This window comes from Microplitis mediator, chromosome 5 (genome assembly GCF_029852145.1).
Source record: "Microplitis mediator isolate UGA2020A chromosome 5, iyMicMedi2.1, whole genome shotgun sequence".
Taxonomy (NCBI): Eukaryota; Metazoa; Arthropoda; class Insecta; order Hymenoptera; family Braconidae; genus Microplitis; species Microplitis mediator.
Genome location: NC_079973.1, coordinates 13,192,473 through 13,249,832, shown reverse-complemented (window position 1 = coordinate 13,249,832; position 57,360 = coordinate 13,192,473). Strand labels below are relative to the sequence as shown.

At 29.5% G+C, this 57,360-nt stretch overlaps 4 protein-coding genes across 7 annotated transcripts; 3 read left to right on the top strand and 1 right to left on the bottom strand.

The window, feature by feature from the left end:
* The first annotated feature begins 7,188 nt into the window (after positions 1 to 7,188).
* On the top strand, positions 7,189 to 13,293 carry LOC130668518 (sal-like protein 1). The gene is made up of 2 exons (XM_057470852.1): positions 7,189 to 7,635; positions 9,150 to 13,293. Exons 1-2 carry the CDS (start codon positions 7,450 to 7,452, stop codon positions 10,374 to 10,376), a joined length of 1,413 nt encoding a protein of 470 aa, XP_057326835.1. The 5' UTR covers positions 7,189 to 7,449; the 3' UTR covers positions 10,377 to 13,293.
* A 5,736-nt stretch (positions 13,294 to 19,029) lies between these two features.
* On the top strand, positions 19,030 to 23,355 carry LOC130668421 (ATP synthase subunit delta, mitochondrial). Its single transcript, XM_057470709.1, has 4 exons — positions 19,030 to 19,180; positions 19,399 to 19,522; positions 19,594 to 19,791; positions 22,964 to 23,355. Exons 2-4 carry the CDS (start codon positions 19,406 to 19,408, stop codon positions 23,129 to 23,131), a joined length of 483 nt encoding a protein of 160 aa, XP_057326692.1. The 5' UTR covers positions 19,030 to 19,180; positions 19,399 to 19,405; the 3' UTR covers positions 23,132 to 23,355.
* An 8,695-nt stretch (positions 23,356 to 32,050) lies between these two features.
* On the bottom strand, positions 32,051 to 42,522 carry LOC130667722 (uncharacterized). 3 transcript variants are annotated; one of them, XM_057469529.1, is made up of 10 exons: positions 42,428 to 42,468; positions 41,660 to 41,720; positions 41,175 to 41,481; positions 38,950 to 39,211; positions 37,990 to 38,052; positions 36,941 to 37,144; positions 35,306 to 35,630; positions 34,797 to 34,941; positions 34,400 to 34,482; positions 32,052 to 34,297 (listed from the first exon to the last, which is right to left on the bottom strand). In XM_057469529.1, exons 3-10 carry the CDS (start codon positions 41,474 to 41,476, stop codon positions 34,221 to 34,223), a joined length of 1,461 nt encoding a protein of 486 aa, XP_057325512.1. In that variant the 5' UTR covers positions 41,477 to 41,481; positions 41,660 to 41,720; positions 42,428 to 42,468; the 3' UTR covers positions 32,052 to 34,220. The 3 variants fall into 3 exon arrangements, with proteins under 3 accessions (XP_057325513.1, XP_057325512.1, XP_057325511.1); XM_057469528.1 differs by having other exon boundaries at positions 32,053 to 34,297; positions 42,370 to 42,522; XM_057469530.1 differs by lacking the exons at positions 41,175 to 41,481; positions 41,660 to 41,720; positions 42,428 to 42,468 and adding an exon at positions 39,533 to 39,670 and having other exon boundaries at positions 32,051 to 34,297.
* Positions 42,523 to 42,822: 300 nt separating this feature from the next.
* On the top strand, positions 42,823 to 54,538 carry LOC130667811 (uncharacterized). 2 transcript variants are annotated; one of them, XM_057469666.1, is made up of 9 exons: positions 42,823 to 43,038; positions 47,078 to 47,421; positions 47,501 to 47,783; positions 47,926 to 47,991; positions 48,054 to 48,257; positions 49,215 to 49,524; positions 50,065 to 50,277; positions 50,700 to 50,906; positions 51,697 to 54,538. In XM_057469666.1, the coding sequence occupies exons 1-9, from the start codon at positions 42,952 to 42,954 to the stop codon at positions 51,918 to 51,920; spliced, it is 1,938 nt and encodes a 645-aa protein (XP_057325649.1). In that variant the 5' UTR covers positions 42,823 to 42,951; the 3' UTR covers positions 51,921 to 54,538. The 2 variants fall into 2 exon arrangements, with proteins under 2 accessions (XP_057325649.1, XP_057325650.1); XM_057469667.1 differs by lacking the exon at positions 42,823 to 43,038 and adding an exon at positions 45,815 to 45,944.
* The last annotated feature ends 2,822 nt before the right edge of the window (positions 54,539 to 57,360 follow it).

Sequence of the window (57,360 nt, the reverse complement as noted above, 5' to 3'; positions counted from 1 at the left end):
AATATAATTTATTAAGAAAGTTAAAGATAATGAAATTACGTTTTAAAGTTATATCGCAGCAGACTATTAAAATGATTTTTTATATTATTAAAATTCAATTGTTTTATAGGCTCTAAAGATTCTGAGTATAATTTGCCACCAAAAATACAAGCTGTATTATCCACTGATTGTTTTGATGTGCTTTTTCCTTTTCTCTTTCCTTTGATTGTTGTCTTCTTTGTCGTTTTAATGTCAAATCCGAAATTTTTTGGAGGGCCCACTCTGTCCCTAATTTTCGATTTTTCAATTTTAATGCACGCAGCATAATGAAGTGAAAATAAGTATCAAGGGTCTAAGAAGAAGTGAACGCGTACAAAAAATTAATGACATCATAATTATTTTCCTTAAGGGACCCACTCCCCCCCCTCTACATTTAAATTAAAGGACTTCTTCGTAAATAAATACAATTAAAACTTCATTAAATTTTCTTGTTACTGCTAAGATTTTATTTGCTTCGATTTATTTTAATATCTTTAATATTAAATGTCTAATATTGAATTATTGACTTATTGATTTCGTGACTCAGAAGTAGATGAGAATAAAAATACTATAATAATAATGAACGGATGACATTTATACCATAGAAGTAAATGAGTATATATGTGGATATGCATTGTATATAAATTAATAATGTATGAGGTGACTGCATGTGTATGTATAGCCATTAGATGAAAACTTTTGACACTTGCAAAACCGCGACGAATTATTTTTATAGCCTACACATCACCCCGAAAAAGCTAAAACCAAAACCCTATAAGACTGTAACCTAGTCTTTTCATACGCACGTATGTGGTCTTCTATATACGCTGTTCATTTATATACAATACCATTTGTAAAGCTGTACAATTGTACACAACTGCAGCGTAAGGGTGGTAACCATACAATGAAATTAGTCTTGCTTTTAGTAATAATTATGCTAGTATAATTTGTGACTGCAAAAAAAAAGGTATTTAATTACTGTTGAAAATTAAATATTTTATATTGACATATCTAAAAGTTAGTCAAGTAAAAGATTCATAATAATTTACAGAAATTGATGAAAAACAAAATTTGAATTTGTATCAAGTAGCCAGGGATTAAACTAGAGTTGGTTTTTTTTTTTTTTTTTTTTTAATAAAATCTGTGCACTATGCACAGAAAAAAAAATAGGCGCTGCAACAGGATGCAGTCCTGTGGAAGCAACAGGATTTTTCCTGTGGAATAAATAGGATAAGGAACAAGTTTCATGTACTAATTTTTTTAGCCGTATAATGAAATTTCAAAATTTGAAAATAATTTCAATTTAAAAAAAAAAATAAACTTCGAAAACAAATTTTTATTTTTTCCAAACTTTGAATTTTTTTTCAAATTTTGAAATTTCATTATACGGACAAAAAAATTAGTACATTAAACTTGTTCCTTATCCTATTTATTCTACAGGAAAAATCCTATTGCTGCAACAGAATTTTGTCCTGATGCTCCCACAGGATGTGTCCTGTTGCAGCACCTATTTTTTTTCCGTGTGTGTGAACGTGCGAATGTTCGCGTGAATGCGCGTACGAGTGTGTGTGTGCGAGGGTGTGTTTGTGCAAGTATGTGCGCGCGCGCGCGTGTGTGTGTGTGTGTGTGTGTGTGTGTGTGTGCGTGAATGAGTGTATGTGTACGTGTCTGTGTGCGTGTGTGTGTCCGAATATGTGCGTGCATGTGTGTGTGTGTGCGTATCAGTTGATCAGTAATGTAATACACGAGTTTTTACTTAGATTTTATTTAGTGGAGTTATTTTTTATTAATAACATTTTCAAAACTCCTCTTCGGAGTGAATTTCACTCCGGAGGGATTAAATTGATAAAAAATTATCCACTCCGCGAAAACTCCCCTTCGGAGTAAATAATCAAAACTTCATTCACTCCGCATTTACTCCGGATTTAATCCGCATTCACTCCGCGAATTTTTCACAATGTTTAATTGATTGATTTTTTACAGTGAAATTAATTGACTGGCTCACACTCATTTTCTAGGACCTAGGACATGAGCAGAGCAATGTACTGAAGTAACTGACCAACTACTTATCACCAGGTCTGAAGAAGTATTAAATCTTTGGCTAGGAGGTGTCGTTTCCCCCACTAGTTTTAAACATATGTCCAACAAGCATGCAGTAATATTTACCACTATTTTTAAATTATCCTGTTAGATTAGGCTTTATCTACTAGGATTGAAACTTTAAATTTTAATGCCGATGATGAAAAAAAAAATTTCTACAAGCTGAATAATAAATTAATTGATTTGAAATTTAAAAAATTAGAAAATAATTTTATTACAAAAATTTAATAAGAACTAAAAAAATTAAAACGATTAATTATAATTAATCTATACTTTATACATAATTATCTATAGTTTAAATGACATTAAATAATTTCAACATACTCACAAAAATTATGACTCTAAGTATTCAATTCAAAAGATTATGTTTATGCAAAAAATTGTCAGATAGATAAATATTTTTGTTATTTTTAAATTAAAAAAAAAAAAAAATTACTGTAATAAAAATAGAAAATAATAGTATATGCAAGTTGTTGCGACCACCGTCAAAACCGAGGGTTGTTTGATGATAATACGTAGATGATAATCGTGATATTAATATCGCATTGAGAAGTGCGCACATGCGTGCAAGTTCGGATTGGTCACGGTGGAACACTTGCTCCCTTAGCTTAATGCCAGGAGCTAGGACTATGGTTTATATTTGTGTATTCTTTCAATACATCCTGATTTTTGGCTAGACAACAGGGAGATATTCATACTATAAAAAAGATACGAGTACGAGTAATAGGTATATAGTGGGTACCACAAAACAGTGAACCATTGAGGGTGATTATGATGACCCCCTTATTATATATTTTTAAACCACTAGCACAATGTTTTTTCATTATTTTTTATTTACCACGTGTTAAAACATGTATTAGAAATTTTCAAAAATATTCGCTATTTAATTTTAGTAAAAAAAGAAAATTTATTAAACTTTTTTTTTAATTTTAATAGCAGACATTGTTATTTTATAAATTTTATTTATTTTTTCTACAGTAAGAAAAGTGTTTAAAATTAAAAATAAATATCGACTGTGAAGATATACCTTGGGTTGATTTATCGATGATGCATGCAAGAAAAGGGAGGCTCGATCATGAACACTTGCTCTGAAGGGGCAATAACATTGGGCTGTAATGTCCAATGAGAGTGGTGAACGCTCCAAACACTAGTAGTGTCACTATATATGTATATATATAGATTTGCAGATATATATATATATATACGGTTAGTGCCCTCGAGAAAAGGATAAAATAGTGAAGCAGTAGCAATGTCTGGTTGATGTAATGCTGAGGGTTGGTGCGGCTTGTGAGCACTCGTGTTATTCCCTGGTCTGACACCATCCGGAATGAATCACGACCTTTTACTACTAGCCGAGGACCACCTCAACGCTGTCAATTCTTTACCAGAGTCCTCTTTATGTTTAATCATGTTCTAATTCCTCATATTTTTTGTATTAATCAATTAATTAAATTTTCAACTCAACAATTACTTTAATACAATTGATATTTGATTAGTATTTATTTATTATACAAAATTTCGTATATACATTTATCCTCATATATGTTCATATATGGACTGAATATCGAGTAAAAGTACTTTATGTTGTATCATATATGGTCATACATGACCATAAATGATCTTATACACTGTAAAAAGAGCGGTGTTAAAAATGGACTCGTTTTAACTCCGCCCGGTGTAAAAATGAAATTACACCGGTGTAGGATGAGTAATACACCAGTGTTGAAAATACCGGTGTTAAAGTTGGGTAACTGGTGTAAAAGCGGGGTAAATTGCGTCCGCTTAGAGTATTAACTTTAAAGATTATAAAACACAAAAAATGTCAGTTCTTTATGAAAATTAATAAAAAATATCATTTATTAACAAGTATAGTGATCGAGTAAGTAAAAATATTCACAAAGTAAAATATTTTAACACCGGTCTAGAATATTTACACCGGTGGTGGCGTTATTTTCACACCGCTTTCGGGGGTAAATTTAACACCGATAATTTGAACACCTACACCGCTTGGACCTACCCCGGTGATTTTTTACAGTGTATGATTTGTGTATAAGTTGGAAGAAATTTCTTTGCCTTTATATATGGTCATATATAAACATGTATAACTCACTCTCTAAACATGAATAAGTGACAATAAGTGAATATTTACTAATTCCAAGTACAAACCGAACCACTTATTTCAAAAAGTGGTTCGGTTGGCACTCAGAATTAGTGAATATTCACTCATTTCACTTATTCATGTTTAGAGAGCATATATAACCATTTATAAATCATATGTGATCTTATATGGTCATATCTAATTATATATAGCCAGATATGAACTTTTTTCCCGGGAAATTTTATAGAAAAAAATAATATTTATATTACAAATCAGCAGATGAAAAAAAAATATAGTTTTTAAGTTAGATTATGTTTGACAGTATGCGTGTATACGATTGATGAGATTAATTTATAAAAAAAGCGATAACTTGATAATAATCTTGATAGGCTTATGGACATCGAAGGATCTCGAGATAAAAAGTAGAGAAGAATGGAGTACTTAATTTGCTAATCAGTAGTTGATTCAGATGCACCTTTCCTATATACATGTACTATGTACTGATCCCCCGCTCTTGATGGACGCGTAGTGGCTTGCAGCTGAGCCAAACAATGTTTTTTCACATGAAGCTTTTATAGCCCCATCATCAAGCACTTGGCGATTTGCGGTCTTTGCCTTTATATCACCTTTTTAACCTTACGGGCTTTATCATTTTTATTTAATCCCATATAATTTATGACAATCTCATTTAAACATATTGTTTTTATATCATATGGAGTTATTGATATTGTTAATAAAAATAAATAACTTTTAATACATGTTAAAATATATACTAAATTACTAGATAATTGTAGATAAAATTTTTACCTAATTACCAAAACAATTTAAAAGAAAAAAAGACATTTCAATCCCTGACTTTCTTTTCACTTAAAAGTTCAGTGTAGTAGCCATAAATTACACATAATCCGCAGTAGATCTTACTTGACAAAATTCGAAAACAATCGATATTATCAGCAGGTTACTTGGTAACATTAGTTCCTTTCAAGTATTCGTAACGATAATTACTCACCACGCTTAATGTCTATCTATATTTTGTTGCTGACATCATTGTCATTAAAATAAATGTAGTCACCATAAATTAATTTTAAATTTGTTGACAATTTATACATTTTAAGATATATATTAACACACGCAAAAAAATGAATTATAAAAATTAATAATTGATAGCTAAAAATTTTGAATCTGGTCACAATTTAATGTCATTTCAAACTGCAGTTTCGTAGTTTATATGCAATAAATTATAATAATCTTAATTTAAATATTTAAATTTAAAGTTGGTATGTAAATAAATCATGTTACGAGTAATAGAAATTACTGTTTGGTAGATGAAAAAATGAAATTATAATAATTTAAAGTTTCAGTTTCAACATTCGCTGTTTAGACCCGCATGGAACAACTTTATAATGTTAAAAATATATAAGAATTTATATGGTAAATATGTAATAATTATATGGTGGCAAAAATATATGTTTTTTACATATATTGGATTATATATTTCTTTTTATATAATGTTTCATATTTCTCTATATATATCATCTCATATAATGCTCAATATATTTTTGTCATATATGTAATTTATATATTCAAATCTATGGTTTATGGTATATTGAAGTTATATTTTTCCAATATATTAAAAATTATATTTTTCCAGATATATTGAAAATTATAGTCTTTATATACTTATATTTTTTGAGAAGCTGCCCGATAGCATAGAAATGAAAATTACAAACTTAAATGCATGGTTTTTATTATGTAACATACCATAGTATGAAAAATATGTATAGTACCATATATTGGACGTTATATATTGCAAAATATATGAAGTACCATATATTTTACAATATACTGGAAAACTTATATAAAAAATATACATCATACTGTATATTAATAAATATACTACTTTCAATGCATTACATCAATATATAATAAAATATACCAAGATATAAATGCTAAACATACATAAAAAAAGTTATATTGATAAATATATAATTAATATATTTTTTTTCAATATATTATCATATATTAATACGGCAAAAATATAAATATTATTTTATATATTGTGCAATATATCACATTATAATATTCATATATTTTAAAGTATACTTTTTCACATATAAAGTTTTTTCATGTGGGAACATTAAAGTTTATATTAAAAAAGGAAAAAAATATTTAGTATGAAGTAAAATCTTCGATGTCGAGCACTTGATTTTATATACAAAGTTATATAATTATCCCTTTCTTAAAATTGTATAAAGTATATCTTAAGCGGATTAGTCTTTATAATTTGAAACAATAAAATTTTACTTGTGTTTGTGAGCTTCCAATGTATGTGAAAGAATTGACCTTAGTATGACTGATGCGATTATACCTGTATCTACATGGCAAGATGACGTATTTTATCATTTCAAACAATGAAATTTAAATACCAAGACTCACTATTTTTTTTTTTTCGTATCAATATATTTTAGAGAATCACAGAAGCTCCGAATAAAATTTATTATTTATTTTTATGCGTCCACTCTTTTATTTTCGTTACAAATTTAAAGAATATGAAAAAAAAGTATATTGTTTTCTTTATTTTAAAAAGAGTTTTGAACGACGCACTTGAAAAATGAAAATAAAAATAAAAAAAATACCGAGTGAAATACTGAATGCACCTTGCGGTAGCACGTGTTTAGATCTTCAATCATACAGCTATCATCCCTTTTTCGACGCCTCGACCCCTACTCTAGTCAAAAAATCACGGTGGCAATCGTTCCCCTGTTTATTCAAACTTTTCGGTTCCATTCGGGGGCTTGTTCTTCAATATATATATAAATATATATATATATATGCCTGCCTATCGCAAGAAAAGAGGAAGGGAGGAAGTAATAGAATTTTTTGGCCTATGACAGTGATCCCTGGTACTATAGGTGGGGAAAAACCCAAAACTTGTCCTATGTAGATAATAGTTCAAAGACTACCGGGGTTATTTAAGTTCTCGCATAAGTATAAGCTCTTCAGTTCGAAGTCCAATAGCGCAATAGCTCGTTGCTGTTATCACCAACCTGACTATTTAATAAGTCTGAAGAAAATTTTGTAACGTGAAATATTTTATAAATGTTTAATCAAGTACACAAATAATAATTATTATTCAAATTTATATTGATTAATAAATTGGAAAAAGTTTTTAAAAGTGAATCTTCATCAACTATAAGATTAGTGAAATTACTTTGTAGCTAAAAACAAATAGGATGGTAATGAATATTGAACCGATGGAAAAGATTCCCTTACTTTATAATTATCCTCGCAGCAATTCTCATAAGCATCCAAGACAACGTCATCGAGTAATAGCTGCAGCATATTTGCCCACCGATGTATCTACTGAAATTATTAAAGACGCTGAACTTCAAGAAAACACTGTTCCTGTTGTTCACTGTGTAAGTAACTTAATTATAGTATTTAATAGTAATCTCCAGAGCTACGTTTCTTTGCAGGCCTGTTTGTGTTCACGGAATAAATACTCTAATGCGTAAATATCTGTTTAGTAAAGTTAAATAGTATACAGAATTAATATATTACATACCTGGGCCAGTAAAATAAGAAAAGTCTTAGATCACGTGTAATTGTTGGCCAAGGCTGACAAACATGTGGTCTGATTTTATTACGCTTTTCTTATTTTACTGGCCTAGGTATGTAATGTACTATTCTTAAAGCAAAAATGTTTTACGCGCTCCGAGAAATTTTTGCATTATGAATCGAAAACGAGTCTTCTTGGGGCAAAAATAAATTTTTTTGAGGCAAGAACAATTTTTTTGCCCCGAGAAATTTTTTCTAGTCCTGAAAAAATTTTTGTCTACATTTTATAGTGCAAAATTTTTGATTAATTTTTGTTTTTCTTATCAATTTAAAATAAAGGAACTTTATTATTGAAAAAAAATAACAGATTTTTTTTTTTTCAATTTTTTCTCACCCAGAAAAAAAGTATTTCTTGGCGCAAGAAATTTTTTGCATTATAAATTGAAGACAAAAATTTTTCTAGGGCTAGAAAAAATTTTTTCTCGCCCCAAGAAAATTTTTGTTTTCAAAGTAGAACACAAAAAATTTTCTGGGGACGAGTAAAAATTTTTTGCACCAAGAAATTCTTTTTTTCTGTGTACTTATCATATTCACAATTTTAATTTTGACGATCATAGAACATTGTGAACATGCTGAAAAAGAAAAATTTGGGAACAAGTAGATATTTTTGAGAAAAAATAAGGACTTTTGCTAAATAAAAATCTTTGGAAATCAAAAAATTGATTAAAAAATTACCGACGATATCCTTCGTTCATACATTATATCCAAAGTTATATATACCATATTCCCGCCGCCGATTATAGTTTACGAGTTATACGAAAAATAAAAATTAAAAAAATAAATTTCCTTTGCGGTTTTGGTTGCATAGCTCGAAATTCACTCGAGCGATTGGTTTAAAAATTCGATCATAAATTAAGTCTCAAGAAGTCATATCGATTGCCGCAAACGCGTTCAAATCGGTCGATTCGTCCAAAGATATCCTACGACAAAAGTTTTTTGAGTTAAAAAAACTCAAAAATTTACAATTGATAATGTTTTTGAGCTCTCTGAGCTCATTTATTTCATTCAAATATATATTTGTTTACAGTTAATAAATCTTGGTTGACAAAAATTCCACTACGGCTGGTGGCGATACAGTATCACCATCCAAATACAGATTTGTTAACTCTAAACAAATCATTATTTAATTCAATTAACCATATCTTTGTCTCAAATAAATATTGATTGAGTCCATTAGACCGTTTTTAAGACGAGCGAAAATTAGTAAATTTTTTTTTTGCGGTGGTCTTTTTATAGGATTACTCTTATAACACTTAATATCTTAAATTTAATGAATATTTAACTTTATTGAATTATTTTTCTTATATTTTTCTAGATTAACGTTGTGCACCGAGACGGCAGGTTATTTTGCTTGGATAAACCAGTAACTGCGTCTTATTGGCTAAAATTAATAACCATAGCAAATGATGTTCATAGCGAAAACGTAGTTTTAGTGAAAACCAATGATGGCGTTTATTTGAAAACTATTAAATTAATTCATCCGGGTGAACCATTAATGATGTGGTTCAATCTACAGTTGCTTGAAATAATGAATATTCCAATATATTTGTCACCAGTTAATATGGTACATAAAGACAATTCTTACAGATGTCATATTTGTGATCGATTATTTGCGTATCCAAATCCACTAAAAATGCATCTCGCACTTGATTGTGGTAAATTAGATCAAAGTTATTTATGGAATAAATTAGTGAACAAATACTTGAAATTTCCTTTAGATAAATTTAGGATAGAACTGCCAAAAGAATTCGACTATCAAATGCTTTCAATGCAACATCAAACAAGAAAATCATTATATAGTATCGATATGAAGCACCCGAGAGTTAAACCATCATTAAGACATTACACGCCAACATCGACATCAAGTTTTTCTATTTCTGAAATACCCTCATCAGCAACACCAGTAACTGAAGCACCATCTAGTTCATCGGAGCAAATATCACCGGATACATCAACTAATTTAGCCTTAGAAATTCCAAAATCTCCAGCAACTCTTGATACTGTTGCTCTTAATTCAGCATTTAAGCCTTACCCTTCTAATCATCATCTTACTATGGCAGAAACAAGAACTCACGATTTAATACCACACAGTCCACTATCATTTGATTATCCTCATCATCTAAATGCCATTTTGCAAGCAAGTTTCCGATCCTCAGTACCAATGGCGAACGTTGCAAGTGAAGCTCAAGCAGCAGAAATGGAAATGTTTATTAGCAATCTTGGACGATCAAAAGAAGGACATTATTGTATATGGTGTCGTAAAGTTTATTCACGAAAATATGGATTGAAAATTCACTTACGAACACATACTGGCTATAAACCGTTGAAATGCAGAGTGTGTTCGCGTCCTTTTGGAGACCCTAGTAATCTTAACAAGCATGTTAGATTACATGCCGAAGGTGGTGAAACGCCGTACAAATGTGACCTCTGCGGAAAAGTTCTCGTAAGACGAAGAGATCTTGAAAGACATATGAAGTCGAGACATCAAGACAATGAATATCCCTCCAGTCCATCGCCACGACCATCTTTACCTGACGCATAACAATAATACTTTGATTTTTATCTTTATATTAAAGTCTTAAGGTAAATTATAAGTCAGTTTTTCTATCCTTAGTTGACATTCTTAATTTAGGTAGAGCTAAATAATTATTTGAACGATAAATTTTAGCATGTTAATAAATAACATGAATCCAGCCTCTATAAAATTAAAATTTGTTTCAGCAATGCGTTAGAAAATTTATCATCTAAAGATTATGGCAAGATAATAACTCTATTCTTTACTTCTCTATTTGCAAATAGTTCTATTTCACAATAAATCTATTCATAAATAAAACTATTCCTAAATAAACTCTCTTCTTAAATATTTATAATCCTAAAAAATATTTATTCTTAAATAACTTTATAACCCTGATTAAAAGAAACGATTCAATTTTAATAGCACACAGAAAAAAATGTTGCCTCAAAACCTACCAATTTTTATTATGCTGTCGACCAAACTTGAAACAGGAAGTAAAGCATCCAAAAATTTATTATGCTCCACTAAAAAATTATTATGTCGCATCACAATTATTATAACGTATGGAAATGATTTTTATTAAAGCTTATCGATAAGTTTCTCGCGCGTAGTAAAAGTGTTGTGATACAGCATAATAATTTTTCGCATGAGCAGAATAATTTTTTGGATGCTTCCCTTCCTGTTTCAAGTTTGGTCGACAGCATAATAAAAAATTGGAAGGTTTCGAGGGTTTCAAATCAACCACTTTAGAACCCGACCCCTTTAGATTTAGCTGAAAATTTTTTCTCTTTTCCTACCCCATCAAAAACATTTTTCATAATTTTTTCAAATTTTTTCACCCAACCGAAAAAAAGTTATGAATTTTTTGAAAAAACTGGCTTTTTTTTTTTTTTAATAGCTATAACTTTTTCAAAATTCGACTGATTGGGACGTTTTTTTTTTCCAAAATTTTTGTTTTTAAATGAACTTTTCGAAAAAATACGAAAAAATTATTGCAACCTATCTTCATTGTTTTTTTTTAGATTTTTGAAAAAAATCAAAAATTTTTCAATGTTTACCATTTTTTATTTTTTATTTTTTTTTATTATATAGAACTGTGACATTTTTGCAAATCCTCAAATTTTTTCAGTGATGTTTTTTCAATTTATATTTTTTTTTTCCAATTGAAAAAAATTTTTTTTCAACGCCTTATTTCTAATAACACCATATTAAAAATTTTTGAGTGCTTAGAGAACTTTTAAATTTGGAAAAAAGAAAAAAAAATTTTTTAATGGTAAACATCGAAAAAAGTTGATTTTTTTTCGAAAAATCGAGTTAAAAAATATAATAGCGTTTGGAATAATTTTTTGTATTTTTTTCTGAAAACTGCATTCAAACACAAAGAAAGCGAAAAAAAAAAGTTTTCGTTTGGCCCATTTCTGGACAACTGCCGGAAATTCAAAAAAATTTTCTTTTAACCATAAAACAATGAGTATAGAAGAAATTTTTTTGGATGTTTTTATTGAAACTTGTTGTGTATATTTGCTATATAAAGATCGAATAAACAGAGTTATTATATTGCCAAAATTATTAATACGAATGAAGTAGGGGAAGGGGGGCAAAAGGGGGTACGGTAGGTAAAACGGAGTACCCCCAAAATTTGATAAAAAAAAATTTTATATTTTAAATGGTTTTTAAACATTCCAAAATCACTTCTGTAAATATAATTAAGCGTCATTTTGAATTTTTTTGGTAAACTTTTTCAAAAATCAATTGTCAGTTGAAAAATATTAATGACGTTTGTTTTATGATAAAAACTATTAAAAATTTTTTTTCTTCTTTTGTCTCCAATAAACATGTAAAATATAATTTTTCTTCATGTAAATTACTTACAAAAAACTCAACTTAATCAAATTCGTTTAAAATCCAGAAATTTTTTCTTTTTACCTTTTTTAGGGGGTACCCCACTTAGCCCGCAGAAATAAAAAATTTTTTTTTTCAACGGTAACTGAAAATTTCGTCTATTTACTTTGAATATCATTAAAAAAAGAAAAGATTTAGCGTATTTGAGTCCTCGAAAACTTGGTATTTCCTTAAGTACCCCCTTTTGCCCCTCCCTCCTCTATATGTTATTAATTTATTTTTGTTAAGTGATAAGTTTTTGATCTGGATAAAAGTTTACCAGTGTGTTTTCAATGAATATTTTTTTTACTAAAATTCCAAATTTTTCTATTTTCCCGCGACGTTGTTCTTAAGATAGAAAAATTCGGAATTTATATTTTATTTTCAATTTAAAAAAAAACAAAAAAAAAACTTTTAATATTCGTATTGCAATGAAAATTTGATATAACCATTTAATTAGTCAAATAAGTCAGATTGTGTCAATTCTAGTCATAACTCTTAATCTATTAGAATAAAAAATTGAACATCTAAGGCTGGCCTTAAGTATACTATATATTTTAAAAGAAGTAAAAACAAAATAAATCTTTTTCTACTTACACCCCGGTAAATAATGTATTAATCATGACTAAGGAATCATTAGCATAGTACGTAACATTAAATCATAATATCTTAGCCGTAAATTTAAATAACACTTAATGTAATGTTATTAGCAGCGTTACTTGTCTACTTAAAATATCTTTACCTAAAGTGAGTATTAATTTCTCTATTATTTACCTACACTCCAACTCTACTTAATTGCAACTCTATTCGATAATATGGATTGCACACATTGTTATATGTTAATGAAAAGAGTGGGCTAAACCTGAGTAAAATTGTCACTGAATAAAGACTATTCATTTTAGGTAGACATGTAACATTGCTATGCTATTTATAAGAATATTAGTAAATCAATTGTTAAACTATTTTGTAACATTGTTTATACTGTAATATATATTGAATATGTACAATAATGTAAATGTAATAATATTACGAGACTGATCATAATATTTAATTTTATTTTATACCCTGAACTTAAATAAAAAGTTTTTTAATTCAATTTGTTGCTTGATTTTCTCAATATTTATAGTAAAATATATATTTTCGAATATATTGTTTGTCCCTATTTTGATAAAATTGTTTAATTTGTTCAATACTCATATATTTTTGTCCGACGATATCTTCAAAATGAATTAACCGATTTGCATATTCTTCGCGGCAATCGATAGGGCTTCTTGAGACTTAAATTTGATTAAATTTTGAAACAAATCGGTCGCATTTATTAGTAGCTATTAGAAGCAAACAGCTCTCTATCAGGATTACCAAAATATTTTTTAATTTTATTAAAAGCTCACAAGAAAGCAGAGAATGTACACGGAAAAAAATTTGAAATATTGCAATCTCACAATGTATTCAAGTTACTATTTCATACTGTAATTTTCCGTACATTTTCTTCAAGTATTAATTTTTACGCATTAAAATTTACAGTTTCATCTAGTGATATTTATTTTTTTTTCTTCGATTTTCGTATAATATCACTTGAATAGCAACAAATACTATTGAGGCATGTGAATCTTACACTGTAAAAATGGACCCAGAGAACTTTACACGGCTGTGTAGTGTGAAATAACGGTGTGAAATTTTTTCGGTGTAAATTTTTAATCCGTGTAATTTTAACACGGTGTAATCTACTTTTTTACACCACTTCGTATTACTCGTTGTAATTTTAATTAACGAGCAACAAACGATTATTGAATATTTTTAACTATGTACTTAATTAAAAACTACATTAATTTTTTGTTCTTGTATAAAAATTCAATGGTCAAATATTTTGTGTCAATTATTTGACACCATTAAGTGGATATTTAACTAAAGTTTAATGTGTTGTCTGATCTCAACAATTTTTAAACCCGTATTATTATTTAACACAATAATAATGTGTGAAATTAACACAAAAAATTGAGTGGACCGGTTGGGACATGTTAATTGTGTTAAATTTAACACAAATTTTTCAACTGTGTTGAAATTTTTCTTCTTAACGCAAAGTTATCATGAATTATAAACTTACACGTTTGGCGATGTAAAAATTTTAAATTCACACCGCCTAAATTTAACACCGAAATTGATGTAATTTTTACACTACACCGGGTCCAAAAATTTTTTACAGTGTACAGCTCTAATTAGTGATGTTTATTTTTTTAATTTATTAGACATATGTTTTTCAGGGTAACTTTTCTTGATCAATAATTATCATAGAATTAAAATGATAAATAAACAAATTACAATTGATTATTTGTTAATGATCACTTTATAAGCATACTATTTATTTATTTATTTAAAATCAAATAATGTCAAACATCAGATACTTAATGTATGACAACATTTTTATTAGAGAAATGTAAAAGGCTTCAGAAAAAAACTTCAAACCAAAATAAAATATACTTGAAGAGCTTGCGTTAAGATTTCAGCGTCAGAATTTATTAATTTTCATACTTTGCATTGTGATGTATGTCGTTAATTAATGGCGAGTAAGATTTCATACGATTCAATTTATAGAAATTTACGTGACACTATTCCCAGAATGCCCAAGTTATTGGGATCAAGCACACGATTATTCATTTTAAAATGATTATAGCATTCAAACAAATGATTATAGCAAAAGCCACATACTTTTGTTTTGCTAAACTAACAAATAATTAAAATGATTTTACAAAGATCATTTAACTTTTTCGGCGAAGCTATCAGATTTATCACGAAATTTTATAAGAACTTCTTTGTATACATTTAATGTTATTTTTTCCGGATAAGTCATAATTTAATGTACTAAAATATGTCCAAAATCATACCAGCTCTTCGTCCTTATGGTCCCTTTCGATCCCCATATATTTTTATCTATCTCGTTCTTTACACGGAAAGAAAACTATAGGAAGTTTTGCTATGCATTATGGGAATAGTTCCCATAATGGTATAGGAATTGTACCCATACTATTATAGGGATGCTTCCCATATATTATGGGATCCATCCCTATAATAGTATGGGTAAAATTCCTATACCATTATTGGAACCATTCCCATAATGGTATGGGAGTAGTTCCTATACCAATATGGGAACCATTCCCATAATACTATGGAAACTATTCCCATATCATTATTGGAACCATTCCCATAATGGTATTGGAACCATTCCCATAATGGTATGGGAACTATTCCTATAATATTGTAGGAACTATTTCTATAATGTTATGGGAACCATTCCCATAATATCATGAAAATGTTTTTTTGCAAAATAGTGTAGAAATTTCCTTCATGATATGGAAAGATTCAAATAAAGTGTCTTCGACGCTACATTTATTAAAAAAAATAAAAATTTTATTAAAAATTTTAGTGTTTTTGCCAAATGCAAATTTTTTTTTCAATGTTTGAATTTTTGCTTTCATATTTAATAATATTTCTGTGTATTGTAGAAGTGATTTTCACACCTTTCTTTAAATTAATTTTTTCATGAAAGTATAGAAACTATTCCCATAATATTATAGGAATGATTCCCATAATGGTATAGGAACGATTTCTATACTATTATGGGAACCATTCCTATAATATTATGGGAATAGTTACCATAATGGTATAGAAATAGTTCCTATAATTTTATGGGAATGGTCCCTATAATTTATGGGAATGGTTTCTATAATTTATAGAAATAGTTCCCATATATTATGGGAATGATTCCCATAATATTATAGAAAGTATTCCTATAAATTATAGGAACCATTCCTATAATTAGAGGAACCATTCCCATAACGTTATGGGTATCATTCCCATAATTATAGGAACTATTCCTATAATTATGGGAAACATTCCTATAATTATAGGAACTGCTCCCATAATTTATGGTCGTAATTCCTATGATGGTATAGGAAAAAATTTCACAAAATTATGGAAACAGTTTCCATAATTTTCTTTCCGTGTACTTTGAATCATATTATCAACAAAAAAATTTTAAAAACACAGTTTTCAATATTTTTCGCTGATATTTTATATATTATTGCTCTGATCTGAGTCAAAACTCATTTAAATTTTTATTTTTATTACTGACATTGATTTCTACCTCAATTTATTTACTTTATTGAACCTAATCAGGACTAAAAATTTACAAACCGCATTAATAATTTTCGATTCTTAAATTTTCAAACTTTAACATAAAACGTAACTTGTCAGAGCTTACAAGGCTCATAAAACAACAATCGCATGTAAAAGCATTTTCGAGCTCGAAAATATATTCACAGTGATGTTTTCCAGTTCCTTGAACTCGAAAACAGCGGGAAGTTTTGGGGCTGGCCCGCAGGGTCAACCGACGCCCAGATTTTTTATTGTATTTTTATCGACGTGAGCTTCAATCAATGATAATTTTAATTTTGAAGCAATAAAAAAATTTTATGATGTCCAAAGTTGAGAAATATCATGATTTTCAGACAGTGTGATTTTGCAATGCAAATATCTTCGAAATGGTTGAATCTGCGGCAATTTTGAATCAGACCTTTTTTGTAGAACATTCAATTTCCAACAAAAAACTGTATAGAGAATTTTCGAATTCTAATTAGTTGACATGCTATTTAATTCAGAACAAGCGAAAACAAGTTCTTTGAATTGTATCAAACTTTGACGTTCGATATCTTGTGAATGGTTGAATTTATGCCAAAATCGTAGAAGAACTTTTTTGTAGATCAGTAAACTTGCTACAAAATCTTTAAAAAGAGATTTTCTGTATCTTGATTCGTTCGAAAGTTATATATTTTTCACTATTTTACTAAATGAAAAATCGAAAATTACCAACAGCCACCTCTAAATATCAATATTGAGAGCTCAAATTTTCACTGGCTCAAATTTTAAGATACCCTTTAGATTTTTCAACGTTCTTCAAAAAGAAAAAAATAATCCCCTAATTTGAAACAGTCTAATATAATAATTTTTTGATGATAAATTCAAATGTCGAAACTTGGAAAATTTGTATAAAAATATTTTACCGTTTAAAAAACATTGTAAAATCAATTATTAAGGTAAATGTCCCGAAACCGGAACGACGAAGGGTATACGACTGATTTTTGTCGTTTTAAAAATATTCTAATAATTATAAACCAAAATAATTCATTACATCATATAGAATAGACATTTACCGATTCGAAAATAATCAAATTAGTTCATTTTTCTTAAATTTAATATAAAAAAAAAATTTATTTCTATGACACCCAAAAGACCCAATACCGGAACGCTGAAATAGCCTTGTCCCAATACGGGACAAGGCTATTCGGTTGCCCTAATACCGGAACATTCAATAAAATGAGTTATTTTTTGCATTCATTCATAGTGAAAATATTAACAATTATTAAATTCGATGTGTGCAAATTTTTTTTTTATAAAAAAATTAGATGTAAAATTGAATATCTCAGAAACTATTGAAATTTTATCGAGACAAATTAGTATCATTATGTTTGGGATTTAATAACGAACAAAATGAATTTTGACCGAAGTCTCTACGACGAATAGTTGCTGAGATAAAAATTATTGAAGCGCGAAAAACGAAAAAGCGCGTCATTTTGTCCACGCGCGTATAAACAAAAGGCTGTACCTCGGTCGCATATCAATATTTTTAGAAATTTTTCTTCATGTTCTATTGGTAAATCATATATCAACCATAAAAAAAATTGGTAACTTCCAAAAAAATTTTTTCGAATTTAAAATTTAAAAAAAGTAAAAATCACTTTTTGTTAATTAAAAAATAGAAAAAATAATAAATAAATAAAATGACCTGATGGATAATTTTGTTTGACCAATTATCTAAACAATTACGGGTAATGACAGTTAAAAAAAATTTTTTTTCATAAGAAAATACGTTTTAAAAATTTTCGGAATTTATCAACAATTAAAAAAAAAAATATTTTTTTTGATACGACTTAAATTCATCTCGCGAAATTCTGAATCGAATGGTATAAACTAATTTTGATCGATTTTTTGAAATTTTTGCTTTATAATTTTCAGTATGAAGACTTAAAAAAATTTCTTGCTACAGAACTTCGACTTCGGATATCTTTGGAAATTGCTAGAGAGAGAAAGTGGGCATAAGACGTAGTGACTTTCTATAAAAGATTAAGTCCGTGCGTATCTCCACGGTCAGATTGTGGATTGAATTTAAGTCAAGTTTTCGTTTTAAATTCTTTCCAACATTTTAATAAAAAAATTTTTCAAAATCGGTTTATAAAAGCGCCTTTTCTGATCTTGCACTGTTTTTTCGTGCACATCGACTGGACTATAAATAAAAAAAATGCATGCTTATAAATTTCAAAATTCAGTACATGCATTTTTTAAAATTTTATCGTTTTAATTTATTAAATTTTTTTATATGTAATTAAAAAATTGTCGTATGTTTGCTACATTTACACTCATAAAAAAATTAATGAAAAAGTTTAAAAAAAAAATCGTTAAAATTCAAAAAATTATTACTTCGAAAGTACTTAATATTAAGAGCTCAACTCCTCAGGAAATCTTCTTGTTGAGAATCACGCCACAAAATTTGAACAAAATCTGTGGGGGCTATACTCCAAAAAAAATTTTAATCAGTGGAATCCCAGGTAGAAATTTTTCGGACTTTTTTCTAAAAAAAAAACTCTGAAACTCTGAAACAAAGTCTTTGGAACTTTGAAAAAGTCTTTAGAACTGAGTTTTTCAGAGAAAATTCCGAAAAATTTCCTCCAGGGATCATCTCTCACTTACGTGCCTCAGTTGTATCGATAATATAGAACTAGTCATTATCATCAGAAAAAAAATCATTTAGTTTATTATTATTGCGCATGTGCGAGTTCTATCCTCAGCGAACTTGTACAAATTTATGTTGAAAGAAAATCGACATAACAAATTAAACAGTAAGTTACATAATTATTTTATCAATTAAATTTTTTATAATTAATATTTAATTTTTACAAAAATATCAAAGTTGATTATAATAATTTAATACGCTAAGTAAATTACAACAATTTTATCTCAAACACACAAATTGGGGTTATCTCTGTGATGTAACAGTCATGTCAAATACTATTCATTGAATAAATATATATATTTTAATATATTTAATTGTTTTAAGTAAAAAAATGGCAACACTAGCAAGAACTCTTCGGCCAGTTTTCCGGTGTCTCCGGAGTCAAACGAGATCTTATGCCGAAGCATCTGGGAATGAAATGAAATTCACATTTGCTGGTGCCAACCAAGTATGTATTGTCGATTAAAAAGTATTTAAATAAATATATTCATTTACTAATTAATTATTTATCATTAACAGGTTTTCTATGACAATGTTAGTATTCGTCAAGTAGACGTTCCTTCATTCTCTGGGTCATTTGGTATCTTACCTAAACACGTACCCACCTTGGCTGTTCTTAAACCTGGAGTTGTAACCGTTTATCAAGATGATGGTTCAACTAAAAAAGTATTTGTGTCTTCTGGAACCGTTACCATAAACGAAGATTCTAGTGTTCAAGTAAAGTTATTTTTATTCATATTTTTTTAGCATGACAAGTCGCTCCAAAACTGCTCTGTGCACAGACGACTCTATAGCATTTCTCCACCTGAATCGGCAGATTTCCATGTCTACTTAGATCCTCACTACCATGATCCTGAAGTTAGCAGACAATTAGTAATTTTCGGATTTTTTTTTTCAACTAATCAATTACAAAAAAACTAAAACTAAAAATATACACATGTAGAAAATTTGAAAAACTACAGGTGCAATTTTTTCAAATATTTCTTTTTATGGTTTATCATCTAAAAACAATTCAAAAATTATTAGACGTCTGGTAACTTCAATATCATCTCACTACCTCGTACCTAATAGCCAGACTCAAAAATTTCTTGATTCAAAGATTTCTTTACTCCATTCCATCATTATTTCAAGACCTCTACCCAAATTTTTGAGAAAAAGTAAACAGCTCTGTAAGCAAGAAAATGCTTAATTTTTCTCAAAAATTGGGGTAGAGTTGTCTTGGAATAATGGGGTCATGGAGTAAAGAAATCTTACAATCAAGAAATTTTTGAGCTGAGCTGTTAGGTCTAATGATTTTTGAATAAAGTTGGTACGAGGAATGAGGATCTGAGTAAACATGGAAATCTGCCCATTTCTCCACCTAAAAGGTGTCTGTCGTAAAATAAAACTATTCTTGAATTGATTACTCCAAAACATCTCCAGACGAACTCTCCTTAAGCTCAAGCTTTACTCCGAAACGTCTATTCAATGACAAGACTATCCGATATAACACTATTAATTAGAGATTTAATTAAAAAATCATCAATAACTGAAAAAACATGTTAGTCAAAGGAGGGAAGGGGTCTGAGACATTTTAAAAAGAGGATATTTCTATGATTTTTTTTTTTAGAGTGCCTTTGTTATTAAGATTCTCAAATTTTCATAAAAAAATATTGAAAAACAAGCCAGTGGTAGTGGGGAGAGACGAGTCACCTCAAAAAAAAAAGTCTCCATACCGTAGGCAGAATAACTCATGACTGCTTCATCTGAAATCAAAAAAACCAAAAAAATTTCTTTAGTACATAAGTTCATCTTGGATTTGAATGAAGATAAACAAAATATTTATTTTTGAATTTTTGGTAAAGGTGCAGTCAAAAAAACTCTGATTTTTGCCAAAAATTGCTCCTTTTGTTTAATTAAAAAATAACGGCATGAAACTTTTTTTTTTATGTGACTCGACTCTCCCCACTACCACTGGCTTATTTTTCAATATTTTTTTATGAAAATTTAGCAGAATATTCTTGGAATGCTGTTTAATAATGTCTCAAATTTTATGAATGTTAAGAAGGGTCTACAGTAATTTTTGTCCAAGCTTTTTCTCAAACTAAACCTCTAAACGCAAAACTGAGAACGAGGCTCGATACATTACTCTATAAACTACCAGTCGACGTTTTGATTTTTGAAAAATATTCATTTGTTTAAGAAAAAAACGTGGACAAAGTTTCCATTTACTGCGCAAGTACTAGTACTGGATAGTTCCGTTTGTTGACTTGAGTGTGATAAAAAAAATATTTCAGACCCCTCATAATAAAAAAGGTACTCTGAAAAAAAAATAACAAAAATGTCCTCTTTTTTTTATATCTCAGACCCCGTTTCCTTCTTAACATGGAAATTCACGTATTTTTTCAGTTATCGATGATTTTTTATGAGTCAATAATACCGGCACACAAAAAAAAAAAGTTGTCTGTACTTTTGACGGGACCGGTATATCTTTATGTATTTCGACCCGCTGAATCCGAATCTGAGGTCAATTTGACCCGTACACCGTCAAATTTTCGAGAAAACTTTGAAAAACTGAAAAAAATGACGAAAATTGGCAGTTTAGGTGATTTAAAAAAATTTTTTGACCTAAAACAAGCATGATTTTTATGTATTTCGACCCGCTAAATACTTATCTGAAGTTGATTTAGACCATAAGCCGTTAAAAGTTTAAGTAAATTCCAAAAAAAACCCTGAAAAATTGCAAAAAATTCCAGAAATTGTGTTGAAAAAAATTTTATAAAATTAGATCAATCATGATTCTCATGTATTTTGATCCGCCGAATATAAATCTCGAACTTCTTTAGACAATAATCTCTAAAAATCTAAATAAATGGCAAAAAAAAAAACCACTCAAAATTAAAAAAAATTTAAGTCTGTTATAATAAAAATCAATTTTTAAATAAAAATAAAAAATTTTTAACATGTTATCCGATCTGTGGAATATAAATTTAAAATTCCACCAAGACACTAGTGTAATAAAAACAATATCAAAATAAGTAGAATTAACTAAAATTTTTTGAGGTTTTAGATAAAAAAACTTTTAATTTATATTCCACAGATCGGATAACATGTTAAAAATTTTTTATTTTTATTTAAAAATTGATTTTTATTATAACAGACTTAAATTTTTTTTAATTTTGAGTGGTTTTTTTTTGCCATTTATTTAGATTTTTAGAGATTTCTGGGCCATAGAAGTTCGAGATTTATATTCGGCGGATCAAAATACATGAGAATCATGATTGATCTAATTTTATAAAATTTTTTTCAACACGATTTCTTGAATTTTTTGCTTTTTTTTGCAATTTTTCAGGGTTTTTTGGAATTTACTTAAACTTTTAACGGCTTACAGTCTAAATAAACTTCAGATAAGGATTTAGCGAATCGAAACACATAAAAGTCATAGTTGGTTAAGTTCAAAAAAATTTTTTAAATCACCTAAACTGCCGATTTTCGTCATTTTTTTCGGTTTTTCAAAGTTTTCTCGAAAATTTGACGGTGTACGGGTCAAATGGACCTCAGGCTCGGATTCAGCGGGTCGAAATACATAAAGATATACCGGTCCCGTCAAAAGTACAGACAACTTTTTTTTTTTTTGTGTGCCGGTGTAATGAATAGTGTTATTTCGTTTAGTCTTGGGGTTAAATAGAAAAGTTTCGGAGTTAAGATTGAGCTTGAGGAGAGTTATTCCGGATAGAGTTGTTTTGGAGTAATCAATTCAAGAATAGTTTTATTTTACGACAGACATATTTTCATTGGAGAAATGCTAAAGAGTTGTGTGTGCACAGAGAGGTTTTGGAGCGACTTGTCATAAGGCCATTTTCTTTCTACGATGAAAAATTATAATTTGCTTACATTTATTAATTTATAGATTTTAGCTGAAGAAGCACATCCTGTTGAAAATATTGACAATTCAGCAGCAAGAGATATTCTAAGCAAAGCTCAGCAACAATTAAATTCAGCTTCATCAGACAAAGACAAAGCTGAAGCTGCTATTGCCGTTGAAGTTGCTGAAGCATTAGTCCAAGCATCTGCTTAAATTATTGTATTTAATTAAACAAAAAAAAGTAACTACAACAATTGATTTGTTAATTCATTAATGAATTATAATTAGCGACATGCGTTAATTTTTAATTTATTGTAACACAGTAACATACCGTGTTTAAATATTTAAATTAGTGATGTTAATAAACGTCATTCTAACAGTTCATTGTTGTTATTCTGTATAATACAAAAATAGAAAAAAAAATGTTTAAACTTGAATTTATCTCAGTTATTTATTTATTTATTTATTTATTTACTTAGTATTAAAATCAAAATCATGATAGAGATAGATATTTTTTAAGTGTATTCATTCTAATGATCATGAAGCTAACAGTCAATTTAAAATTTTCGGATTTTTTTTTTTAACAAATCAATTACAAAAAAAAAAAAAATCTGTCTATCGGTTGACCCTGCGGGCCAGCCCTAAAACTTCCCGCTGTTTTCGAGTTTAAGGAGCTCTACAACATTGTTGGAAATACATTTTCGAGGTCGAAAATACGTTTGTATTCCATTGTTTTCGAAAAAAAACCGTTTTTAGCATTTCTTTCTCCCACGATATCTCAAGAACGAATTAACCGATTTTAATGGTTGAGGCGGCAATTGACGTATTTTCTTGAGTTTTAGAGCTGATCAGATTTTAGAATTGATCTAATGAGTCACTTCAAAGATAATCGAAAAAAAACATTTTTTTTGCCATTTTTAACTTCCCGCTAAGAAAATTGAAAATTTTCAAAAATTCGGGAAGTTATTGGTTTCGGTCCGATTTACGAAAATCAAATTTCCATCAGATGTCGACGATTTGAAGTCCTAGGAAGCTATTCTGACTAATTTCAAGATGATGTCCGAGTGTATGTATGTATGAATGTATGTACGTACGTACGCACGTATGTAAATACCTCTATCTTTTGAACGGATGAACCGATTTTGAACTTTAAGGTGTCATTCGACGCGGCTTGTCAATATCTTAAAGCTGTAAGAAATTGAGCTTGATCGGTAGGGCTCGTTCAGAGATATTCCAAAAATAAAATATTTTTAAAAATGTTTTTTTTTTGATAACTTGTAATGTGCTCGATGGATTGATTTCAAAATCGACTGGGCTCTGAAGCTTTAGAAGCCGCGTCGAATGCCACCTCAACCATCAAAATTGGCTCATTCGTTCAAGAGAAACCGTTGTCGAAAGAATTAAAAAAATTTTTTTTTTTATTTTTTTTGAAATATCTCAAAAACGACCCGATAAATCGAATTCAAAATTCGATCAGCTTTTGAACTTGATAAAACGCGTCGATTGCCACCTCAACCGTCTCAATCGGTTTATTCGTTTGGGAGATATCGTTAGAGAAAAAATGGTGAAAAACGTTTTTTTTTCCAAAAAAAACAGCATACAAACGTATTTTCGAGTTCGAAGAGCTCGAAAATGTATTCACAATGAAGTTTTCGAGGTTCTTGAGCTCGAATACAGCGGGAAGTTTTAGGGCTGGCCCGCAGGGTCAACTGATAGACCGATTTTTTTTTAAATCATTATTTCCTTACGCTAACAAAATGGTGAAAAAAAATTTTTTAAAAATGTTTAATTAGTTGAGGTGGCATTCGACGCGGCTTATAAAGCTCTAGAGCCCAGTCTATTTTGGAATCAATCCATCGAGCACATTAAAAGTTATAAAAAAAAAACACTTTTGAAAAAATTTTATTTTTGGAATATCTCTGAACGAGCCCTACCGATCAAGCTCAATTTTCTTTCAGCTTCAAGGTATTGAGAAACCGCGTCGAATGACACCTTAAAGTTCAAAATCGGTTCATCCGTTCAAAAGATACAGGTATTTACATACGTACGTACGTACATACATACATACATACACTCTAGGGTGGCCCAAAAAAACCGACTATTTTTTTTTTTTTCTAGTCTCTAATGAAAATTTGTTAGTTTAAGATGTTTTAAGAGGCCATTCCAAAAATCAGCTCGATTAAAAATTTTCAAGAGGTCGCTCGCGAATTTTGAAAATATCAAAAATGATCGAAATTCGGATTTTTTTTTTCTAAATGTCTTCTTTCTCGTGGCAGCTATAGTTTATATTTATGAAATCATGACTACGCTGAATATTTGAGCCGAAAATTCAAATATTTAAACGGCGCTCAAGAATTTTGAATATTAACTGATAATATGTAACTAATACCTTGAATTAGTTTCTGTATTTTTTTATAACTCAATTACTGTCATTATGATACAAATTGATAGTAAAAAAATTGAGAAGGTTTATTATTAATATTCAAGGGTCGCTCGAAAACATCCAAGAGACAGTACTCGGAAACATTCGAAATTCTTGAGCGACGTTTAAATATTTTAATTTTGAGCTGAAATTTTCAGGGTAGTCATAATTTCATAAATATAAACTATAGCTGCCACGAGAAAGAAGAAATTTAGAACAAAAAAATCCTAATTTCGATCATTTTTTATATTTTCAAAATTCGTGAGCGACCTCTTAAAAATTTTTTATCGAGCTGATTTTTGGAGAGGCGTCTTGGAACATCTTAAACTAACAAATTTTCATTAGAAACTTGAAAAAAAAAATAGTCGGTTTTTTTGGGCCACCCTAATACACTCGGACATCATTTTGAAATTATTCAGAATAGCTTCCTAGCACCTCAAAACGTCGACATCTGATGAAAATTCGATTTTCGTAAATCGGACCGAAACCAATAACTTCCCGAATTTTTGAAAATTTACAATTTTCTTAGCGGGAAGTTAAAAATGATGATTAACAATTGAATAAGTTTTTGAAAAACGGTGATGCAACGCTTAATCCCGCGAAATCATATTCTTTGAAGTGTCTAGATGACACCAGAATGTTTTCAAATTTTTTAATTGATATTTAATTGCAAAATAGTATATTGTACAACTAGTGCGTTAAGTCCAACACCGCACGAATTGGACATACTTTTTTTTTTATTATTAATGCGATATGAGTACTATTTTAGTGCTCGCTGTTTTGTTCCCCAAGTAGCTTTTTGCTGATTCAACTGTTACCGCTACATTTTGTGGGTTATACGATAATCTGCATTCGGCAAGTGAATTTGAGTGCGACAAGTAAACTTGTCGCACTCAAATTTACTTGTCGCACGCAGATAATCGTATAACGCACACAAATGTCGTGAAAACAGTTGAATGGGCAAACAACTATATGGCGACCAAAAGAGCGAGCACTAAAATAGTACTCATATCGCATGAATGATAAAAAAAAATTATTTAAAAACTACGCTCACTAGAGTGGCAGCGCGCGCACGCCAAAACTGCCGCGCAAAAGCTGATTTTCAATGTTAAATTAAAATTATAAATATTGGAGCTACAATTCGAGGAGTCGAGAACATTTTTACTAAAATTTTCTGCTCTTTCAGAAACTTTTTTAATGTTTGAGCTATCACTTATACTTTTTGAGATTTTGCCAAAAAGCTGGACGGCTAGTTTTTTTAACGGTTTTTTGCTCATAACAATTGTAATTTTATTTTTTCAAAAAAAAATCCAAAAAACGACTTTCTCTAGACGCCATTCCGGATCGTTTAAGCTATCAACTATATTTTTAAGAGACCTGTAACTATTTTTCGCAGGAAGTCAACTTCTCGACTAGACTAAAATAGAATAAAAATACATTATTTAGGTATCTTCATTGATTCGTTTATTTACCATTTGATATGGTATTAACCTTTTTCTTAGACTAGTAAGACTTTAATTCTGTGCCTATTTATATAGACAGTCGATCTGAAGGAGTAAACTCCAATCGTGCGTTGGAGCTGACACACCCACTTTTTTTGTTCTAAATCAATTTCATAATAATATTTGTTCAAAATATTATTGATAGTTAAAATACTTGATTTATATTATTTTTTATCTTAAAAATTTACTATTAGAATTTTTTTTAATTGAATACCGAAACTCATTCTCTAATCATTTTTATAACCCGATGAAAAAAGTTTTTGTCTAATCAAATATAATTATGCATAATCATCTATATATGATTAAATCCAAAAATTGGCCAGGTCTAATTATATATAATCAGATATGTTTATACATGATCATATATGACTATATATAATCATGCATGAACGAATATAGTCATTTTAAGAATCTCATTTAGAATCCCGTGTAAAAAAAATTTTTCCCGGAAGGATCCCGCATTTGGAACTTGCCGCTCATGAGACTGACCGGAACATTAAGCGGAAGATTGGCGGAACCTTTTAAATTGGTAAAGAGCATATAACATACACTGTAAAAATCACCGGGGTAAGTCCAAGCGGTGTAGGTGTTAAAATATCGGCGGTGTTAAATTTCAACACCGAAAGCGGTGTAAAAATAACGCAGCCGCCGGTGTAAATATTCTAACCGGTGTTAAAATATTTTACTTTGTGAATATTTTTACTTACTCGATCACTATACTTGTTAATAAAGGATATTTTTTATTAATTTTCATAAATAAGAACTGACATTTTTTGTGTTTTGTAATCTTTAAAGTTAATGCTCCAAGCGGACGCAGTTGACTCTGCTTTTACACAAGTTACTCCGCTTTTACACCGATATTACTCCGTTTTTACACCGGTTACCCCGATTTAACATCGGTGTTTTTAAAACCGGTGAATTACTCCTCCTACACTGATGTAATTTTATTTTAACACCGGGCGGAGTTAAAATGAGTCCATTTTTAACACCGCTCTTTTTACAGTGTAGCTATAAAATTCTTAAGAAAAATGTTAGCATCTATTTTGAAGGAGAATTAGTAAATTCTGCTAACTTTTATGATGTCTAAGGTTTTAAATAGTGCCGCTAAAATTCCTGAAATCTTTCGATAAGAGTATTTTGGGTATTTTCAGGTGAAACTGCGGAACACGAAAAATACTAAAAGTGCCGCGTAAATTCCTGGAATCTTCCAAAAAGAGTTCGTAGAGTACTTTCAGGTAAAACTGCGAAATACAAAAAATACCAAAACTGCCACGTAAATTCTTGGAATCTTTCAAAAAGAGTTCATAGGGTGCTTTCAGGTGAAACTGCGGAATACAAAAAATAATAAAAGTGCCGCTAAAATTCCTGGAATCTTCCAAAAGGAGATCGTGGGGTGCTTTCAGGTAAAACTGCAAAATACCAATACTGCCACGGCACTATTAGTATTTTTGTATTCCACAGTTTCACCTGAAATTACCCAAAATACTCTTATCGGAAGATTTCCAGAATGTTAGCGGCACTTTTCTCATTGTTTGTGTTCCGCAGTTTTACCTAAAAGCATTCTACTATCTCCTTTCGGAAGATTCGAGGAATTCATGCAGCAGTATAAATGCATTTAAACTCCATTTGAAATTGTATATTAAGATCTTGTTGAAAATTGATACATCAAAAAATTAATTAAATAATTGTTACAAGAAATTAACAACTGTGCATTTTCAGAAATAAAATAAAATATTCAAAATTATAATTCTTTCTCTTTAAACTAAATATTTCAGCTCTGCGCTACTCGCAACATCGCCCGTGTACCTACTTTTATGACCGTCCCGGGTTCGGGGCCATAAAAGTTGATCCTTTCCGTACACAGCGCGAGCCTTTCACCCGCATACGCAGCTCTTCTACGCGAACATTTGGTCGCCAGATTTTGTTCCCTTTTTTTATACATAACTTTTTATTATAAATAATTGTACACGCTCTTAGGAAAATGGAAAACTCGAGAAACTTCTAAACCAGTTTTTTGAACCTTTTTTTTTAGCATACTAGCAGTCTGCACCAACTCGTTGCCGTTGTTTCCAGTCAGTCATTCTCTGATCTCTCGCACCGAGCACATCGAGTGTTTCCGAACTTGTCAATTTTCCTGACCAGCTTCGCAGCAATTTACAAATATCAGTTCACTCAATTCCTTTCTTAAACACAGTGAAAGTAATAACCGTTCAGTTACAATTAATCCTAGTTTAGCGAGCAATTATTACCATCAAGAAACAAGTACGCGGCGTCCAGACTACTCAGCAGATCGTGATCAACTCTCATCTGCATCGGCTCACCCCGCACTGGTGTGATCGTGATATCCAGCTGCAGGCTACCAGCACTCCACCACCAAACTCGGGTCTAAGTAAATTACAACCTGGGTTACTTTTGGTATGTACACAGATTCAATTGCTATTCTCGCTCGCATGTTGTCAATACTCTGACGCTCTAACTGGGTCGCGCTATAATGACTGACCTTTTGCCAGTTCGTCACAAGGTCTCCCTGAGTCTGGTACCGGTTCACTTGCGACCGGGGCACCACCTTGTGACTCGTCAGTAGTTATAGCGGACCACATCTACTCTGGAGAATCCTTTCGGGTATTCTCTCCTTACCGAGCGCACCATAATGGCTGACCTGCCCCCAGTCTTCGCCAAGGCCTCACCCCAGACTGGTCCCTGGTTCTCCACGACCGGGACACCGCCTTGGCGACCCGTCAGTCGTAGTGGTGGATCGGCTGGATGAGAGTTTCGAGAGGTACCTACTGGATTCTCGTCTGGCTAGTCCGCATCTGACCTCTCTCAGTCCGTCACAAGTTCTTCCTGTGTCTGGTCCCGGCTCACCTACGGCCGGGGCACCTCCTTGTGAACTGTCAGATGCCCTAGCAGACAGCATCATCTTCCTGTTCTTACCGATTGCATCACAATGACTGACCTACCCCCAGCTTTCACCAAGGCCTTACCCAGAACGGTCCCTGGTTCTCTGCGACCGGGACACCGCCTTGGTGACCCGTTAATGGTTGTGATGGATCGGCTAGATGAGAAACGAAGCTCGAGATATTCTTGTGACCGTGCACCTGTCTACTTAAGCTTTAATCTAACAGCGCTCTGTTCGAGTATCTTGTAACGCCCATGCGTAGCTTGCGAGAACTCCAGTATCATCTTCTGACTCCTAAGCTGATCTGCAGCTATCTTTCTAACATCCGAGCAAGCCATTAACGACATATTATTCCCAACAGCTGCTGTTTAATTACTGCGAACGAGAAATTACGAGACTTGAACGAGTTAGTACGAGCTTGAGCGAGAACGCACGAGATTCAAAGGAGCTTGTACGAGATTCAAAGGAGCTTGTACGAGACTACAAGCCATCGCTCTGCATCATCAGATCTGTCGCTGTGCCTATCATCACGCTGAGTATTCATCAACACCAGAATCACGCATACAGTCCACTTCGAAAAGCCTCAAATCTGAGTTCACTCCACATTCATTATAATCAAGCAACAATACAACTTATTAATAAACTCGAATAAATTTATAAACCAATTATTTTTAGTTCTCGCCCGAACAGATCTTAATACACTTATTGCGTCTTATCAATACTCAGTCAATAATTTAAATAATAAATCGGCGTGGCACATAATTATTAAATTATATATTTAGATTATAAGAAAGTTTAAATAAATGGATAAATAAATCTTTATTTTAAAGTATAATTTATTAAGTATACGTTTAAACACATGTATAGTCGTCTCTACCAAAAAGTCGTCGCCCCACTGCCATAACTTAGTACGTATTTCCTTTACGCCCACTATCCATTTTAGGACCGCGTTTTCGTTGGGACTACTATACACAAGAAATGTGTTTTGATGTATATGTGTGAAGTGTCATGGCGCGAGCCTGCCGTGTCTCTATACCGTAGACCGAACGGTATTTAGCTCCAATTTTTAAAATTTTTTTTAAAAAATAAAATTTTTAGTAAATTCCTTTTTCAGTCGAAAGATGATTGATTGTTCGTCATAAAATGATGAATCTTTACCAAGTTTAGTTATGAGAACTAATTTAAATAATTAAATTAGGCCAACATATACTATAGCACCCCCATTTTTATTAATAATTTTACAAATTTTTTCATGCAAAAAGGGCACTGCCAAAGAATAAAAAATTGTAAGAAATGCCATAATTCAGTAAATAATATATAATTTTTTCATTGCAATAATTAATTTCTTCGCCACCAGCGGAGCTCCAGTCTATATTTTTTACTATAGTTTGATATGAAATTTACCCTGATAGTCACCTTAACCGCAAGTTAACTTCCCTAACAGCTACTTTAGCTTGAAATTGAATGTAATTTGACATCAGTTGAAGTGGCAGTGTGACGACTTTACTCCAAACTTCTCTGCTCAGTGCCATCTTTATTCAAAAATTAGATCCGTCGTCACCATTTTAGACTGTAACTTTACTCAGTTCTTTCTCTACTCAGGAACAACTGTATTCAATGACAACTTTACTCAATGACTCAGTCGATAAAAGAGCAAGCGTCGGTTATAAAGGAATGTCTGCAATCTACATATTACCAAACGGCGCTATGTTGATATTCTGAAATCATCTTAATGTTAGATAGAGATAAAATTTGAATATATTCATGTGTAAATTTACGCAAATAATAAAACTTTTAATTTAATTATAAACTTATGTTAAACATATAATTAGCATACTAATTTTAAATGATAAAATTAATTAAAATTAATTAATAAAATTTAGAATCCATGTTTTATAGAAATACTCAATAATTAATTTATTATAGATAATCAAATCTTGTAAATGTCTGATGAGTTCTGTATTCAGTCTGATGAGTTCTGTATTCATTAATAATTGAAATAATTTATTTTTCAATTACGTGTAAATACAAAACACTTTAAAATAATTATATATTTTTATTTATTAATTAATCCGTTGATTGCGTACATTGTTCTGAATCTAAACCATTGCATCAAAACTTAATATATTATTATTATATTATATTATTTAATTAATTTCAAGCTGTATCAAATTAAAAAACCACATAATTACATTGGCAGCAATAAATGAAATGAAAATTTTTAGATTAACGAAATCAATATTTATTAAATTTTTTATTTAATACTAAGTCATACAAATAACAATGAAAAAGTAAGAAACATTATAAATTAGTAATTTAAATAACGAAGATGATGATATGGTAGACATGGCTGTTACATATGTTGATTTACAGAAATGTAGTATTGTAATGAACATTTTTCACGTGTGAATATCGTCATTTATTAATAACTTATTTATTCATCATTAAGTTAATGAATAAATCGTTTAAAGAAAAAATTTTTTTAATTTTTTACGAAAAATAAAAAAAAAAAAGACAATAGATATTAAGGGCATTCTCAGGCAGTGCCCCACACTTTTTAAAAGTATGCAATGACTTTCAACTGTCATAACCGTATTAAAATTTTATTAATCAATTAAAAAAAAATTAAAAACTTAATTGAAAAAAGGACAACGTTACTATAGTCGTAATTTCGTTGAGATATAGAATTTTAAAAAAATTACTTACAATTGATGTCAATTGGGAGTTAAACGAAATTTGTTGAATAAATTTTAGCCCACAAAATTTAAAAATTCGAATGATAAAATTGACAGGACGATTTTACGAAAATTTATTTAACGAATTTTGTTTAACTCCTAATTGATATCAAGTGTAAATAATTTTTTTTTAAATCTATATCTCAGCGACATTACAACTACGTTGACCTTTTTTCATTTAATGCTTTAATATTTTTTTAATTAATTGATAAAAATTTGATATGCTTACAACAGTTGAAAGTCATTCAAAATTTTTAAAAAGTGGGGGGCACTGTCTGAGAATGACCTTAAAATACTAGAAACTACAAAATTCCAAAAGAATGCGTTGTTTTGAACTTATAAATTTAAGACATTACTGAAATTAGACTAATTTTTTTTTTTATTAAAAAATAACAAAAGTTTTTTTATATTTTAATATCATTTAAATTTTCTTGTACATTTATGTAAACAAATTTTTATAACCATCCCAAAAATTGAAAATAAGAATATAATCATGTGATACAGGTCACCCTCAACTACTCCTTAGGTCACACTGATCAGTCAAATTACATACGTTTTTTAACAGGAATTAAAAAAAAAATTTTTCATTTGATATTAAAAAACTAGAAACTACCAAATTCCAAAAGAATTTGTTGCATTAAACTTACAAATTTAAGACATTTTAGAAATTTGAGTATTTGTATTTAAATTAAAAAATTTTCTTCAGGATTTAAGGTCAATTTCAGACATTGCCCCTCACTTCTTACAAGTTTTTAATTACTCAACTGTCATCAACATATAAAAATTTTATTAATTAATTAAAAAAAAATGAAAGCATTAAATGAAAAAAGGGCAACGTAGTTGTAATGTCGCTGAGATATAGATTTAAAAAAATTACTTACAGTTGATATCAATCGGCACTTGAACATAATTCGTCAAATAAATTTAAGTAAAATCTTCATGTCGATTTTATAATTCAAATTTGAAAGTTTTTTACATAAAATTGAGTCAACGAGTTTTGTAGAACTCCTAATTGATAACATCTGTAAGTAATTTCTTTTTTTTTTAAATCAATATCTCGACGGAATCGCTACTAAGTTGTCCTTTTTTCAATTACGATTTCAATTTTTTTGAAATATATTAATTAAATTTTAATTCGATAATGACGGTTGAAAGTAATTTCATATTTTTAAGAAGTGAGGGGCACAATGTATGAGAATCTTCTTAATTTCATATAATTCTTACTTAACGTTTATATTTTATATTAAAAAAATATTTTTTTAAACTTTTGGTTATTGAAAAATATTCAAAAACGTTAGCCTAAACTTTTACATAAACATATTTTAATATAAACCCCAGCTATTACAAAAATGATTAATAAAAACCCCGTATTGCTAGCGTCATTTATCATCTTAGTCTTAATCTAATTCTTGATAAATTTTTTTTTTAATTATTTTCTTTTTATTCGTTTAAATTTTTGCTTCTACGTTTTTATCATTTTATTTTTTTTTATTTACGATGATAAATCGATAGTAATTGTAAAATTTGCGACAGTGCAAATATTAAAAAACAAAAATTGATAAAAAAAAAATGTCGAAAACAGATACTTTAAACGTCGAAAATCTTTATGACGACTCAAGTACTCTCGACACTAGACTGGGCCAAAAAAATTGACTATTTTTTTCTCTAAGCTATATCGATAATATTATTCAGAATGACAAAAAAAAAATAGTCAATTTTTTTGGCCCAGTCTACTCGACACACCTTAATTTATATCTCTTATTGGATCTTGAAGGTTTAAGTTTTCAATGTTGAAACCTAAGCCTTGTAGGAGCTCATCACCTGTAGTTATAAATATTTCATATCATTAATTAATACATTAGAAACGTTTGCCTACATTAATACCATGACAATTGTAATTAAATCAAACGTATATACACTCACGTTCATTTCTACCGATGATCAACAACGTTGATTGATGTAAATCTTGATTTACAACAGAAGTCAGAAATTCTCGTAATGTAAACCTGTGAACAAATTTTTAATGTTGTGTTATATATATATGAATATATAAAGCACCGGAATTTTTTTAATATTTCAACTGACAGGAGAAACAAATATTTTTCAATTATCATAGATAGTGAATATCGAATATTTCAATAAAACCATCGCCATAAAAGATTCTTGAGTTGAAATTTTAATTTTAATTTTTAGAGATTTTAAATATTCACTATCTTCAATAATTGAAAAAAAAATATGTTTTTCTTGTCATAAAATTTCCGAAATCTTTTTGTATTTCTTGTTAAATAATCGATAAATTCATTTTTCAATTTATTTTTACCTTCCAGAATTCAAACCAGCTTGGAGATTACGAATGCGGATGTCATGATTTTGCTGGACTGATCGGCGATTGCGATTTAAATCTATTCCCGCATCGAGACGTTGCCATTGAATTTCCATATCCTGGATAATATTTTTTAGTTGCGCTACAAAATAAAAAAAATTAGTGTGACATATTCCAAATTACTTTAGATACCTATTGACATGATATTGAAGTTAGCCGACGTCTCATAATTTTTAGATTTCATGTTAGAGAGTAAATTATAAAAAAAGAAATATTTGAAAAAATTGCACCTGTAGTTTTTTAAATTTTCTACGTGTGCATATTTTTAGTTAATTATATTTTTTTGTAATTGATTTGTTGAAAAAAAAAAATCGAAAATTTTTAATTGTCTGCTAACTTCACGAACATCCTATTGACTACAATTGTTTATAAACAACCAAAATATGAAACATGTTAGTGACAATGGGCCTTGGGAAAGGGCCCAAAATTTTCCATTATATACTTACATAAGAAAGTGAATAATGAAGGATATTCTCCGTTTAGCCGTGCCATTAAATGGCGATTGAAAGCTTCTGCAAAGTTATTCGTTCGCCAGGGTGAATTCCAAACAGAAACGATGTCCGCGAGAGGTAACCACTGTCTAATTAAATAATAAATGAACATGACAACATTTTCATGCTCTTGTTCAATTTGTTCCGACGTTTGAATAATAATATTTATAGCCTCCTGAAATCGTTCCGCTGGAATTAAAGGCAATGCCCAAGCCTCTCGTAATGTCTCATCATTTCCATCACGAGGAAGTCTCAGATTATTCCACTTCCGTGTCATTGCCTAAAAAGTAAAAAAAGCAATTTTTTTCCTAAATGAGTTAATTTTACTTAAAGGCATTTTCCAGGGTGGCCACAAAGAAATGATTTCAAAATTCCCTAATATTTCCCGGTTTTCCAGTAAAATTTTTCACATTTTTCCCTGATTTAAAAATTTTATTCGTATTATTCAGTTATTTAAAGTTTTTATTATATTTTCATTTTTAATAATTAAATTTGATAATTAAATCATGCGAGAAACCAGCAAAAAAAGGGCAATAAAATAAATTAATATTGCCTACTTTACATGATTCGATGTTAAAAATGTTTAAGTTAAAATAATTACGAAAAAATTTTATAATTTAAATAAATTCAAAATACGTTGGGTACAAAAATTAAGGGATATTAAAAAAAAATTTTAATTTTTATCAATTTTCATCAGTTTGTAACTCGAAGGAAAATGGTCGTACAATAAAAACAAAAAGTCAAACTATAGCTTTAAGTGTCTAGTTTTCGGATCTGGATCTTTAAATTTTCTTATTACGTACGGTTCCGGAGTAATAAAAAATCAATCATAATTATCGAAAAAAATTTATTGAAGCTCGAAGACCGTTTTTAAGACGAGCAAAAATTTGATAAATTTCTTTTTCGATAGTTTTCTTAGGATTACTCCGGAACCGCACATAATAAAAAAATATAGTGACCAGATCAAAAACTAGACACTTAAAGCTACAATTTGCTTTTTTTGTTTTTGTCGTTTGACCATTTTCCTTTGAGCTACAATCTGTTGAAAATCACTTTAAAATTTGAAATTTTTTTAATATCCCTTAATTTTTATAACTCGTGTATAATTGAAAATTTTTTAAATTTTGAACTGTTACAATTTAATTCCCGCATACTTTTTGAAATTCCCTGACATTTCCATAATATCTCCCGGTTGCATTAAATTCCCTGATAATTCCCTAGATTCCCGGTTTTCCCGGTTCGTGGCCATCCTGTTTTCAGACAATGACCCCCACTTAAAAAAAAAAATTAAAGCATCAATTTGAAAAAAAAAAAAAAAAAACAACGAAGTTTTAATTTCACCGAGATTTAAAGAAACGTCAGTTGTTATCAATTAGGAGATAAACGAAATTTGGTAAATGAAGTTTAGCCTACGAAAATTCAGTATTCAAATTTTAATATTGTCATGAAAGTTTTACTATAATTGATTTAACAAACTTCGTTTAACTTGTAATTTTTAACTGTAAGTAACACTTTTTTTTTAATCTACATCTCGACCAAATTTATACTACGTTGTTCTTCTTTCGATTACTACTTTAATATGCCACTCACCCTGATACAATGCAACCAGCATCCTCGAATCCGAGCTAAAGGAAAGGACGCTCGTATCGATGAAATTATTGCAGCCTCAAAATCTGTAATCACGTACTGTAAGCTGTTTTGTATATTATTCGCCCTTTCAATGATAAAATCCCATACTGCAGTGTACATTGACGTGGTACGAGAGCTGCACAGAACATACAACACTGGTACTCCCTATAAAATAATAATGTCAAATTTACATTACTAAATTTACACGGAAAAAAAAACTATTGTAAAAATTACAATATTATAGTAAAATTTACTAACAGATAGGAAAAAATACAATCTATTTTGTAATTATTACAAACCATTTAGTAAAATTTACTAGTAGGCAAAAATTACATAACAAGATATTAAAAATTACTAAACGTAATGTATTTTTTGCTAAGACGATTGTATTTTTTTATTATCTGTATAGTAAACTCTACAATGTATAGATAAAATTAAAAGTTGGTGGGGATAGCATATACGAATATGTATTAAGTTCTGAAACTTTTATTGAAAGGAAACATCAGACCATCAGACATAATAGGAAAGGACTCGCGCGCGGGTTCGAATCTCGGTTGAAACAAGTGATTTTTTAAAAAATAAAAATCGACACCAACACCAATACAGATGACATAAATCACAATAATAATCAAAATAATTGCAATAATAATAAAAAGTTAAAAGCTAATAAAAATTTTTTTGTATTTTTTTCCTTAGTAATATAGTAAAATTTACTAAACAGGGATAGTAAAATTTACTGAATATAACTAAAAATTAATATGCAATATAGTAAATTTTTCATAACCAGTATATGAGAAATTACTAAATGACTTGTAAAATATGCAAATCTGTTTATGAATTTTTCCTATAAATCATAAGCGTTTCAAGATTATTATCCAAGTTTAGTAATTTTTCTCATATTTTTTAGTCAAATTTACTACACTTTTTTCTCCGAGTAGCTAAAATAATAAACGAAAGATATCTCGATCAATATAAATTTAAATAAGAATACTGAAAAATTGGTTCCTTACAACATCCATTTTCTTCATGAAAACAATCAACAATTGAGCAGCACGTGGTGTCCTTGGTACAGTCTATAATTGAACATATTAATTAAAATTCGGAAAAAACATAATTATTTAAATATTAGGGGTGTGTTAATGGTTCCGCGCGTTTTCATCCCCCGACAAAATATCTTCGGACATAATATCCCCGACAAAATATCCTATCAGCAAAATTTCTCTTTTTAATTTAAATGTTTGATTTGTACTATTCACAACTAATTTAGGTGCTTGTTTTTCAGGCAAATTGTGATAATTTATAAATAAAAAGCAACTGCCTTTTTAGAGTGCTAGTTTTCCAGGAACATTGTGAAAATTATATCGAAAGATATTTTGTCAGGGATATTATGTCTCTCAAAAAAAGTTTTTATGTTTATTTGTACTATTCACAACTAATTTAGGTACTTGTTTTTCCGGAAAATTGTAGGAATTTATAAATAAAAAATAACTACCTATTTAAAGTGCTAATTTTTCAGGAAAATTGTGAAAATTATATCGAAAGATATTTTGTCCGGAGATATTTTGTCGGGGGATATTTTGTCCGTAGGATATTTAGTCGGGGATATTTTGTCGAGGATATTTTGTCGGGGGATGAAAACGCGCATTACCGTGTGAATAATACAAAATTACGAATTATTCGATTCGGATTTCGAATAGAATTATTCAAAATTTCCAAAAGTTTCTTGATTCGAATCTTGTTATTTAAAACGTTACAAGTGAATCAAAAACTTTCGGTTAATTCTAAAATTGACGAATAATTTAAAAAATTACAAATAATTCGAAAATATTTAAATAATTTAACCAGATTAGAATTTTTTCTTCGAATAATTTGAAAATTTGAATTATTCGATTAAAAAATTCGAATCGAACGTATATTTACGATTCGATTAGAACCCGATTCGCACACCCCTAGTAAATATATATACATACTCTAAAAGTCCCATCAATGTACAACTCGGTGCAGTTGTTTAATCGATTTATCATATTCATTGCACCAAATATGTGCACCTCGGATCCGTCTGTGGCGACTCTTGTCCCGCAAAAAATACCTTCAACGGCAGGATAAGCAATTAGCATGTCACCAAGCGCATGAAAGGTTCTTGGGATTGGGGGTTGATGTAAACGTCTTTCCCGGTGAACGTGTCGTCTTGCGGCTTCTGGCCGCATTTCGAGTGCTCTCGCCATTGGTAACCTGTAACATACAATATATAAAATATATATAGAGTGAACAAGAACCGCCTTTTGTGAACAAGCCGAAGCATCGGCGCGAAAACTGAACAAAGTGTGTAATCAATTTTATTATTGAATAAGTGAACCGCGTTTGTGTAATAATTTATGATAGTGCAATTTAACGCGTTACCGAAATAAAATATTATTTTATATTTTATTTTGTTTTGTTCGAGCAATTCTGATAATTACGGATTATCTGTTTCTCATTCGCAACAGCAGACTTGTCGCCTTGCCGTGTAAGAATACTCTGACGTCACTCGTCAAGTATTTCGTGAATACTTACTATACGCTGTATGTGTGTCTACGGACAATAAAAGTGTTTTATTTTTATTTCGACAACCGACTGTTTTCTTCGAGTATGAACTGACTTTTGTGTTTTGATCAAGTACGAGTTCGACGAGCAATTTTATTTGCGTTAATATCAATTCAAGCCGACAACGGCAATCTATTTTTTTTTGTAAACCGATTATTTTTGTGTGATACTGATCAATTGTTTTTTTGTTTAATATACGACCGATTTATTTGTATTTAATTCTGATCAATTATTTCATCGTAATTTTTAAGTGCCTGACCTTTCCCCGATCCGCCACCCTGAGCCGACAATTTCGACATTTGTTTATTGGTGATTATAAAATCACCTCGCGCCCAACTTAATATTAATTGAACAAGGTTGCCAAAAACCGTAATTATGTTCGGACTTCACACCGGTGGATCCCCGGTGGTAGAAAACCCGTTACCATATATATGTATATTTTAAATAATAATATACAATAAATATATATGTATATACACTAGGGTGTCCCAAAAAAAAAAAAATATTTTTTTCTTTAACGTCTTATGGGCTCAAAAGTTACTTCATATTATAAAAAGAATCCTCACGAAATTTCAGCCAGATATCTTTAAAATTGAGCTATCACAAAGGGGGGTCCCCTTTCCCATTTAAAACACACGCGAAAATTTTTCATTCTAGTTTTTCGTTATTAAGACTATGAAAAAAATTTTTTTTTTAATTTCACCTAGTATGATTTTGTAGGAAATTGAATTTTCTACAAAAAAGTGCCGATGCATTATGTACGTCAAACGAACTGGGAAAAAGTTACGGGGTTTCAAAAATCAACAAAAAATTAGTTTACTCAGTGTTCAACTTTTTTTTAATTATTTTTCATATTTGTTGCATCAAAAAATTTTTTTTTCAAATTTTAACAAGCACGCTCTTGTAGGAAATTTAATTTCCTACAACAAGTATTTGAAATCATATATACGTCAAAGGAATAAGAAAAAAGTTACAGGGCTTTAAATGTCAACGAAAAGTGAACTTCATTTTTTCGTTGACATTTAAAGCTCTGTAACTTTTTTCTCATTCATTTGAAGTATATATGGTATCAGATACTTTTTGTAGGAAATTAAATTTTCTATAAGAGCGTACTCTTTAAAAATTGAAAAAAAAATTTTTTGATGCAATAAAAATAAAAAATAATAAAAAAAAGGTGAACACTGATTAAACTAAATTTTTGTTGATTTTTGAAACCCCGTAACTTTTTCCCAGTTTGTTTGACGTACATAATACATCAGCCCTTTTTTGGAGAGAATTTAATTTCCTACTAAATCATACTAGGCGAAATTAAAAAAAAATTTTTTTTCATAGTCTTAATAACGAAAAACTAGAATGAAAAATTTTCGCGTGTGTTTTAAACGGGAAAGGGGACCCCCCTTCGTGATAGCTCAATTTTAAAGATATCTGGCTGAAATTTTGTAAGGATTCTTTTTATAATATGAAGTAACTTTTGAGCCCATAAGACGTTATAAAAACAAATATTCTTTTTTTTTGGGACACCCTAATATACACATATATGAATAAATATAAATGTAAACAAAATTATATTTATAACATATAGCTTAAGAATTTTCATAAATTTGTCGCTTACCCTCTGAATACTCCATCTACTACCACATTAGGTAGGGAATTATCGAGCATTGCTCTCTGTCGCAGTCTGTTTATTACTTCTGAGCGCTCATCAATTGTTGGTCGCGGATGGAAATGTTCACCAACAACTACTGGTTCATCGTTGCCAAATCGCCATAATTTTACTCGGCATCGAGCTTCAGTAGTCCTATCAGCACATACGTATCGTTGGATCGCTCCGTTGTACCTCGAATCTCTATGAAAATTGTAGCCCCCGAATTTGATTCTTCTACTGCCAGCTCGTTGGCCACGGCGAACTTCCATTTTGTCTATACCAAAATTTGTTAAGTTATAGATATATAAGGTAACAAATAAACCTCGTACCCCATCATTCCATATCTTGCTATATCTATATTTAGTAAATATAGATATTCAAATACATGATTGATCGGGTACGTAGTTATATCTTTGTCGACTACTGGACCGCTTACTTTACACCATACTCACCGATTAAAAAAAAATTTTTTCAACCAGAAAAAAAAATGTATTTGTTAAGTTAGAAGGGATTCTGAAATATAATAATATTATTATTATTAATATAACTATGCTTAAATCAATATAGATCGATAGAAATAATTGGAATAATTAATGGCGGTGTAAAAATTCAATTCTAACTGAGTTATTAAAGCCGAAGAAACAAGTGACAAGTAGTAAAAAAAAAAAATTAATTAATTAAAAATTTTATAATATATAAATAAATTCAAGATAATGAACATGGTCAATTTTAATGATACTGAAGTTAGCAGACGTCTAATAATTTTTGGATTTTTTTTTAGACAATAAACCATAAAAAAAAAAATTTTTAAATAATGACACCTGTAGTTTTTCAAATTTTCTACATGTGCATATTTTTATTTTATTTTTTACAATTGATTTGTTGAAACACAAAAATTAAAAAATTTTTTAATTTCTACTAACTTCAGGATCATTCAATTTTAACGATCCTGAAGTTAGCAGACAGCTACAAATTTTCTGATTTTTTTTTTCAACAAATAAATTACAAAAAATAAACAAATGCACATGTCGAAAATTTAATAAACTATAGGTGCAATTTTTCAAAATATTTTTTTTTATGGTTTATGATTTTTAAAAAAAGTTAAAAAACTGTCAGACGTCTGCTAACTTCAGTATCATCAATTTTTTTGTCTTGTTCGTACCTGTGCATTTATTGTGTAGTTCAACAATTGAATCAAAATTATAACGATGATTACGTACTATTACCGGTGTTAGCACTGGTTGCACTGCACTTTAGAGCTTTACGGTTATTCGGAGCCCTCATTTTCTTGTGGTACTAAGGTGGGAGAAGACGCGTATGCGCACTAACTAATTGAATTGTAACTATATATATGAGTGTAAGTGTAGCAGACATTAGACAAATTTAAAATTATAAATAGAGTAAATGATTGACAAAAAAATATTTATAAAAAATGTACTTATTAATTTAAAAATTAATATGCGTATTTTATTTAATTTAATTTTATTAATTATTTACTTTATTTATTTATAATTTAAAATTTGTCTGATGTCTGCTACATTCACACTCATCTATATATATATATATATATATATATATATATATATTGATATTAGTGTTGTGTTCGGTCCCGTCGCCCCGGGGCACTGTGGCGTCTACCAGATACCCGGGAAAATTTAAATTTATAATAAGTTTGTTTGAAAAGAAGTAAATAACTAAATAAAAAAGTGTGAATTATTAAGTATATTAATTAAAATGAAATGCAATGTGGCCGGAAACCGAAGGACGTCACGTTCACCCAGAAAGATGTCTACATCAACCACCAAGATTGGATTGCTTGCATTGGATCAGGGTGAGTGAAACATTGAACTTTTTCTCCAACAATTTGAAATTTTATTTTCATAAACATTCATTTATACATAAGGTAAAAGCCCCTATACCCACTCAGTACCATTAGTCGCTCACTTCAACTCTTTAAGGCGTTTTTTTTTTTAATAATTTTTATGACAAAAAATTACAACTAATTTTTTTGGCACACCCTAATATATATATATATATATATATATATATATATATATATATATATATATATATATATATTTTTACAAATACGAATGATAAGAAACATACAAATTTGTATTTTATGGTAAACTAGAATTTTTTAATTTTTGAAAAGTTTAAACATTTGGTGGAAGAATGACAACAGTATGATCATTTGAGTAAGATATAAATAGAAACAAAAATTAACTTTTTTTTTCTCTCTTTTCTCTTCCTTCGAATAGCCGTTCTACGGAATTGCTAGTATTAATTTTACTAGTTTTTATTTATTTTCTCATATTACGAAAGAAAAATAAAATTAGCCAAAATTTTAGTTCGTAATTAATTTAGTTAGTAATTAGATCATAACGCTCATTTATTTATGATCCTGAAGTTAGCAGACAATTTGAAATTTTTGGTATTTTTTTAAACAAATCAATTACAAAAAAAAAAAAAAATCTGAAAACCGCCTGACCTTGCGGGCCAGCCCCATAACTTCCCGCTATTTTCGAGCTCAGGGAGCTCGGAAACATTAGTACTTGTAAATTTTTGAGCTCTTCGAGCTCTAAGATTTTATAGGACGGTCAAATGTACCTTCACTGAAAAATTATAATTTTTGTCCGACGATATCTTTCGAACGAATGAACCGATTTGAACGTTCTTACTGGCAATCGAAAGGGCTCAACAAGACTTAAAACTGATTACATTTTGAGGCGAACCGGACGAGCGGTTTATAAGTTATACGCAAAAAACCAAAAACAAATAAAAAATTTTATTTTTATTCTTCGTATAACTCGTAAACTACATGACCGATCTACCCCAAAAGCTAGTCAATTCTAAGTTTTGGTGAGCTCTTTCGATTGCCACCAAGAACGTTCAAATCGGTTCATTCCTTCCAAAGATATCGTCGGACAAAGAAAAGTTCACACACACACACACACACGCGGACGTCCATCCGGGAATAGTCAGAATAGTTTCCTATAGGACCTCAAAACGTCGACATCTGATGAAAACTCGATTTTCAAAAATCGGACCGAAACCAATAACTTTCCTTTTTTTGAAAATTTGCAATTTTCTTAGCGGGAAGTTAAAAAAAAAAGAATATAAAAACTAAAAATATGCACATGTAGAAATTAAAAAAAAAATATAGATGCATTTTTTAAAAATATTTTAATATTTTAGTAATTACTTTTCTTGTGTAGTATCTTATTATTTCATGTTACTTACATATAAAACTATTGATTTTTTTCTTTTGTTGTACGCCGTTCCGTGAAATATAAAAATATATATATGATGCTTTTATTTACACACGATTTTCTCTTTTGTTGAGGATATCTGTCGGTCAGTGAGAATTAGTACAGGCGTTCACTTGTTTATATTAAACAGAATTTAGTCACTTTGTATTCGCGGCATTTTAAAGAAATGAAGTATTCAGTATATTTTTTTTTTTTTTTTTACTTTTTTGGTTTTTTATTTATACATCAATAATTCTGCCGCTTAGCTATGTAAAAAGTACAAAACTACATTAATTCTGAGAAATATAGTATATAATATGACTATTTTATTTGAATTGATTATGAATTTATAAAAAAAAATTAAATTTAATATATCTTGCAGTTGTTGTTTTATATTGTTATGAAAATAATAATTTAACAAAGAATTGAAATAACAAAATCGGTCTATCGGTTGACCCTGCGGGCCAGCCCCAAAACTTCCCGCTGTTTCCGACCTCCTTGAGCTCGAAAAAATTCTGATTACATTTTCGAGCTCTTCGAGCTCGAAAATACTTTTGTATGCCATTGTTGTCGAAAAAAAACCGTTTTTTAGCATTTCTTTCTCTCACGATATCTCGCGAACGAATTATAACCGATTTTGATGGTTGAGGCGGCAATCGACGCGTTTTATTAAGTTCTAGAGCTGATTAGATTTTGAAGTCGATCGTTCGAGTCGTTTCGGAGAAATCAATAAAAAACTAAAAAAAAAATCTATCTATCTATAATGAGGGTTTTGTAAATATCACAGTTACATACTTTTTATGATATATATAATATAATAATTTTATAATTGTTAAAATGAATTTTAATTTATATTAATTATTATTACTAATATTTATTTATGTATTTTATCATTAATATTTAGAAACGCTAATTGTTAACAGAAAAAAATTTTTTTTTTACCATCAACTTACCAATTAATCTCTCATTCATTTACAATTTAATTGATAATTCGATGATCTAAGGAATTTCAACAAAGAAGGCAGGGTCATCTCGCAAAAAATATAATTATTATTATTTCAACAATTTATCTATTTTAATTGTTGAAAAAAAAAATAGAAATGAAGCATTAATTCCAATCTATAACACACACACACATATATATATATATATATATATATATATATATATATATATATCTTGTGGTTCTGAAATGAGTGTTAGGGTGTACCTCAGTAGTACTCTTCTTCTGGTAACCAATCACATTGTCAGCTGCAAACCCCACTTTATATCAACGATTAAATTGTCCAATCGTACTCTCGAACGACCTGCGCGAAATATAATGCGTAGTATATTTGCCGGGAAACATACAATATACGGTTCTACAAGTCAGTCGTACTTCGTACTTTGCCATTGATACAGCGTCTCGGTCAAAGCTATTAAAAAAATTATTATAAAGTTATTTTTATAAATTATTATAAAATTATTATAAAGTTATTAATTACTGGTGATTAACAGAGTGAAAAAAATTTTTTTTTTAAAATAAAGCCTGAATTTACACTCAGATAAAAAGATTTTTTAGCAGTTAAAAAGATTTTTAAATATTTTAGAAATTCTTTCTGAGACATAGTGTGTATGATACTAAAATTAGCCAGCGTCTAATAATTTTTAGAATTATTATAAAACGATAAATTATCAAACAAAAAATACATAAAAAAATTGAACCTGTAGTTTTGTTTTTAATTTAGTACAAGTGAATTTTTTTATTTCTTTAAATTTATTTTTTGAAAAAAAAAAATTCGGAAATTTTTCATTGTCTACAAACTTCAGGGTCATTAATTTTTTTTTCTTTAACAACTATTGTACGACTCATGATGCGAAGCATCAGATTGTGCCTTACGATCGAAAATTTTTTACTATTAAATATATTATTTCTGGACATTTAATAAATCTTTTCGAAAAATTATTAAAACTATAGTTGTAAATTTTACAAATGATTTTTTTTTTTTTTAATTTATCGTTTTTATAAAAATCCGATAATTATTTGACATCGGCTTATTTCAGTATCATAAAAATTATGTCTAAGAAATGATTTCTAAAATGTTAAGAAATTTTTTTAAATGCTAAAAAATCCTACTATCAGTGTACTTTAAAAATTTTCAATGACTTTAAACTGTCATCAGCGTATCTGAATTTTAACAATCAGTTATATAAAAAAAAATTAAAGCATTAATTGAAAATAGGACAACGTAGTTGCAATTTCACCGAGATATAGAATTAAAAAAAAAAAATTACTTACTGTTGTTATCCATTACGAGATAAACGACGTTTGTTGAATAAATTTAAGCCTACAAATTTTCGAAATCCGATTTACAAAGTTGACATGAATATTTAACTGAAATTTATTGAACAAATTATGCTTTACTTCTAATTGATATCGACGGCAAGTAATTTTTTTCAAATTTATATCTCAGCGAATTCACAACTACGTTGTCCTTTTTTTCAGTTTATGTTTTGATTTTTTTTTATTTATTGATCTAATTTTCATACGTTCATGACAGGAGTCATTGAAAATTTTTAAAAAGCGAGGGCACTGTCTGATAACAGCCTTAACGCAATATATTTTTTATTTTACTATAGATAATGGATCCCGTTGAAAACGTAGACCCGGAAGAGGACGGTGACAATATTGTCTATGAAGATCAAATCTTCATCTGCTACTATCGAAATGCAATAGTAAAAAAATACCGGTGCACATTCAGAGATTCTCATAATTGTCCCGCACGTTTGTGGATCTGGAACGATACGCGCATTACCCCAATGGGGAATCATGTCGGGCATGATGCCGTGCTAAACTTACTTGACAATGAAAGTCCAGAAAGAGAAGGACCGAGTGGCTCACAAGGACCAAGTGGTTCACAAGGACCAAGTGGTTCACAAGGACCAAGTGGTTCACAAGGACCAAGTGGCTCACAAAGACAAAAGTAAATATAAACGTTAAGAAAACTTTTTTTTGGTTATTGGATTTTTTTTTCTTATTTCATTTTTATTTCCTCATAATAGCGTCCGAGAGAGAGAACCATTGATACCGTCAAACTTCATGGCTCGAAATGCTGATCTTTCTCTAATAACAGCTGGAGTAAGACGAACACGTGGTGGTAAACCTCAAGTTCCAAGAAACCTCTCAGAAATGGCGGCAATGCTGAACAATTACCGCCCTACTAATGCAATTTATCAAGGGAGCATTAACGGAATAGATAATTCCTCAGCATATCTTTTTGCAAACAACGAAATGCTACGGGAGTTGAACAGGGAAAATGTCATTTATCTTGATACATCTGATGAAGTAAGCTTTACTTTCTTTTTTTTTTTTATTTTTATTCACTACTATCGTGTTTACTTTCCATTTCGATCATAATATGCGATTTAGAATAAATTTTTCAAACTAAAATATTTGTTGCTTATTTGAATTATTCGTTTCATTGCAGTTAGCTCCAAGAGCTCCGCGGATGCTAAACCACTTACTGATGGTACTGATTCGTCGTGAAAACTCCGTAAGTTAATCACTGCTAAAAAAAAATGGTCTTTTTACTTACATTGTACATTTTTATTTCAGACTATTCCGGTAATATTATGCCTGTGCACCCATCGCTCCACCGAACTATACCGTGCGATTTTTGACTTCATAAAAAATCGTGTGCCTCAGTTATGTGATAATCTTCGGCTTGTCGTGCCCAGTTTGGAATGTTCTCTGGTAAGCTCTGTAAGAGAGAGCTTTCCGTTTTGCCACATAAGACCGACGTGGATGCAAGTGATGAGGGTAAGATTTTACATTAATCATAGATTTATACCAAAAAAAGTGGATTTTTTAGTACAATAAATTTTTACTCGCCCCAAGAAAATTTTCACTTGCCCCCAGAAATTTTTTGCATTATTAATAAAAAACTACAAAATAATCTTAGAACCAGAAAAAATTTCTTGCGCAAAGAAATTCGTTTTTTTTTCTGTTTAGAATTTGTGTTAGGAAAATAATGCACGAGAAACTTTCACTATATTTTTATTATGTGCTCTGTGACTTATTACAGATCGTGTGAAAATAATTTTTTTCGGTGAATACTTTTTTTTTGCTATTAATTTTCATTTAAACTGAAGATTTAAAATCTATTCGCACTAGATCGATGGCCGGAGATATAATTTCTGCAACCTCTGACTTTTATACGGTGCATTCTATGCTTTAGAGATGCAGTAAAACATCCCAGACCGTGTGATAATTATATTCTCTGCCGGCTATTTGAATTTTTTATCAATTTACGCAAAAAAAAATTTGTGATAAAAAATCGCATCAAATACGAAAATTTGTTTCGGACTAGAAAAAATTTCTTGGCGCAAAAATTTTATTCTGGCTTCACAAAATTTTTTCCTTACTCTTTAAATCCTTTTTTTCTGTATCCAAAGAAACATATTATTCTACATAGTTTACTTTGACAGTTCAAGATTGATTTGCGGGCTTGCTATCCGTAAAAATAAATTCTTTTTCGCTCGGTTGGACCCTGGCATATCTGATACTTTATCGCTTTATTTTGAATCTCATCTTAAATTACAGAAAGATCCCTCCCACTAACTAATTTTGTAACTGTTTCATTTTTCGTCTCAATTTTGAAAGTTATTCGAGATTGTGAAATTACGAGTTGATTATATCTATCTTCGATCGCGTAATAATTTGTAGTTAGCAATGAATTTAATTCTGTTGTCCTTATAATTATAATTCATGTTGCAGAACTTTACGCGTTATTGGTGCTTTAACCAGCTACCCTTTCGTTTAAACGACCAAGTCCTCCGGCAATCCTGGGCACTACCCTTGGTACCCATCAGATTCCGACACGAAGCGGTTGATCTCATCACTGAAACTGCATCACTAATCGAAGAGGATTACCCGAACATTTCCATCTATCTCCGCCATGTTATCCGTATGGATGAATTTCTCCGGCAAAGTGGACCGATCCGACTAACCAACGTTACCGAAGAATATACCCATCGTCTACTGCGGCAATGTGTCAAAGATCGACCATCGTTTTTTATTTTATTGTGTAAGCAAATTTATTATATTATATAGTATTTTGGGAATTCAGTCATTATTTTTAAAAACCGTAATCAAAAATTTTCCATATCCCGTGTAAAAAAAAATTGTTGAAAAAAGGGCACAAAAAAGTGTTGACTATTCTAAACTTCAAAACTTGACACAATGACGAACTTATTTTAAACAATTTTCAAACTTCTGAAAACACACAGAAAAAAACATTTGACATGATACTACGAATTAACATTTTTCAGTGCAAAATACGTTCAGAAAAAACTGATTTTGAATTATTTCTGAACGTTTTTCGTTTCAGCATATCTTAATAATGTGAGGATATTTATTGATATTTCTCTTGAATTTTTAAAAGTTTAAAAAGCGTTCAAAAAAAGTTCGTAGTTGTGTCACGTTTTGAAGTTTAGAATAGTCAACACTTTTTTGACCTTTTCTTAACAATTTTTTTTACACGGGATAAGTCTGAATATATTTCATTTCAATTTTTTTTTTTTTTTTTTTTTCTACTCGGTTATTTCATATGTTTTTCTTTTTCCAGCGTGTATTAGTCGTACGCTCAACAGTGGCCTGCAGGAAATTCATCGACTGCAAGCTAATCAACACCCAGTTGCTGACGATTTCACCAACAATCGCATTGAAGCGTTGCAGCGAAATCTGCAACGCTCCAGAATTTCAGTTGACGAATTTCTCGGAAGTGCCATTGATATTTACCAATTGGAGCTGGTTACGTTGGCTGTAGCAAGTGAAACTCGTAAGTGTTTTTATAAACGTGTATATATATAACATATTAGATTGATTTTAAAAAATTCACCCCGCTTTTACACCGGTATCACTCCGCTTTTACACCGGTATTACTTCGCCTTTACACCGGTTCCCTGCTTTTACACCGGTTTTACTCGGCTTTTACACCGGTTACCCCGCTTTAACACCGGTATTTTTAACACCGGTATATTACTCCTCCTACACCGGTGTAGTTTCATTTTTACACCGGGCGGAGTTAAAACGAGTCCATTTTTAACACCGCTTTTTTAACAGTGTAGTCAATTTTGAAATTTTTTTACTTTCCCGCCGCAACTAACTGAATTATCACAAAATGTCATTGAATCATTTTTGTAGACAATTTTATTAGTTACAAATAATTTCTAATGTATACATTTTTTTTTGCTTCTTCAGGGTCCAATATAACCGTTTCCCGTGTAAGTGATTTGTTAGATCCAGTCCAAGGTATTAATCGCGTTGGTGTCATTAGACCAACAAATCAAGTTTTACGGAGATCTATTGGGGCCTTGATGGCTGACAACGAATCGTCTGAACCCGTGGCGGGACCATCGCGAAGCAACAGTAGCGAGACATTACTTGTCCGATCGAATGAAGGCGCAGGTAATATTTTTTTAATATGAACTTTTAACATGGTGGCTACATTTCTAAAAAACCTGGAAATGTCAGGGAATTAAAACAGGGTGGCCACGAACCGGGAAAACCGGGAATTTCGAAAAGTATCCGGGAATTGAATTGTAACAGTTTAAAATTTAAAAAATTTTCAATTATACACTAGGTATAAAAATTAAGTTATATTAAAAAAATTTCAAATTTAAAGTGATTTTTAACAGGTTGTAACTCGAAGCAAAATGGTCAAACGACAAAATCAAAAAAGGCAAATTGTAGCTTCAAGTGTCTAGTTTTATGATCTGATCTTTAATTTTTTTTATTATGTGCAGTTCCGGAGTAATCCTAAGAAAACTATCGAAAAAGAAATTTACCAAATTTTTGCTCGTCTTAAAAACGGTCTTCGAGCTTCAATAAATTCTTTTCGATAATTATAATTGATTTTTGATTGCTCCGGAACCGTGCATAATGAAAAAAAAATTTTAAGACCCAGATCAGAAAACAATAGACACTTGAAGGTACAGTTAAACTTTTTGTTTTTATTGTACGACCATTTTCCTTCGAGTTACAAACTGTTGAAAATTACTAAAAAATTTGAAATTTTTTTATTATCCCTTAATTTTTGTAACCAGAGTATTTTGAATTTATTTAAATCATAAAATTTCTTATTAAATATTTTAACTTATACATTTTTAACATCGAATAATCAAGAGTAGGCAATATTAAATTTTTTTATTGCCATTTTTTATGGTTCCTCTTTTAATCACTGATACTTTTATTTCAGGAAGTGAATCATCTGGTGTCAACGTGTCTGCAGAGCCAGGTACTGGTGGCCGTTGTTGCTATTGTTATTGCAACCCAGCTATTGCTGCATTCAATAACTGTGGGCACCGTTGCGTGTGTCAGCAGTGCTTAGACACCATTTTCTCGTCCGATTCAAATGAATCTCTTCAGTGTCCGGTGTGTCGAGAGTACTCGAGCCGCGTCATAAAAATTTTCGACGTTTAAAGTATCTGTTTGCAATATATTTATTTTATTTATATTAAAATATGTTTGTGTTAAATTTTTTAAAAATATTTTTTTAATATAAAATATAAATGTTAAGTAAGAATTAGGTTTCAACATTGCAAACTTAAACCTTCAAGATCCAATAAGAGATTTAAATGAAGGTGGTACGAGTAGACTGGGCCAAAAAAATTGACTATTTTTTTTTGTCATTCTGAATAATATTCTCGATATAGCTTAGAAAAAAAAAATAGTAAATTTTTTTGGCCCAGTCTAGTGTCGAGAGTACTCGAGCCGCGTCATAAAAATTTTCGACGTTTAAAGTATCTGTTTGCAACATTTTTATTTTATTTATGTTAAAATATGTTTGTGTAAAAGTTTAAAAAAATATTTTATTAACATAAAATATAAATGTTAAGTAAGAATTACGTTTCAACATTGAAAACTTAAACCTTCAAGATCCAATAAGAGATTTAAATGAAGGTGTGTCGAGTAGACTGGGCCAAAAAAAATGACTATTTTTTTTTGTCATTCTGAATAATATTCTCTATATAGCTTAGAGAAAAAAATAGTCAATTTTTTTGGCCCAGTCTAGTGTCGAGAGTACTCGAGCCGTGTCATAAAGATTTTCGACGTTTAAAGTATCTGTTGGCAACATTTTTGTTTTATCAATTTTTGTTTTTTAATATTTGCACTGTCGCAAATTTTACAATTACTATCGATTTACCATATCGTAGATAAAAAAAAAATAAAATGATAAATACGTAAAAGCAAAAATGTAAATAAATAAAAAGAAAATAATTTTAAAAAAAAATTTATCAAAAATTAGATTAAGTCTAAGATAATAAATGACGCTAGCAATACGGGGTTTTTATTAATCATTTTTGTAATAGCTGGGGTTTATATTAAAATATGTTCATGTAAAAGTTTAGGCTAACGTTTTTGAATATTTTTCAATAACCAAAAGTTTTAAAAAATATTTTTTTAATATAAAATATAAACGTTAAGTAAGAATATATGAAATTAAGGAGATTCTCATACATTGTGCCCCTCACTTCTTAAAAATATGAAATGACTTTCAACCGGCATTATCGAATTAAAATTTAATTAATATTTTTCAAAAAAATTGAAATCGTAATTGAACAAAGGACAACTTAGTAGCGATTTCGTCGAGATATTGATTTAACTAAAAAAGAAATTACTTACAGTTGTTATCAATTAGGAGTTCTACAAAACTCGTTGACTCAATTTTTATGTAAAAAACTTTCAAATTCGAATTGTAAAATCGACATGAAGATTTTACTTAAATTTATTTCACGAATTATGTTCAAGTGCCGATTGATATCAACTGTAAGTTATTTTTTTTTAATCTATATCTCAGCGACATTACAACTACGTTGCCCTTTTTTGATTTAATGCTTTAATTTTTTTTAATTAATTAATAAAATTTTTATATGTTGATGACAGTTGAGTAATTACAAATTTGTAAGAAGTGAGGGGCAATGTCTGAGATTGACCTTAAATCCTGCCGAAAATTTTGTTATTTTTTAATTTAAATACAAATACTCAAATTTCTAAAATGTCTTAAATTTGTAAGTTTAATGCAACAAATTCTTCTGGAATTTGTTAGTTTCTAGTTTTTTAATATCAAATGAAAATTTTTTTTTTTAATTCCTGTTAAAAAACGTATGTAATTTGACTGATCAGGGTGACCTAAGGAGTAGTTGAGGGTGACCTGTATCACATGATTATATTCTTATTTTTAAATTTTGGGATGGTTATAAAAATTTGTTTACATAAATGTACAAGAAAAAATAAAATGATATTAAAATATGAAAAAAAATTCTGTTATTTTTTAATTAAAAAAAAAATTCGTCAAATTTCTGTAATGTCTTAAGTTTATAAGTTCAAAACAACGAATTCTTTTGGAATTTTTTAGATTCTAGTATTTTAAGGCCATTCTCAGACAGTGCCCCCACTTTTTAAAAATTTTTAATGACTTTCAACTGTTGTAAGCGTATCAAATTTTTATCAATTAATTAAAAAAAAATTAAAGCATTAAATGAAAAAAGGGCAACGTAGTTGTAATGTCGCTGAGATATAGATTTAATAAAAAATTATTTACACTTGATATCAATTAGGAGTTAAACAAAATTCGTTAAATAAATTTTCGTAAAATCGTCCTGTCAATTTTATAATTCGAATTTTTAAATTTTGTTGGCTAAAATTTATTCAACAATTTTCGTTTAACTCCCAATTGATATCAATTGTAAGTAATTTTTTCTAAATTCTATATCGCAACGAAATTACGACTACGACTACGTTGTCCTTTTTTCAATTAAAATTAAAATTTTTTTTTAATTGATTAATAAAATTTTAATACGGTTATGACAGTTGAAAGTCATTGCATATTTTTAAAAAGTGTGGGGCACTGCCAGAGAATGCCCTTAATATCTATTGTCTTTTTTTTTTTTATTTTTCGTAAAAAATTAAAAAAATTTTTTCTTTAAACGATTTATTCATTAACTTAATGATGAATAAATAAGTAATTAATAAATGACGATATGCACACGTGAAAAATGTTCATTACAATACTACATTTCTGTAAATCAACATATGTAACAGCCATGTCTACCATATCATCATCTTCGTTATTTAAATTACTAATTTATAATGTTTCTTACTTTTTCATTGTTATTTGTATGACTTATTATTAAATAAAAAATTTAATAAATATTGATTTCGTTAATCTAAAAATTTTCATTTTATTTATTGCTGCCAATGTAATTAAGTGGTTTTTTAATTTGATACAGCTTGAAATTAATTACTATCATAATCATTATTATTATTATTATTATTATTATTATTATTATTATTATTATTATTATTATTATTATTATTATTATTATTATTATATTATAAAATAATATAATATAATAATAATATATTAAGTTTTGATGCAATGGTTTAGATTCAGAACAATGTACGCAATCAACGGATTAATTAATAAATAAAAATATATAATTATTTTAAAGTGTTTTGTATTTACACGTAATTGAAAAATAAATTATTTCAATTATTAATGAATACAGACATTTACAAGATTTGATTATCTATAATAAATTAATTACTGAGTATTTCTATAAAACATGGATTCTAAATTTTATTAATTAATTTTAATTAATTTTATCATTTAAAATTAGTATGCTAATTATATGTTTAACATAAGTTTATAATTAAATTAAAAGTTTTATTATTTGCGTAAATTTACACATGAATATATTCAAATTTTATCTCTATCTAACATTAAGATGATTTCAGAATATCAACATAGCGCCGTTTGGTAATTTGTAGATTGCAGACATTCCTTTATAACCGACGCTTGCTCTTTTATCGACTGAGTCATTGAGTAAAGTTGTCATTGAATACAGTTGTTCCTGAGTAGAGAAAGAACTGAGTAAAGTTACAGTCTAAAATGGTGACGACGGATCTAATTTTTGAATAAAGATGGCACTGAGCAGAGAAGTTTGGAGTAAAGTCGTCACACTGCCGTTGAAGTTGCATGCCCGAATTTGCCAACAATTTGACAGTAAAAGTTGGAAAGAAAAATTTGCGGTTAACTTTTGCTCGATTTAGAGGCAATCTTTTACTAGTAACAATAAGTTGGTAACGTTCGTTCTTACCATTTCAGAAGGTAAGCAAATTTATACATAAAATTGTCTACAACTTTACGGTAAAAAAATACTTAACAATTTTTCAAGTCAAATTAACAATAAATTAAGATAACATTTGTCTGAAAATTGACGACAGCTTTTTTCTAGTCAACTTTTGAAGTGGATTTGCATTCTAATTCGGGTATAGTAAATTTACGTGAAATAGTAGAAGAAGTTGCATATGCAAATTGTAGTAAAAAACGGAAAAGTCCGAAGTTGACGGAGATTTAAAGAAAAATTCAAGGAACTTTTGTAAGTAAACTTTTGTTAGAGCAAACTATGCTATTAGGGCAGTATCCTAAGTGATATTTAAATTTAATGGTAAGATTGATATATATGTATCATGGAGAATAGAGACAGAGTTGAATTTGGATGGAACTGACAATTGTTAATTTTTTAAATTTTGAAATAAGTGAATTAAATAAAAATTTAATTAAAGTAAAAAATGCACATTTATAGAATTTAAAAATGAGTATGTATACATTTTTTTTATTTTTATATTTTTTTTATTTATAATTTGAAATTTGTCTTATGTCTGCTACATTCACACTCATTAATTTTTGGATTTTTTTTAAACAATAAATTATAAAAAAAAAATCTGTCTATCGGTTGACCCTGCGGGCCAACCCTAAAACTTCCCGCTGTTTTCGAGCTCCTTCGAGTTCGAAAACTTTGTCGTAAATACATTTTCGAGCTCGATAATACGTTTGTATGCCATTGTTTTCGAAAAAAACCGTTTTTTAACATTTTTTTCTCCCACGATATCTCGCGAACGAATCAACCGATTTCGATGGTTGAGGCGGGAATCGACGCGTTTTATTGAATTCTAGTGCTGATTAGATTTTAGAAATTGATCGATCGAGCCATTTCTGAAAAATTTGAAAAAAACGGAAAAAAAATTTTTTTTTTTTGTATTTCTTCTATATCTTAGAGTCCCGTTGATAGATCGATTTGAAATTTTGAAAAAATTTGACGGCCAACAAACTCTTTTAATTGCCACCTCAACCATTTTAATCGGTCAATTCATTAAAAAGATATGAAGCGTTTACATCTACACACACACACACACACACACACACACACCACTTGGACATCCTTCTGAAAATAGTCAGAATAGTTTCCTAGGATCTCAAAACGTCAACATCTGATAAAAACTCGATTTTCGAAAATCGGGGTGAAACCAATAACTTCCCGAATTTTTGAAAATTAACAATTTTTTTAGCGGGAAGTTAAAAATCTTTGAAAAATTTTCACCTGTAGTTATTTAAATTTTTTACATGTGCATATTTTTTTGTTTATGTTTTTTTGTAATTGATTTGTTGAAAAAAAAAAATCCGAAAATTATTAATCGTCTGCTAACTTCAGGATCATTTTTTTATAAGTGTAAATGTAGCAGACATGCGACAATTTGTTTATTTATTTATTCAAAAATTTTAAAATTGTCAATTGTCCGCCACATTCTCATTCATTGTTTTTTTCATATAAAAAATTAAATGAATTTTTTTCTTTGTGTACATAAATGTTGATTATAATTTTTTATTTATATTTTGTTGTTAAAAACAATAACATGAAAAATTTCAAAATTATCTATGATTTTTTTTTACTAAAGAAAAATTTCAAAATTGGCGGTAAATTAATTTGAATTTTGAAATCTTGAGGGCAGCACGGACTCAGATCTCCATGATCTCCATCTCCATTATATAAAGTATAATTTTTTTTTTCAACAAATA

Bases quoted from the DNA above. Each gene is read 5' to 3' on its own strand.
- LOC130668518 (XM_057470852.1), top strand. From the start codon at position 7,450: ATGGTAATGAATATTGAACCGATGGAAAAGATTCCCTTACTTTATAAT. The intron at 7,636-9,149 runs GTAAGTAACTTA...ATATTTTTCTAG, and splicing joins CTGTTCCTGTTGTTCACTGT to ATTAACGTTGTGCACCGAGA.
- LOC130668421 (XM_057470709.1), top strand. From the start codon at position 19,406: ATGGCAACACTAGCAAGAACTCTTCGGCCAGTTTTCCGGTGTCTCCGG. The intron at 19,523-19,593 runs GTATGTATTGTC...TATCATTAACAG, and splicing joins CATTTGCTGGTGCCAACCAA to GTTTTCTATGACAATGTTAG. The intron at 19,792-22,963 runs GTAAAGTTATTT...ATTAATTTATAG, and splicing joins ACGAAGATTCTAGTGTTCAA to ATTTTAGCTGAAGAAGCACA.
- LOC130667722 (XM_057469528.1), bottom strand. From the start codon at position 41,476: ATGGAAGTTCGCCGTGGCCAACGAGCTGGCAGTAGAAGAATCAAATTC. The intron at 34,942-35,305 runs GTAAGTATATAA...TTTATTTTGTAG, and splicing joins TTCATTATTCACTTTCTTAT to CGCAACTAAAAAATATTATC. The intron at 34,483-34,796 runs GTAAAAATAAAT...ATTTGTTCACAG, and splicing joins GCTGGTTTGAATTCTGGAAG to GTTTACATTACGAGAATTTC.
- LOC130667811 (XM_057469666.1), top strand. From the start codon at position 42,952: ATGTGGCCGGAAACCGAAGGACGTCACGTTCACCCAGAAAGATGTCTA. The intron at 48,258-49,214 runs GTAAGATTTTAC...TTCATGTTGCAG, and splicing joins CGTGGATGCAAGTGATGAGG to AACTTTACGCGTTATTGGTG. The intron at 50,907-51,696 runs GTAATATTTTTT...CTTTTATTTCAG, and splicing joins CCGATCGAATGAAGGCGCAG to GAAGTGAATCATCTGGTGTC.